At 39.6% G+C, this 72,089-nt stretch overlaps 1 pseudogene; it reads left to right on the top strand.

Annotated features, from left to right (window-relative positions):
- Positions 1–44,586: 44,586 nt before the first annotated feature.
- LOC149237955 (F-box protein SKIP31 pseudogene) lies at positions 44,587–45,557 on the top strand (annotated as a pseudogene).
- Positions 45,558–72,089: the final 26,532 nt, after the last annotated feature.

Below are 72,089 nucleotides of genomic sequence, written 5' to 3'. Positions count from 1 at the left end.
CAGAGGAAGCTGGCGCTGAAAGACAAGCTTCAAAAGATCAAGTGTGAAAAGGGTGACATGATCTCTATGTATTTGAACAAGCTCACCACATGCAGGGATGAGCTTGGAAGTGTAGGGATCATGACAACTGATGATGACATGGTGAATCTTGCACTCCTCGGTCTTCCTAAGAGCTGGCATAGATACCAGGACTCGGTTAATGGAAGAGAGAAATTGCCAGATTGGGAATGACTTTGGTCATATTTGATGCAGGAGGAGATAAGAAGAAGCACCAGAGATGGTTCTTCATCCATGGAGGATGAAGAAAACTGCGCCTTAGCGAGTAAGGCGAAGAAGGGGAAGGAGAAGGATTCTGTTTCCCAATCCAGTTCTTCCCATGGTGGGAAGAAGTTTGACAAATGGAAAGTGCAATGCTTTTGTTGTCATGAGGTGGGCCATTTTGCTACAAATTGTCCACTAAGGAAATCCAAGAAGGGATTCGTGGAAGGATTAGAAGGTAAGGCACTAGCCTCACAGTTCGAGTTGGATTTCACATTGTTTGCATGCATGGTTTCATCCATGGTGGGAAGTGGTTGGTTTCTTGGTAGTGGAGCTTCTTTCCACATGACCAACGAAAAGAGTTTTTCTAGTACTTTGGAGGAGAAAGATATCCAAATACTCATAGTGATGGGTAATGATAAAAATTATCGTGTCTCAGGTGTAGGCATGGTTATTTTTTAGAGGGACCATGGAGCTTGCCTTACCTTGACCGATCTCATGTATGTACCAGGACTGAAGAGAAATTTGGTGTCGATCGCGATGCCAGAAGATAGAGGCTATGATGTAGTCTTCAGTAAGGGAAAGGTTTTCCTTAGACACATCATCACTAGACAAGTGAAGCAGATCAGTTCATGGGTCAAGAACCTGTATGCTCTTGAGGTTCAAGATGCATGCAAAGCCTTGAGGAGCAAGGCAACTGATGGAGACTTGGTGGTTGAGATGGAGAGTACATTACCTCTTAACATGGAGCACTAGAAGAAGTCTCAGATGATTGTGGAGGATCCACGATTGGTGAAGCAGCTTCAAGAGGTTGTGGAGCAACCACAACTAGAGAAGCTGAGAGGAGATTAAGTAGAGACATCTACTCATGCAGAGACTTATAGTAGGGAGGAACTTCAAGCCAGGTGGGCAGAGGGATCACTTGTAGCCATACCTCCAGGTACGAGGTGGGGTGATGTGGAGTGAACGTCCCAAGGAGGAGGGGTAGGATCCTTGAGGTACCCAACCTCATTGATTCGAATTTGCTATAGGAGCCCCGATAAGGAGTAGCAAGACTGACTGATTGGGTAGAGACAAATGCAGATGGAGTGGGAGAGAGAGCTATAGTGCAGGAGTCCCAGGACTATGTAGAGCTAGTAGGCTACAATAATACGAGAGGCATGGGAATGTTGCACTAGTGTAGGATGGCACAAAGAGGTATGGAATGGTGTGAGATGCATGGAGTGTTGCAACAACTTAGAGGTCAGAGAGGGAGCACTTCTCAGTAGCAGGTAGAGCTTCAACATCAGAGTATGTTTCTAGCCCAACAGAGAGGTTAGTGGGGAGTTTTTTTGTTCCAAGAGTTGCTAGAGAAACCACACTTGGTAGAAGTGTTGCATGTAGAACATTCCAGATGTACAAGATCGGGTTCGAGTTGAATGCCTTTCTTGTTGTGAGGGAGTGTTGAAAATAGCAACAAGAAATGCTAAAAATAACATTGCTATAAATAGCAGTTCGGGTACCAGTGCTAGATTGAGTAACAGGGAATGAAAAATGGAAGTGCTAAAAATAGCATTGCTATTTTTAGCACATCAAGATAGATTCCAATTTTAGTCAGTCCCTGGACTAAAATAGGAAGTAAAATTCGAATTTGAACTTAATAGTTGTTTGAAAATAAATTAATTAATTCACCATGAGTTAATTAGTTGTGAAAAATCAAACATGAAGTCTATGTCAGGACATGCAACAGTTTCTCCATTAATTGAGGAATTTATCCATTAGTTAAAGAGATAAGGATGAGTTATAATTTGAGTAGTAATTAGTTGGCTCAGTTAACTAAGTCAAGTCCAATTAGATTGATTTAAAAAGTTTGTTTAAATTAATGTGAGTTCAGTTAGTTAATGCATGCTTGCATATGATTGCTGCACTTTAGATAACTGAATATTCTCTCATGAATAACTCATGCATGTCAGTTCAAATAGAGACCCAGTTGAGATCAGAGGAGGGATAGTGTACTATTAGTTGGATGGATTTTTCCTATAAAGGTAGCTCATCCATGGAGAAGTATTTATCTCCTTCAAGATTGCGCAGTTGGATTAGAGGTTAGTGAGTCTGTCAAGAGGCCATTTCACACAAGTGACAACAATGGACCCCAAGGAAAATTGTGCAAAGAAATAGGAGGCTTGGAGGGTAGAGGAGAAGGTTTGAGAGAGGCCTTTGATTGTCTATGAGTAGCAGAGGGATTACAGAGAGAGTAGGATAGCTTGTGAGCTGATTCTTTTTGTAATCCAGACTATATTTCCACTTGTATGATAATACAGAGTTGGGGTTTTAGGTTGAGGCTTTCCCCTGGTTATTTCTTTTTTGTTATGTGTGATTGATTTCTTCTTATCAGTTATATGTGTTCTCTTGATCTAACTCAAATTGATTAAGCTTCCACAAAGTTTTGTAGAAGTAGATCTTGTATTGTGTTTTAGTATATTGCATAATCTGTTGATCTACAGTGGGAATTTCTACATGGTATCTGTGCTAACTGATTTGCAGAAAAATTCTACAGCTAGAACAACACGCAATACTCAAAGTATGCAAAAAAAGGAAGCGAACCGGTCGTGAGATGAGACTGACTACGAAAATTGGATAGTATGAAATGGATCAGGTAATTCTTGATATAGGATCTGATGCGAACGTTTTTCCAAAGAAAACTTGGGAGACAATGGGGAGACCTATGCTGCAGTGGTCTCCCATCTAGCTACGAATGGAAAATCAACAGAATATCATTCCTATGGGGAGCTTATATGGGGTAATGCTAGATATTGAAGGAGAAAATTCCCTAACTGATTTTGAAGTAATTGAGATAGTTTATGATAGTAACCTATACCCTGCGCTACTTGGCATTGATTGGTCCTTTGATATGGATGTGGTCATCAATCCCAAAAAGCATAGAATGACATTAGAAAGGAAGGAGGGCAAGGTTATTATTCCACTAGATCTCACTGAGGGTGCATGATATATTGAACCAGTTCGTGATTATGAAGAAGAAGATGACCTGGATCGGATCTGTAAGATCACTATGTGCGATGAGGACTAGATCAACCCTACTGTGGATGGAAGCATTGCATGGGATAAGAAAAATTCCTGGACTTCATATTCTGATGAGGAGCTTGAGCATTGGCAGAACTGACTACATGAAGTATCGTCATTGCGTTGTAACATGCTGACAAAATCGCTTCGATGCATATCCACTGAGGTATGAAATTTTCCTTATTATAATGGTTTAGAAGATGTTAATTTATTTTTGGATAATTTTGAAAGGGATGTACTGGAGGAACAATGATTCCAAACTCTAGATATTGCCTTGTGAGCTATGCCTGCCCGTTTGTGGGGTACGCATAAAGACAACATTGCTAATTGAAAGGAGTACAGAAGAATGATGAAGTTGAGGTTCATATACGTAAATACCCGCTTGGTGGATAAATAGAAAGGGAAGGATGATCTGCACAAACATTTGGCACGATGGAAAGAATCATGGGGAGAAGAACCACAGCTGGAATGGGTTCATATCATCTACCATACATTGGATACAATACCAATGAACTGGTATTTGGAAACAGAGTTGTGGTATGGGACCGCATAATGGGATGTGTTGAAAGAAAGTTTTATGTTAACTTTTAGCTTTGAAGATAGGTTTGAATATATAGATGATCAAAGATGTGATATTTAAGATGCCCGAGGAACCAGTTGTGTGGGTATAGCCAGATTGGAGTACGTAGCTACACCATGCACTCAAATTTTATAATGTGACCACAAAGGAGGGAGAAGAAGATCCCTGAAACATCAACATCCCTGAATTTTAAGGATAGTATGAAGTCGAAGGACCTTTGGTGGAGATCCCCGATATATCAGAGCCTTTAAAGACCAAGAAAGTAAATATTGGATTATAAGCATAACCAAACCTTGCAAAGATTAGAGACTATTGGGTTGAAGATACAGTTGATAAAGTCACGGAGTTGTTGTGAGAATATCAGGACTTGTTTCCCACCATGTTCTCTAATCTAAAAGGTATAGTAGGGGACCTGGGTTTCATGAAGATTACTTTAAAGGCAAATGCAAAGCTGGTAAAGTTGTACCCCTACTGATTAAATCCCAAACATAAAGAAAAGGTTCATAAGGAGTTGGATAAGATGTTGGAACCTCTGATCATTGAACATGTGGAGGAGTCTAACTAGGTGAGTCCTATGGTGGTTCAAGAAAATAAAAAATAGGATGAAATTTGGATATGCGCAGACTTGAGGAAGCTGAATGACGCATGTGTCCATGATCCATTCCCTACACCATTTACAGATGAAGTACTATAGAATGTTGGAGGGAAGGAAGCCTACTCATTCACAGATGGATTCGCAGGGTACCATCAGATCAAGATCATGCCAGAGGATTGGAGCAAGACTACTTTCGCAACTGAGTGAGGTTACTTTCAATACACAGTGATGACTTCTGGACTCAAGAATGTGCCCACAATCTTTTCATGAGTGGTAGTTGCAGCCTTTAAGGAATTTACCTACAAATCTTTGGAGGTTTACTTTGATGACTGGACCATGTTTTGGTTGGTCAAGTGCCATGTTGTTAGACTGCACCTCATGCTGGATACCTATCGAAAACATAAAATAGCCCTTAACCTGAAAAAGTTCATATTTTGTGTACCATATGGGATACTATTCGGTCATGTGGTTTGCAAGCAGGGATTGATGGTAGACCCTGCCAAGATTGTAGTCATCATCAATTTGGAGGCCCTCGAGAATGTTAAGCAGCTTCACCCAACGTTGGGCCATACCAGATATTATAAGAAGTTCATCAAGGCATATGCGCAAATAACTGCACCGATGGAAAGACTGTTGAAAAGTGATGCAACATTTTGTTGGGACAAGGATTGTCAGAAAATTTTGGATGCTTTGAAGGAGAAAATGGTTACAATGCCCATTTTAGTATTCCCCGATTGGATGGAGGAGTTTCATGTTCATGTAGATGTGTCTTGTATCACACTTCGTGCGGTACTAACCTAACCAGGCGAAGGAGATATTGACCACCCTATATCCTTTGCGAGTAGGAAGTTGTTGAAGGAAGAAAAGAAATACTCGACCATAGAGTGTAAGGACTCACGATGTATGCACTGCAAAAATTTTGGCACTATCTGTTAGGACTGAACTTCAAGATGTATACGAACCATTCTACTCTAAAATACTTGGTCAAAACGCCTGTGTTGGGGGGGAATATTTGCAGGTAGTTATTGTTATTCCAGGAATATTATTTTGAGGTAATTGTGAAGCTAAGATGCCTGAATGTTGGTCTTGATCACCTCTCACAGATTGAGAGTGGTGATGAGTGTTTGGATGGGGTCCTTGGGGTTAATTTTGTTAAGTTTTGAGTCAATTTTATATTATCTTTTGTAGTGAATGTAAAGTCTTCATGAAATGTGGAAAAGTGGAGCGCAAAGATAGTAGAAGTCAAATGAGCTTTAGTCCCTTAGTTGGGTAGGTGATAGAGTTGTTTTGAGACTAGCCCATGGTCTGTGGACCATGGTATTATAAAGAAAATGCTATATAAAGTTGAGTCATAGAGAGTGTTAGGAGTAAGTTTTGGAGAAGAATCATTAAAAAGGCAAGCTGCTAAGGCAGGCAAGGTTTTTTTTGTACTTACGTGAAAGGGGAAGGCTCTTGCACCTGAGTGCGCGGAGACCTTGGTATGTCTGCAAGTTGAGTGCGTGGACCCCTACAACTGAGTGCACAAGGATAAAGGGTCTGTATCTGAATGCTTATACTTAATAAAGACTGTTTTGGGCCGAAAATGATGCATCTGTGTTCTTTTATTTACTCCTGCTAAGTTTATATATCTTCTCTCTGTAATGTGTTTAATATGAATTAATGTTTAATTGTTGCGTAAAACTGGTAGACCTATAATATTTATGCATGATAAATACAATTAAGTATATTCGCAAAGATCTAAAGGAAATTTATATAGAGTTGCAGTAGTTGTCTGTTGAAAGTAGTAGATCTGTGCGAAGGCAAATCTAAGCCATAAGGGTATCAAGAAGCCACCACACAGGCCTATGGATGCAAAAATCTAGTTCTAGCATCCCCCAATACTGCTTCGGGTGAGACTGCAACATGCGCTACATGGATTTTTTCCAAAAGGGAAAGTAGTTTAGGGTTTTGTTGGTTGGCATAGTTAAAGATGAACCTAGGCTAGACCCCATCAAGCCAACAAATGGTTCTGTTGCTGGGACAGGGATCTATCTAGGGAATGTGTGATGTCAAAAAAGTGGTTCCCTACTAAGAAAGAAATTGAGAAGTGGCTCAATCGGAAGATAAACGTGTTTGCGGCTCAGGAGAATAGGAATCCGAGGTTATCCAAGGAATAGTGATTGAATAGATACCTGTACACAGACAAAACCAAAGTCTTTTTCTGTTTCTTCCCCTATGAACTGAACGAATTACTATCTTGATTAACGGACAGTCAGGGTATGTGGAGGCTTGATGGTCCTATTGTGTGGACTCTAGAGTTGTTGAGGTGTTTGGAAGCTTTAGAAAATAACATTGCGTGGGCTGTTGATCATTGAATTGATCATATCATAGGAGGATTCATCACTGAGCTTGCGATTGATACAACCATTAGTTATAGCGAAGCAGAGCACAAGATATTCAAGGGACTGCGAGGTAAGTATTTAAAATCTATGAAAACTTGGATTAAGATGATATTGTGTGAAAAGTGGGTTATGCCATTACCTTGATGTTTAGGACTACGTGAAGAAAAAAACCCTTCAGAAGGAACGAAGAATCGGGCTCTAAATATAGTCTGCTATTGGGATCCTCTTCAAGGGATGATGAAGGAACTATTCTGAATACACTGCAAATTGCGTTACAGTTGGTAGGTAAAGTTATCCTGATGATACCTCATCCATCCACTCCACCTCCACAGCCACCTCTGTCGCATAAGCCTACACCTTCACCTCCACCATTCAACATGGAAAATGCAATGAAGATGTCGATCTTCAAAGGGGTAGGGAGGCGAAGACCCTGAACAATTCTAGTTCGTTGCAAATGTTGTGTGGACAGTGCAATAGATCACTGAAGATAATCTAAAGAAAGTGCAACTAGTCACAGTGCTATAGGATAGGGCACTGACTTGGTATATCAAGTTCTGTCAAGACAAACCCGGTGCAACGTTGGCAGAGACTCAGTGAGAATTAAACAGTGAGTTTAAGAAGCCTAAGTCTCGGGCAGAGTCTATCATAGAGTTTAAGGAGATACAGTAAAGGGTAAGTGAATCCTCGTGGGATTTTGATCAAAGGCTAAAATTCCTGATCCGACAGGCTAATATGAACATCACGGATGATTAACACAGAGATTGGTACATTTCTTCATTGTTGCCTCACCTAAGATTACCCTTATCGCAGCAGTGATGAGGCTCATAAATGGGTAAAATATATGGCCCTTAATGCACCTCCAACTTACTAAAATCAACTCTTCTAATAATTCTTTACATGTTTTAATTATGTTTTTCTTAATGAGATGAGTAAAAGTAAGATGTCATGTCTAGTGGTCTAATGTGCATTGATTGTAGGTTTTGGGAGAAAATTGAGGCCAATTAGGGTGAAGGAACTCAAATGAGACAAGCAAGAGATATTATAGGAGATAGGATCTCCCTCCTTAACTCCTCACTCACTCGAATATCCCTCAATCAAATCACAACAGCTCGGAGTTGTAAGTAGTCGAGTCATGAGGATCTCAATATTGGAAGCCAAAACTCCCTAGATTTAAGGAAGTTTTTGGCAACTTCAGTTGTATCAATAAAGAGGCCTAGAGCCTCATTAGGATTTAGGTTTTTTGTTCAAGATAGCTAAGAAGTTTTGGAGTTAGACGATTATAACCAAGCACTCTTATGTATTTATGTACTGAAAATGAGTAACATTCCCTTGATCCAGCACCGACTTGACTCAGAGGGCTAAAGATATTGGGTTAGGGCCCAACCCTAGCAGCATAGGTTCCTCTTATATATATGTTTAGGCTTGTACTCATATTTAGTTGCTACACTGATTTATGTGTTGTTAATTTGCAGGTACTGGTATGTTTTATTAGTTTGCTTCCATTTGTGGATATTTCTAACAGTAGCATTATAGAGATAAGAAAATATTCAAAGAAGGCTGAAAACAAGTGGATCTTACCTCATTTCTCCCTTCCAGGGATCATGGCTTGAGGAACATTTCCCATTTTGCCAAAAAAAGATAGAATTCTGGTTTCTTATGAAATTTAGGGTTTTTCTACTAATTAGGTCATCATCTTCCAGTTTTAGAAGATAGGTTACAATTGACATTTCTTATATCTCAGGTCTCGCATTTATTTTATGTTTCTTTCATAATCATTTCAATCATTCCCATGCATGAACTTGACAAGTACATGATGAAAATTTTGTTTTCTTCTATTTAAGTAAACCCTACTTGTTTTGAGATGAATTTATGGATAAATGCCAACAATGATGTATATGTTGCAAGAGTTTCTACATTGCAGGAAGAACTCATATCATCAGCCTCAGCCAAACAATATCCACCCATGATTGCTAAAAGGCACCAAGGTCTCAATTGGAATTACCATTTTACAAGGAAAACTTGCCATGATTATTGAGAAAATCCAACCACCGTAAAGCTCTGGTTTGAGTTCTGAGTAAGTGCCTACCACTCCCTTGCCTTATTCCCTCCTTACTCACCCTTTCCAAGATCCATCCCACCTTTTAAACCACTCCCTATGCTTTTGGCCTATTCCTGTAGGAAAATAGGGGGTCTTGTAGGTGAACTAGGACATCCTATAGGAAAACCTATAGTGGCCTGTTTTGAGCCTGAATTGTGAAAAAAACATCATTAAAGCTAGGAGTAGACCACTGCTTTCCTTCCAAGCCATCTGAACCATTGCACTCATCTCCCTCCACACCTATCTCACTTGCCATGAAACCAGGAAGGAATAGCATTTAAGTTTTTACAAAAACAATAAAGAAAAAAAAAATGTCTTCATACTTATTCATGCCCACAACATTTAAGTGCTTGTTTAGATTAGACTTTATTCTTAGACTAGTTAATACTTCACATGTGTTAAATTAGATTTCTTTTGCAAGAAAGGTATGTTAACAAATAACTAGATGAGTTATGTTGTTTTGTAGGCATTTCTTTCAGTCTTTGATTACTACAGTAACTAGCATTTCAATTCTCTCAATTAGGGTAAAATTCTCCTCTCTAAATTGGTAATTAGCCTTCTTCTAATCAATAGAATGATAGTTTGAGAAACCCTAGTGGTCTATAGCCCTAGCTCAATAGTGACAAAGATTGGACCATTTACATCTATTTTTGTATACATTACTGTCACCTCTAAGTTTGTACGAACCCTGCATTGATGAAGTAAAGTTGGTAGCCCTAGGAGTTGCAACATCCTTGTTGCAATACTAGTGCTCATCGCATTTTGGTTCCATTGCCAGGGAGGTGTCTGATCAGATGTGATTTCTACTTTGTTTCTTCCATTTCTTATCTCTTTCATTATGCTATTAGTTCCATTATGAAAAGTAGTTGTAAGTTAGTTTGCTTTCCTTTCCATTTTGCAATTGATTCCATTCAGCAATTAGTTTCAATTCATTTTGTCTTTTCAACTTCGCAATCAGTCTTAAAGCTTGAAAAACAAAAAACAAAAACACTCCTTTCATGCCTCGTAGGAATAGAGATAACTTAGGAAAATTTCTACCAAATACCCCCATCACATCAAACAGCTAACCTTCCCTCTTCTTCGATGGCTGTGAATTAGAGGACCCCTTAGGTGAACAACCATAGATTTTTGAAGAGCCTATAGGGGAAGAAGAAGAAACCACTCCATCTGACATAATGGCTAAAAATAGAAATGAAAGGGGATACATGGAAAGAATTGAGGGTTATTTTCCCATCAGAGAAACTAATGGGGATTCCAAGATGAAAAACATAAGCCCCTCTGCTCTTCCTCACTTCCATGGCCTGCCCTTAGAAGATCCAGATGCTTTTTTGTTTGAATTTTCTGTCATATGCAGAAGTTATGATTACACCTCTGATGATCAGAACTTGAAATTATTCCCATCCACTCTCAAGGATGCAGCCCTACACTAGTTCATGGGTTTACCTGGGGATAGTATCATCACTTGGGCTCAGATGCAACAAGATTTCAACAACAAGTATAGGGACTGCTGCAGGTCCAAAGATACCAAAGAGAAAAATTTTAGAATGACCTTGGAACATGATGAATCATTAGAGGATTATGAGGAAATATTCTAGCTTAGCTATAAAAGGGCCAGGTGCACACTTGATCATGAGTCACTTAAGTTAGTCCTTCTAAGAGGGATCAGCGAAGACCTTCTAGAAACCGTAAACCTACTGTTCGGAGGGGACATCTACTAATTACCCTATGATGATATCAAGACAGTTTTCAAGAATCATTCTAGGGTAGCTAGAAAGAAGGGCAGGGCTAGCCAACTAGTGGCCAGTTCATCCTCTTCCAATAGTGAAATGTTGCAAACCCTCGCTCTACAAATAGATACTATGCAAATCAAATGGAAGTAGGAGGAAGGGGAGAGAGAATTATCCATCTACTGCCCTAGATGCACAAGGAGGCACCCTAGGAATGAATGTGCATTGAACCTCATAGAAATCTGCTCTGTCTGTGAGGAAAAACACTCCACAGACAAGTGCCCTTCTCTACCTAGACTAAAAGCTATGTATCAGGGAACTAAAGGGGTGACTGAACAGCCCTGTTACATCAATCAAAGGAGGCCTCATGGACCTCGACCATACCTGTAGGGCATGAAAGGGTCATCTTATTCATATTACAACCCTCATCAAAATACATCCATTCCCTCTTGATGTCCCCCTACTCATCCCTCCTGGTCTACACCTTATCCCTAGTCTTTTGCACCTCAATACCATTCCCATTCAGCCAACCAACCATTTTAGCCATATACTCCTCCACAACCTCAGTGGAATGCACCACCCCAGGGGTGGAGGCCCCCATACAAAAATGCTCCAGCTTTATTGCCTCACCTCCATCTTAACCACTGCTTTTACACCCTGCTCCACCTAAACAACCTCAAATGCCTACCCAACCAAACCCAAACCTGAACAAAAGACAAGAACAATAGGTCGGCAATGAAGAGACATCTTACCTTGCTTATGTTGTGGAAATTCATGAAATTAACCTTAGGTCTGGGAGAGTGCTCCTAGATAACCAACCTCCATCTCCACCTAGGTAGAGTGAGGAGGGAAGAGAGGAAAGTATGCCTAGAGTAAATGCGCCACCCTTTCCTAAAAGATTAACCCATCCAATCCATCATACCCCAAAAGAGACTGAAATTCTGGGTGAGTTGAAAAATCTATGTGTCAAAATCCCACTTGTCCAAGCTATTAAATATGTACCCATTTACAACAAGATGATTGAACAGAAGTGTTTCAAACATCCAGGAAGGCGAAAAAGAGATACCCCTACCACTAATGTCATTAGATAGTTGTTCGACTTAATGTTGGGGCGGGTAATTTTCCTGAAGTATTTAGCTACTGAAGTAGTAGATGTACACATCAATGGCACCATTATCCCCCATACCTTGATTGATCTTGGGGCTACCATCAATGTAATGACTAAGGACACTATGGTCAAGATGAATCTCCAGGGATCATTAAGGAATACCATGACAGTCTTGCAGCTTGTAGACCGATCCACAGTAGCCCCTAAGGGGATTGTTGAGGATGTGATGGTCTCCATTGATTCCTGGGAATACCCTGCATACTTCTTAGTTCTCTAGCCTAAGACCAAATTTAATGGTTATCCTCTCATCCTTGGGAGGCCTTAGTTAGCCACTATCGATGCCTGCATAAGTTGCAGGGCTGGAAATATGACTACAAAAAATGGGCATCTATCCAAGCAGCTGGTCCTGTACCCTCCTTCTCAGCCATCTCTAGAACATGACTTACCTTTATGGCTAGAAGAGGAGGAAGAATATGAAATCTACTCCTCCCAAATCTATACCCGAGAAACTGCCATAGGAGGAGGACAACTCGATGAAGATGATTTGATTGAACACATCCTCCAAAATCAAACTCCCAACACCATGTCTCTTGAGGAAGTAGTGAAGGAAACTAAGGAAAACCATTGGACTGATCTATGCTTACCTAACTCAAACCCTACTCATGTTAAGAATAGAATTCAGCCCTGAAAGAGCACTGAAAATCAATCCCTCTCTCTGTACACCAAGAAGAAGAGTTATGTAATATGCTAAGAGAGCATTTGGAAGCCTTTTCTTAGAATTATAAAGAAATGAAGGGAGTGCACCCCTTGGTGTGTACTCACCAAATTTACATCAAGGAAGGTTGCAAACCAGTTCAACAACCCCAAAGGAGAATGAATCCAACTCTCAAAGATATAGTCAAAGAAGAGATATATAATCTATTGGATGTAGGATTCATTTACCCTATCTCGGATAGTGAGTGGGTGTCTCCTCCAGTGCTGGTTCCAAAGAAAAATGGAAAGTGGAGGATTTGTGTCAATTACCAAGAGCTAAACAAATCCACAAAGAATGACCATTTTCCTCTACCTTTCATTGACCAAGTGTTAGATGGTCTGGCAGGAAAGAAGTTCTTCTCTTTCTTGGATGGATTCAACGGGTACAATCAAATCTAGATCAGCCCAGAGGACCAGGATAAAACCACCTTCACCTATCCTTAGGGTACTTTTTCTTATAGGGTCCTTCCTTTTGGTCTATGCAATCCCCCTGACACTTTCCAGAGAGTAGTCCTGAGTATCTTTGAAGAGCTAGTCCATGATGCAGTAGAAATTTATATGGATGACTTCACACCCTATGGTTGTGATTTCCAGGAGGCTCTCTCTAACTTGGGAAAGCTGCTAAACAAATGCATTGAAATGAACTTATCCCTTAGTCCTAAAAAATGTGAGTTCCTAATGATTTCAGGGACTGTTCTAGGTCAGTCACTATCCCATAAGGACTGCATGTAGACCCAAATAAGATGGCCATCATCAAAAGGGTCCCAACTCCATAGAAGCAGAGGGATGTCAGAAGCTTTTTAGGTTTAGCCAAATACTATAGGATATTCATAAAAGATTTCAGCAAGTTAGCTTCTCCCTTATTTGGGTTATTGGCCAAAGAATCATAATTTTTATGGTTAGAAAGCTGCCAAGAAGCCCTGGACACCCTAAAGGACAAGTTGAATACTTCACCTATTCTCCAAGGCCCAAATTGGGCTCTTCCTTTTCATATTCATGCCGTTGCATCTCACAAAGCTATAGGAGAAGCTCTATGCTAGATAGCTGACAAGCTACCTGTTACACAAAATATTGTCACCATGATTATTTGCAGTCAGTATGGGTCTATCATCATTCATACTGTCGCCCTAAGCAAGTCTCAAACCTCAGCTCTTCATGTCAAGCTTTGAAAATGAGAGAAAGACCTTAAAAATCATTAAAGCTCTGGTTATGCACTTTCTCTCACTGTTGCCCGTGGTCCCGCACCCCCTGTTCATATTACCTGCGGACATGCCCGCTCTATCTCTAAAGGAGTGGGTGCAGACCCCTGTGAAAGTCAAAAAGGCACAAGTTTATTCTAAAAAACTCACTTTGGGTTAATTCTAGATGATTCTAGAAGGAATTTTGACGTGGATGGTTCGCTCTTAGGTGGTTCATGCATCCCAAAAGAGAAGGAGCTAATCCCTTGATGAGAGGAGCTTATCCCTTTGAAGGAGGGCTTTATCCCTTTGAAGGAGGACCTAGTAACTTCCCTCCATTGCACTATAAATTAAGGCATTGGGCTGGTTGCTAAGGAGGTTAGAAGCTGAACATTTTTTAGGGTAAATGCTGGTGGAATTGAGACTTCCTAGTTAAGCTTGAGAGGAGAGATCACATACCTTTTGGCTTCATTGGGAAGAGAGTGAAACTTGTCAAAGTAGAGGAGACTTCTTGCTGGACCCTGGGAGGAGCTTGTACAGCATTAATGCATAGGTTGTAAAGTTCTTCTTTGATTTAAATTAATACAATCGGATTCATTTTTCTCAACAAATTGTCTTATGTAATTTGTTTCATGAATTCCTTGATCATCATGATAAGTATGCTTTATGATATTGGCTTTTCAGGTGCTATTTAATTTGTGTGCTTGTTTGTGTTTGCAGATTCTCACCAAAGGGAGCTCATTTGGATCAACGGAGCGAGGCTTCCGCAAACTTGCATTAGACCCAAGGTAGGCCTAAAACACTTGTTTGCCTTTGTTTATAAATTGCATACTTAGGGAAAGATAGGATTTGATTGGCTTGCTTGTCACTAGATATCATTAGATACTAGGGAGGTCGGTCTTGTCCGCAAGAACGACTCATTCTGTGTGACAAAATGGCGACTCCACTGGGGACTTGATTTTTTTATTTGCTTTACTTTGACTTGAGAAATTGTGTTTTTGTTTCTGTTTTTGGCTTGTTGTGTGTGGAATTGGGTAGATTTAATAGATCTTGGATTATTTTTTGTTTTTCATACTTTTGGGAGAGGACCACACCCTCGGCTTGCAACACAATGCGGATCTATCCGCACTTTTTCTTTTCACACAGAGCGGTACCGCACCTGTGTGAACTACGGGCCTGCGGACCCTGTCAAAATTTTGGAAAACTTAATATTTTCTCTTTCAGTCAGCTTAGGATTTATTTAGGTGTTTTTTCCTCTGCCCAGACCTACATGTGACTTGTCAGGAACTTTTCTTAGGTTAATTCCATTGGTATTAGGGTTTTAGGTGAAATTCCTAGAAGTTTTGGTTGCCAGGCTTGATTTTCATTTTGGTCTTGTAGTAGCTCAGAGCTTAGAAGCTTTAGAAGCCTCATATCACCTTGGTTTTTACTGGTCTTCTTATGAGTCTGACCATTCGCAAAATCTACCTTTGTTGAGGAATCCATCTTATGTTTCTCTTTGCGAAACTTCGGAAAGACTTGTGTTAAAAGTTTTGGATTTCATTTTTAGAAAAGAAAACAAAAAGTGGTTGTTTTTTGACTGATTTGTGATTCCGGACAAATTAGTCCTTAGTTTGCTTATAGCTAAGTAAAACATCCTTGAAAAGAAATCTTGTAAGCTTTTACTTCAAATAGTTCTTAGAATTTATAGATCTCAAGATTAGATTTTTCCACAGTTTTGAGTGTTTTATAAAAATAAAAAAAAATCTCTTTTGGAAAAAGTTTGTTTTTGTAGTATTTGAGTGTTTGAAAGAAAAGGGAAATTTTTGTGAGCATAACTAGTTGTCTCATTTTTTAGTGCATTGGAAAAGACAAAAAGCTCTTCTTTTGATTTGTTTTTTAGGAAAAGATTTGTTTTTACAAGCATTTGCATTCTCAACTCTTTCCTAGCTAGAAATTCATTGAAGGGAAAAGATTGCTTATCATCTTAAGTGAATTTTTTAGTGATTTCGAGTCGAGTCTTCACACCATAAGTTTCATCTCCGCACCTCTTGACTTAAAGAAAAACCAATAAAAATAACACTTAAAGTAAAATCTATCTAGTAATCTTTTTATTTCTAGGGCTCTATTACACCAACATAGCTTAGGCTAGTATCTTGGAGTAGGGAGTAATTAACTCTCCAAGATAGTAAAACAAACAAGTAGCTATATCTTGCAGTAGGAGATAAAATCCAATTGTTACATCTATGCTCTGGGAAAGCTCCTCTTAAAGGAGAAGCACGAGATCGTGTTCGAACCAGTGTGGGAATCAATCCTTCCTTATTGGGAACGACGCCAGATATTCATGTATTAAAAATGGTAAACCTCGGATTAACCATTGTCGAGGAGCCTGGGGTCACTTGTTGGTAAACCTTGGATTATGTCAAGGAGCCTTCAAGGGGATTGAGCTTGCTACTCTGCCCTTGCGTGCGTATCGGATCGTAGACTATTCCCCTAGGTATAATTGTTTCCGTTGGTAACCATAGTGACCATATTCTATAGGATTCTTTCCTAAGGTGACGGTGGAGGGAAGATCCCACTGTACCTAGAGCAGACGTCGGCTAGACTCACTTGGATTTTCTGGGGGGTTCTCTTCACTTGAGATGGTTTAGTGGAGAAACTTGTGCCAGTCTATTCATTAAGCAGGTTGCCGGGGTAACTGTTCCAACCGCCATTTCTGTATTGAACTCTGCGACGTTGGATTTCATCACCAACTAGTGTTTTCAGTATGGAAAGTTACTGTTTGTGTGTGGTTTGATCTCCTAGATTCTTTAGGTGTGTGATTCAAATTTGTTTGGTTCTTTAGAGGCTTTAGGTGGTTTTCATTGAGATTTTTCTTTGTTTGCATGTGAAGTAGTTAAAATATTTAATCGTGGCTGAATTACCGAGGAAGTCCCGTAGACTTCGGGGCCAACCTCTTGAGTTTTCACCGAGCCAGCCTGAAGGGCTACGAGCCCTTGTAACTCCTAGAGACAGTAGAGTAGGGTCACCTGAAGAAGGAGAGTCTTCTTTAGTGGTACATCCTGATTATCAAGCTCTAGTAGCAGATTATAATCCACAATCTGTTTCTATTTCCGAAGTTACTAGTAGTTTTTCGTCTACTAGTGATTTAGGTGAGGAACTTGAAATATCTAAGCCTGAAACTAAATTTGCTGCTACTCCAACATCAGGGTTTACCTCTCCAACTTCTAGTGGTCCTGGTTCACCCACGGTAGAAAGAGTAATTACCCAAAATCTTCCTTCTGGACTTATAGCTATTGAAGAACTTGCTACTCCAGAAGAAGATGGTATTCCTATCCCTAAAAATCAACCAGTTATAGAACTTAGGGAGCGTGAATCAATCTTTTACAGTCCACCTAGGAGCAATGCTTGGTATCTTTCATTGACCAATTTTTTGGAAAACCCGGGACTAGCTTTTTCACCACCTCGTGTTCTTTTTCACCCAACACCTAGGGGTTACTATCCTCCATTAAATATGTCAAGACAGTCGTCCATGTTTTCTCAATCTTCAGAAACCTTTATATACGGCGGTCCTTCTGTTCCCTCTGGGTATCAGTCACTTACTGGTACTTTTTCGGGAGCATCTCCTCAACCTATCGAACAAGGGTTATTAACTGGTAATAACGGTACTAAGCCATTGAGTGTAGAAGATATTCTTATGATGTCAGGTACTATTCCTAATCCTCAACCTCAAGGTCGCCAGTTACCACCTGGGGGGCAGCCTCAAAGTCCTCAATTATCGCCTGGGGGGCAACTTCAAGGTACCCAATATCTGCCTGGGGGGCAACCTCATGGACAGTATATACATACGAGACAGTACATTCCTCAAGGTCAACCCCAGACTCAATATGTACCTCAAGGTCAACCCCAGTATCAATATGTACCTCAAGGTCAACCCCAGTATCAGTACGTGCCTCAAGGCCAATACCCAACCCAAGGTTACCAACCACCTTTCGGTCAATCATTTGTCCAAGGAGCCGGAAATGTACCTTTGAATTATCAACCCTACCCTCAACCCAGTTATGGTCCTCAATATTCTCAACCTGTTATGGATCCGTACCCTGGAATGAACTTAGTGTGGGATCGATCTCTATCCCAACAGATCTTGCAACCGAATGTGCAGTTGTCATCTCAATCTAGACAACCCTTGGCTTCTGGTTCACCCTAGCAACCGGTCCAGCCTACCATTCAAACTTCTGCACCTTCTGTAGCTTCTCAGCCTGGGCCTAGTTTGCCTCGAACTCCGCCTTAAACGACTGCTGCAACTGCTGCAACATTTGTTCAATCTACCCCACCTACTTTTGGAGTATCGATAGCTCCGGTTTCTACTATTCCTGTATCAACTCCTTAGAGATCTTTACCTCAGTTTGGATCCACAATTCAGACTTCAGTTCAAATGCCCGTAGGACAGCCTGGTCCAAATACGGTTGTCACAAGTCAACCTCAATTTAATTATCAACCGTACCAGGGACAGTACCAATTCGGTCCAGCTGTGCAGCAGCCAGTCTATCAGTATCAACCGTACCCTGGGTATACATATCAACAACCTCGACAACCCCAGTATGGTCCTGTTAATCCTGGTTTTCCGGGAGGATATAATATCCCAAATGCAATTCCAATTCCTAGTTATCCTGGATATCCTCCTCCTGGGGTTGGTCTCATGACCCAGGGTTTCAGGGACCCTATTCGTTAGTTACCATTCATCGCAACTTTGGACTTGCCTGACTTGTCGTGCCTTATGAACGATCCAATTAACTATCTTCCATTTTGGCCGCCAATGCCAAACAAGTTGCCTAATGATATTCCTAAGTTTGAAGGCAAATTAGGAGAGGACCCGTCGAACCATGTGATGACTTATCACCTCTGGTGTGCGTCTAACTCCATTTCAGATGATTCAATCCATTTAAGACTTTTCTAGTGCACTTTAATTGGTCTTGCGGCCAATTGGTACATTGAGTTACCGTGAGCCACTTTTTATAATTTTAGTCAGTTAGCTACTTCGTTTTCAACTCATTTTGAGTTGCCAGTCAAATATGACAATGGCACAGAATTATTAACTTCATTAAAACAGTCAACGTCCACTTACATTTCAGATCACATTCATGAATGGAGACGTTGATGGCGTTTAGTGAAAGTTTTTATCCCGGATCAAATCTTAGCTGAATGGTTTGTCAAATCTTTATTACCGAAGATCACTGAGGATGTAGCTAAGGCAGGAGTTGTTACTGAAGAGCAATTAATTGCTCAAGCTCAGTACCTTGACTTAGTTTATACACAGTCAGGTACGTTACATGAGAAAATCCCCGACCTTCCTAAACAAAATCAAATAACTACATCTCCTTCAGGGTCTCATGCCGCTGATGGTATGATTGGTACGGTTAATACCAAAAGTAAGAAAAAGTCTTCCAAGAATTCTTCTCCTATCATTACCTTGCCAGATTCCCCAATAGGAGATTCTTCCACGGAAATCTCCGCCGATATTCATGTTGTAGAGTCATCTACAGCCAAATCAAAATCCTGCGGTAAGAAGAAAGGGAAGAAGAAAAATAAAATAGATAAAAATTCGAAAGAGAAACCAGAAAAAGTGGAATCTACTGATGAGAAACGCAAACCTCGTTATCCTTGTCTCATTTGTGACGAAGAGAATTTTACAAGAGACTACCCTCATCGTGCAGAGGTTGTGAAAATTGTCAAAGGTTCCCAAACGCCTGCTTTTTTGAAGGATCCTTTTCCTAGTCAAGACCGTAAGATGATAGGTTCTTCCTCAAATGCCTCTGAAGAACCCATAATGATGATGTCCCATGTTAGGATTGCGACTCGATCGCAAGATTATGAAAGTAAAAGTCCTATTGATGGTAAGGAAGTAGAATCTTCTCATTTGAACCCATCAACTTCAACTCCCGGTTCCGATCCACTACAGATCGAGAAACCTAACCCAGACTTAGTAATCAAACCGCCTGCCAAGGGTATACTTCGAAAGTCAGCTTTCAATCCACATGCGAGAGCAGCTCAGAACTATAACATTGTTGAAGATTTGGCTATTTCACCTTCAGCAATGTTGGCTTTGGAGGTGCTGCAATCATGTCCAGCACAACGTAAATTGCTATTGTCGGCTATAGGAGCTGTTGACGTTCAGGACTCGAACCTCATAATTTTCGATCTAGAAAATAGTACACCATGCTTACCTTATCAAATGGATTTCCAGATCCTAGTGTTAGGCAAAAACAGACCTTGTTATAGGACTGTGATTGATGAGGGAGCCTCAATGTGTATTATGTCGATACAGTGTTGGAGATCGCTTGGTTCTCCTACGCTAAATCAATCCCCAACGATTCTAAAGGCCTTTGATGGCCATGGGTTTCATCCTTTTGGCATTCTACAGGATTTAGCTATAGGGGTTGAAGGAAAAACTGTTAATCTAGATGTGGAGGTGGTTGATGCCCCTCTAGATTACAACCTTCTCTTGGGTCGTAGTTGGTCTTACGCTTTGACAATTGTTGTTTCATCGGTCTTTCAGCTTATAAAGTCCCCTCATAATGGAAAGATCGTAACTATAGACTAGTTGATTTTCTTTTCATCTGACCCAGCCTCTTCTGAAAGTATTCAGCATGTCGGCAAAACCACTATCCCATATAAGGATGTTGGAGTAGGACTAGTTAAAGATTCTGGTTTATTGGGAACCTTTGCTTTTCCTCCTATCAACGCATCGTCTTCTACTGCAACCATTCAATGATTTCGTCAGACACTATTGTTTATGATGGTCCTTGGATCGTACCTTCTAAATCTGAGATAGATTCATTTGGTGATGTTATGCCTTTGAGTCCATATGAAATTGCGTATCAGGCCGTGCAGTTGTTTTCCGACTCTTCTTCAACCAAAATCTACTTAATGAATGTGGTCCATGAGGAATCATTTTCAACATCAAACTCAGACCCAACAATGTTTTCTGAGCTTATTCACACTGATGAGCAAATTCGTGAAATCCTATGTGTCGATGATTTACCATGGGAAGATCTTCATCACAGATCTTCATTTTTACCTGAGATTGATCACTTTGAGAATGACTTTTCATCTATTTTTATGACTGAATATGTCAAGGAACCTCAGAATCCAATGAAAAATCCCGATTCTGAGCTAAATTTGGGAAATATTTCTCGAACTATTCCTATTGATATTTTGGTTAAGCCTGGAATTGTTGAAAACATTCATATAGGTGCCTCTTGTACGGAAGATGAAATTCAAACATATAAGGCCCTATTTCAAGAATTTCACGACATGTTTGCCTGGTCATATGAGGAAATGCCAGGAATCGACCCAGCAATTGTTGTTCATGAAATCAAAACTTACCCGGATGCTAAACTCGTCCGGCAACGTTTGCGTCAGATCCACCCACGAAAAGCTGCTACCATTAAGGCAGAAGTTGAAAAATTACTCAAAGCGGGTTTCATTTATCCAATTCCGTTAATGGATTGGGTATCGAATATTGTTCCTGTTAACAAAAAATAAGGGACAATAAGAATATGTATCGATTATAGGGATATTAATCGAGCCTGTCCAAAAGACAATTACCCAACTCCCTATATCAATCAAATCATTGATGATTGTGCCGGCAGTGAAATATTCTCCTTCATGGATGGTTTTTTGGGATACAATCAAATAAATATTCTACTTGCTGATCAACCAAAAATGGCTTTCATTTGTCCATGGGGGACATTTTCTTATTGCAAATTACCTTTTGGGCTCAAGAACACCGGGACAACTTTTCAAAGAGCCATGTCTTATGCATTTCATGACATTAAGCACATTGTGCAACCCTATCACGATGATTTACCTGCTCATTCATTACATCGAGCTGCTCATCTCATCCATTTACGAGCAATATTTATGAGGTGTAGGCATTATCGAATTAGGTTGAATCCACACAAGTGTGTTTTTTGTATAGAAATGGATCGGTTACTGGGGTTTGTTGTTTAGAAAGTCGGCATTCGTGTCAATCCCTCGAAGGTTGAAGCTATTGTCAAATTGCCTCCTCCTTCGAGTCTTCGCCAACTCCAAAGTTTGCAAGGGAAAGCAAACTTTTTACGTCAATTCATTCCTAACTACGCCGAGATCACAAAGGGTTTTACCTGGTTGTTGAAACAAAATACTCCATTCTTTTGGGATGAGATAGCTGATAAATCTTTTGATGCACTAAAACACGCGTTGACCGATGCACCATTATTGCATCCTCCCAACTACAACCAGGACTACTTCTTATATCTCGCAGCCTCCCATTCCACCATCGGAATGGTGTTAGTTCGGGAAGATGAATTCGGTACTGAACATGTGATATATTTCCTTAGTCGAACCTTAAATCCAACTAAGCTAAAATACTCACATGTGGAGAAATTGGCATTGGCAGCTATTCAAGTTGTCCAACGTTTTCATCATTACATTTTACTATGCAAAACTACAGTAATTTCTTATTGCAACCCTATGATCTATATTTTGACCAAAAAATTGCTAGGGGGAAAGTACTCCAAATGGATTGTGATCCTGCAGGAGTTTGACTTGGAATTTGAAAAGTCTAAGTCGAAGAAATCTTTAGTTTTTGCGGAGTTAATGTGTGACTTCCCGCGTGCTGACACGGAAACTTTGGCGGAGGAGCCCATTGCGGACGAATCCTTATTTCTAATCAGCACTTTAGATCCATGGTATGGGGATATCATAGTTTATCTCCAGACCCAATCCTTTCGGCTAGAAATTTCAAGGTCAGAACGTCGAAAAATACGATTCCAATTCCAACAATTCAAAATTATTGGAGATACACTTTATCGTCGTGGGGCGGACTTTATTTTTCGACATTGTTTAACTCATGAGGAAGCTGAAAGGGTTCTAAATGACTGTCACTCTGGAGCGTGTGGCGGTCATATGTCTGGGTTTGCCACAGCCCAAAATATATTACGCGCTAGCTACTTCTGGCTGTCTTTGTTTAAAGATTGTATTAACGCGGTCCGAAAATGCCACAACTGCCAAATTTTTTATCGAAAGATGCACACTCCACCTGCTCCTCTCCACCCTATCATTTCCATCGGTCCGTTCGCAAAATGGGGTATTGATTTTATTACATGTAACCCTCACTCGGCTGGGGGGCATGCATATATCATCCTTGCGGTAGATTATTTTACCAAGTGGGCCAAGGCGATGCCTACATTTGAGTCAGATGGCAAAACAACTGCGATTTTCGTGTTCAATCATATAATTGCTAGCTTTGGTGTTCCACAAGCGATTATCACTGATCATGGGCATCATTTTCAAAACATTATGATGACTGAACTTACAGACCAACTTGGCTTGTGTCATGACAGTTCAACTCCATATTATCCACAGGCTAATGGTCTGGTTGAAGCCATCAAAAACGTTCTAGTCATCATGATCCGACGAATCATTGGGATTCATAGGTCGAATTGGCATAACATGCTATTTTCAGTGCTTTGGGCATATCAAACCTCAGTAAAAACATCAACAGGTTTCACTCCTTTCCAACTAGTTTATGGTCTGGAAGCTGTGTTACCTATTGAATGCGAAATCCCGTCATTGCAAATGGCCATTGAATTACTTCCAGCCACTTCTAAAGAGGAAATATGTTTGTTATACTTGGCTCAGCTAGATGGGAATCGACGTGATGCTGCATTAGCGATCGAAACTCACGCCAAACGTATTAAAGCTCAGTATGATCAAAATGTTACCCCTCGAAATTTTTTTGTAGGAGACCTAGTCTTATTGTACGATCAAGAAAATGATAAATTAGGCACTAGAAAATTCGTACCTATGTGGCATGGTCCTTATGTTGTCAAGCGAAAGCTAGCAAAAGGGGCGTATGAATTAATAGACTTTAACGGGGTCTCTTTAGGTAAACCTAGAAATGGTCTTTACCTGAAGAGGTATTATGCTTAAAAATAGGTGTGGGGATTTTTAGTTAGGTTAGTTTTTCTTTCTAGCTGGTGTGTTTTAGATTAAAAGGTATGCTTAGCTTAGAGAGTGTTTTTCGTCATTATTCCTACTTATCTTGGTTTTACTCTTGATATTGCAGATGTTGATGCCTCTCCAAACATACATTGGTTTTGCTGATGGTGCTTGTCATAATACATAGAACATTTCTTCCGCAGCTTGTGTTATCTATTCGCCCTCTGACGAGTTGGTATCTATGCATGTGGTAAGCCTCAGTCAAACAACGAACAACATTGCCGAGTATAGTGCAGTGATTGAGTTATTATCTGAATCTATTTCATTTGGGATTCAGAGTTTGATAGTGAGGTTAGACTCTGAACTCATTGTATTATAGCTTAATAGAGTATATTCCATTAGAAATCCAGTGTTATTAAGATTATTTTTGAGAGTTCGTCTCTTGGAACGTGAATTTGATTATATTGAATATCAGCATATTCCAAGATATTTAAATACATTAGTAGATGAAATTGCTTCTCGAATGTTAAGTAGACATTTGCAATGATCATACAGGTAAATTTAAAAACATTCCATAACATGTTCTACAAGATAAGCGGGTAATAGTGATATAGTATAACATAGGAGTGTGTCAAAATATATATCGTCTTCGATCATAGGTTGAAAAACACCTTATGATCGGCAAAAATGATAGTACAAAAAGCAAAAAATGTCATATGTGTCTACAACAGGTGATCATCCTATCACTGGTGATGATCTCGATAAGAAACCACTGTACGGGCCACCTTACAAAGGAACCTCCTGAAAGGTCCTGGGACCCCAATCACATAGCATTGTAGTCTAAGAGGAATGTCATCTATGCCGGTCTCTGGAATGTCTCCTGTCAAACGCTCTAGATGGCTCTCCAATTCGGCCAAGGTCTCTGTTGATTTGTCCTGTGGGGCTGGTGCTGTTGCAGCTGGTTGTTTCCTCTCATAGGGCCGGAGAGCGGCTGGTTGCCGTGGACCTACATCTGCATTTGAAACTTTTACTATCAATTTTGGGATGAGATAAAAAAAAAAAAAAAAAAAAAAAAAAAATTAGGAAAATGTTGAAAATGATTTTACTTGAGTCATCCCATTGCTCTCCTGGTGGAAGAGCCATGTCTAGGTCACCATGAAAATCTACCCCAGCATAAGGAAAGTCCTAAATAGAAAAATCCTGGTTCTCCAACCAATGGAAATACTCAGGAGTGAATTGAATGACTTCTGTCCCCTCCTCACGATGACAGGCCATAACTGCAACCCATTGCATCAGTTTGGGCTCTCGAGGAAGTCCAGCTCCAACAGTGAGGTGTTGTGGGACCAACATTTGAACCCTCTCCAGACCAAAGCTTATGACTAAAGCACCATATCCAAAGGTCTTCAGTTGTCCATTCTTGGCTCTAGTCAGTTGGCCTTTTATATTAGCCAACACAGCATCGCACCAGTTGAAGATGGTGCCTCAAAAGCAGTTTACTGCCATCCACATTTGGGATCCAGTGGCTATATGTAGTGTTGCACTCCCGCAGAGTCTGGTAACAGTAAACCCAATCACTTTCAGTTTAGGAAGGGACATGGTTTTGATATCTATCCCTTTGTCTCTAGTCTGGGTGTTGCAAAACTCTAGCCAGAGGCTATCGACAGACTGGCCACTTGGCCTAGTCCTGAATAGAGTCAAGTGTTCACCTCTCTTAGGCAAACCAGTCAAAAAGTAAATGTCTGCTGGCTCCATTTCGAGCTGGTGACCACCAATGAAGAAGCACTGGTCCTGTATGCTCCACCTATTTACCAACCACTGCAAAAAGTCCACCCGGGCCCTCATGCCAGGTATGCCCCAAAATTTGTATAAGCCGCATGCCTTCAATGCATCTATCAAAGGTTGATGATTTGTCGCGGCGAGATCTACATCCTCATGCTCCCGTTCTCACCAATCAAGCATGATGTATAGTCTACATTCAACAAAAAGGCGAATTAGAATATCTAAAAGCAAAATTTTTGGGTGAAATTTGAGAAATTTAGGTCTAAAAACCCTTGCTGCGGGGACCACACCCTCTCTGTTAGAGACAATGCGTGGGTCCGCAGGTTACCTGTGCTATGCTTGTGGGCCCCCGCGCACGGGTTTGTAACCTAAGAATCCCTTAAAAAATGAAATTAAAACCTAAAAACAACTTTGAAATGGATGAAATGAAAGAGTAGGATGATGTGGATTACCTGAAGGAGATGGCGTTCGATTCTAACAGACGGATTTTCCGCAATCTTCACGGGAAGTTTCTGACCAAAAGCTCTATTTTCTCACCCAGAACTCAAACGGTAAAAATGAATTTACAAAAGCCATTTTTATAAGTTTTTTGAATAAATGAGTTTTTAATTTGTTTATGTTTCACTTTAAAGAGGTAACTTTTGCAGTGTTTTTATCCATTTTAAATAGGTATGAGTAATGTTTGAGTTTTTGTTTAGGATAATGGATTTTTCAGTCGAAATCGGTCATTTTCGATGAAAAAACATTAAAGTCACCTTTAAGCTCTTTTCTGACTCCTAAAACATGAAAAGATCGCCAAGTTTTTCTTTTTAAACTCGTTAAAATGGAACTAAAAAGACGGTCCACTTACAGCCCTTTTCTGACCATAAAAACATGAAAAGATTGCCAGATTTTTGTCGTTTCAAATTCGATATTTGTTATAAAATGACGTGTCATTGATCGCTTTTTTACTTTTTCGGATCAGAGGCACTAATTATGAAAAGTACTCCTTGGTCGTAATGATCAAGCAGTTCTCTCAAGTATTATTTTATACCTTTTCAGGCTTGGGAGACAGAAATTTACGAAAAAGGACAACCATGGAGTTTTCTTAAGTTTTTCAGACTCTCTAAAATTGAAAAACGTTGAGTTTCTCCTATACTGGACTCGTTAAAATTTAACAGTAAAGGACCTATTCAATTACAAACAGGAACGGACCATTCCTTCTTAGGGTTCGAATTTAAACTAAGTTGGACTCATCCGAAGGATGAGCTTATAATCAATCAAATGTTATCCTCCTCAAGATTGTCAAAAATAAAGAGGTACTTGCCAGAAATGGTGTGGGAAAATAGAGAAAAATGAGCCTATTTGTCATACTTTGTAACCACTCTTGAACACAACACTTTTATTCACCTGGGTTGGGAAATCCTTTGCCTAATGTTAGAGTCGGTCTGGTTATCCCTTCATCAGAGATCAAAACTCTTTTTTGCATTTCATGTTTAGGTGTCCCATCAGTTTCGATCAGTTGCATTTCGTTAGGAGCATGCCATAAATCTGACGGAAAGGTTTGTGTCACTCATTCCCCTCGTGCTTGGCACTGCTGGCTTAGGTCTATTCATAAAAATCAAGTCTTGAAAAGTCATTTGCGGTCCTGTTTCAGTTTCTAGGTCATAACAGTGTTTTGGTCATTAGGTCTAGGGTTAAGTCAATTTGGTTTTTGCAAAGTCTAATAAAGCCAGTAGGCCAGGGGGAGGTCCTTGATATTTTGTTATCTCAAAGCATTTTATCATCAGACGGATAGATTATGACTTCTCTTCAAAACTCTGTTTTGAAGATAGGTTGACATTTCACTTTTGTAATAATTTTTCAAAAATTTCAGTTCTTGAGTTATCCAGGTGCAGCCCTGGTCTCCTTTGCCAGATCATATCACAGCTATCCCTGCAAAAAGTGTCAAATAAAATCATTATTTCAACTAAATTTAAGGAGGAAACAAAAAGGTCAAAATTCTATTAATCTTGAAAAAGTGTCAATTGCAGAACATAACAAAGTGGGTTATGGAAGAGGCAAAAATCAAATTGGTGTCTATATAAAGGTTTTTCAATGAAGTTTCAAGTCATGTGCATGCCAAAGGTGGAGAAATTCATTCCAAGTCGAGTTTGTACGTTTTGGAGAAGATTGGTCCCCATTTCACCTGCGCGGCGCATATAACAGCCTGCGCAGCACATATAACTTGTGCGGCGCACACAGCATTTCCAGCCAGTGCAAAATTGAACCAGCGCGGTGCATATACCTTGCGTGGCACACTGGGTAATGAGCGCGACGCTTATAGTTTTGAGCCCGAAATTTGTTGCAAACTCATAAAATTGCCCAAAATTCACATAAATTCACCAGGTAGGCTCACATCCATTATTTGATGGTGAAATGTGAATGGTTCATGGTTGATGGCCGTGGAAAAAAGACTTTGAAATCCTCCCTTTGCCAATAAGAAAAATTGCTGTAGGTTTTGAAAACAGTTTTGTCACCAAGGTTTTTTCTTTTCCCATTTCCCTTTGTTCCTCGTTTCCAAAATCCACTCATCAATCCTACACTACAATCCCTAAACTCCTAATCCCTTACCCCTATAAAATGCTCCTTAACCCTATTCAATATCCCAAACCCTAAAACCCTATTTCCATATATACATTTCTCCTCCCCTCCCTAATTACATTTTATTTCAAAATTCCCTAATTCCCTGATATTTTCCCCTTCCTAACATTCCCTTGTACATTTAGTTTCCTCTTGTTCATGGTCACAACATTGTTTAGATCAAAAGAACAGTCCATATTCAGTTGCACACAGCAGTTTCACATATCAACATTCATTCAAGGCAGTTTGTATATCAGCAGTGATGTCATCTAGTCATTCATCCAATTATGAAGTGGAAACCCAAAGTGACTCACCCTTGGAAGGACATGCGCTCATGAGGCTTCATAGAGGTGGCAGACATATCATTACTTGTCCCGGAACTTGGTGTACAAAGCGAGAATCGAGAGTTTGAAAGCAAAGGTAAAGAGAGCATCAAGGAGGCAAAAAGTGGATGAAGGACTCTAGATATTGGCTGAGGCATCCTTGGCTCATCATTTCCCTTGATGAAGAACCTTCAATCCAAATTTCAAGAAATTTGGAGCAATTTTTGACATTTTGGAATTTTTGCACTAAAAAACAGGCTTTTTCCCTATATGCGCCGCGCACCTTGCGCGACGCTTAGGATTGGGAGCTCCAAATCACAAATGGCTTGCAGTTTTGGATTTGTCATGCAAAATCATGAATTTTGGTACTTGAACAAGAAATTTGGGAAAGTTTTCGGTCCCCAAAAGGTCAAAAAAACATGCAAAAAATGACCTTACTGCCCCTATTTTGACACATAGGAAGAAATCTTGGGAGAATGCACTTTTGGAGGGGCAAATGGACACCAAATTGGAAAATTCCACTTGGGTTGGAAAGTAGACAGGTAGGGATTTCCAACAAGCCAACCTAAGCTCAATTTGGACTTCAGAAAGTGCCTCAAAATCAGCATCAAAGTAGCGTGGTGCATATAGAAATCAGCGCGACGCATATAGCTTTTTTGCCCAATTTTTCATCTTTCAGCTCAGAAATTCGGCCAGTTTGACTAGTTTTGATTTCTGATGTAAATTTTGACTTCTCTTGATGTAATTTTGGCACTTAGTTACTTGTTCTAGAAGATTCATTCACCAAAGAGTGAAAATTTAATGAATGAATCAGTTTCCTACCTTATAGAGGCAAGTTGTTTTGACTGCCTAGATTGTAGTGATTTGTTTAGAATTGGTTGAAACAACTCCTAGAATGATGATCTCGACCCCTAGAGGCAAGGGAATAGGTTGGCTTACCTATATTATGTAATTTCTAAGTTATTTTCATGGTTGGACTCTTGGGAAAAGCTTGACACTCTATTGCACATTCACTTCTACATTTTTGGCAAAGGAAAGACCAGGGTTTTGCAGCACTGTTTGGGATCCATGTGGCTTTATGTGTTGATGGTGTGCTTCTTTCAGTAATTGTAAGTTGTTATGTGTATCATTTTCCTTCTCTCATCTTCTGGAATTGAACAAATGAAGTGTTAAGGTAGAATCCATAGATTGTTATGCTCTGCCTTTGAATTTGTTTGATTTTCCATGTTTTCATCTGTTTAAGGAGAATCCTTGAAAGCTTCTTGCTCTCCTTAGCTTCTCACCAGTCAGATCTAGCCATTCATTCTCTTTAAAAGCATCAAGATGATCACCTACCTTGCCCCAAGTAGACCTCTGCAAAAACTGTGTCTCATCCTCGCACCCAAAATTGCCTTTCCCTTTGATTCAACAAAAACCTCAAAAAATCAACCTCAAACTCCTTGTACTTCATACCTAGCCTAAGATCAATTGCCAATTTAGTCATCTCGAGCCTCATTGATTACCTTTTACCGAGATTGACCCGGAGAGAGCCCTCTCCTATCCTCGTAGGGCTAGCTACGAGGCTGAGCGTGCTTTGATGTGGACCTAGAACCTTGTCTTTTCAGCCTGAGACAAATCTAGGCTCTAACACCTAACAGTTGATCAAACCATATTGACAGTCTTCAGCCAGTTTCTAGGTATTAACTTTGGGTCAACTGTCACCAAACCATCTGCTGTGTCGTTATGTGTTCAAGAGGTTAGTGCAAATAAGCCATTCATCTGCAAAATATCTGTCATCCATCCTGACCATCCCTGAGTCAGTCCTTGCAACTAAATTTCTTCAAACTTGATCTATGATTTCATGTTGTGGGCTTGCCTACAACAGATCAATTTCTGTCGACTTCAGCTCATTATCTAGAAATATGATCTAGAAATCGTCAGTACCTTGGAATCTGCATGCCTCAATGGCAGGTTTCTCGCCTTCAATGATAGGTTGCATCATTGACCTTCAATCAAAGGATTCCATGACATGTTCGACATCAACATGTCTATTCACATCTCATGGATTATACTGAGTACTTTGAGAGCCATTGACATCACTGGTGTTTTTTCTCACACTTGTTAACAATTTACATCATTGACTGGTAATCAAGTGGTTTCTACCATGTTCGACTTCGACACATTCATTCACATGGTTAGAATCATACTATTTGGGGAAGTAGAAATGAAGACCCTGGATATAGTTTCCACCATCCAGGCTGCGAGGAATTTTGTATTCATTATACAGTGGACTATTCATAAATAGATGGCTGCGTCCATACTGTGTCTACATGTGTCTATACTTGTGATGTATTACAAGATCTTTCCTATATCAGAGTAGTAGTTAGTTTTCTAGTCAGTTTTGATCTGAGTATGGGAATGCCTACCTCAACGATGATATGATCTCATATATATATTTTGCATTGAATGTTTTTACAGGTTCCAACCGGGCTCTCCACAAGATGATCCTCGAAATGATAAAGTACTTCACTCTTCCTAGATAATAAAGGAAATCCTCATCTACTACAGACTTTGCACTTTAGGGGGCAATCTGTTACACAAAATATTGTCACCATGACTATTTGCAGTCAGTATGGGTCTATCATCATTCATATTGTCCCCCTAAGCAAGTCTCAAACCTTAGCTCTTCATGTCAAGCTTTGAAAATGAGAGAAAGACCTTAAAAATCATTAAAGCTCTAGTTCCGCACTTTCTCTCACTGTTGCCCGCGGTCCCGCACCCCCTGTTCATATTACCTGCAGACCTGCCCGCTCTATCTCTAAAGGAGTGGGTGCGGACCCCTGTGAAAGTAAAAAAGGCGCAAGTTTATTCTAAAAAACTCACTTTGGGTTAATTCTAGATGATTTTAGAAGGAATTTTGATGTGGATGGTTTGCTCTTAGGTGGTTCATGCATCCCAAAAGAGAAGGAGCTAATCCCTTGATGAGAGGAGCTTATCCCTTTGAAGGAGGACTTTATCCCTTTGAAGGAGGACCTAGTAATTTCCCTCCATTGCACTATAAATTAAGGCATTGGGCTGGTTGCTAAGGAGGTTAGAAGCTGAACATTTTTGAGGGTAAATGCTGGTGGAATTGAGACTTCCTAGTTAAGCTTGAGAGGAGAGATCACATACCTTTTGGCTTCATTGGGAAGAGAGTGAAACTTGTCAAAGTAGAGGAGACTTCTTGCTGGACCCTGGGAGGAGCTTGTACAACATCAAGGCATAGGTTGTAAAGTTCTTCTTTGATTTAAATTAATACAATTGGATTCATTTTTCTCAACAAATTGTCTTATGTAATTTGTTTCATGAATTCCTTGATCATCATGATAAGTATGCTTTATGATATAGGCTTTTCAGGTGCTATTTAATTTGTGTGCTTGTTTGTGTTTGTAGATTCTCGCCAAAGGGAGCTCATTTGGATCAACGGAGCGAGGCTTGCACAAACTTGAATTGGACCCAACGTAGGCCTAAAACACTTGTTTGCCTTTGTTTATAAATTGCATACTTAGAGAAAGACAGGATTTGATTGGCTTGCTTGTCACTAGATATCATTAGATACTAGGGAGGTCGGTCTTGTCTGCAAGAATGACTCATTTCGTGTGACACTACCTTATGCCATTTACTTCATTAGTAAGAATTTGTTAAAAGTTGAGTTAAACTACACAATAACTGAAAAAGAGCTCCTAGTTGTTATGCATTCATTGAATAAATTTAGACATTACATTATTAGTTACCAAACATTTGTACATACCGACCATGATGAAATTAAATACTTGATGAACAAACCTGATGTAAATACCTAGATGATTAGATAGTTACTTTTATTGCAACATTTTGATTTAACTATTATTGATAAGCCTGACAAGGAGAATGTAGTTTCATATTTTTTTATCTAGATTGACTTTTTCTGCTGGGGAGGAAGTAATGGTTGATGATTAGCTACTAGATGAACATTTATTCGCCTTTTGCATTCTCTCTCCATGGTTTGCTGACATAGCGAACTACTTAGCATCTGCACAGTTCCCTCTAAATTTGTCCTACAAGGAAAAGAGCAGAATCATAAGAAAAACATCCCATTCACTTGGATTGTGGGCAATCCCTTCAAGCTAGGTCCGGATCAAATTATGAGAAGATGTGTGAGGAAGGATGAAGTCTTCAAAATCCTTCTAACCTATCATGATGGGCCTTATGGAGGTCACTTTGTAGCCAAAAGAAAAACATTCAAGGTACTACAAGTCGGTTATTAATGGCCCACTCTTCACCAAGATGTAAGGAGGCATACCAACCAATGTGATCGGTGCCAAAGGATGGGGAAACCTACCCCAAGGGATGAAATGCCTCTGCAACCTCAAGTGAATTTTGAGCCATTTGACATGTGGGGCATGGATTTCATCAGGCCCATTGACCCTCCATCCAGATAGAAACAATACATCATTGTGTGCACTGAATACTTAACAAAATGAGCTGAAGCCAAAGCCATCAAAGTAGAAATAGAAGAAAAAGTGGCTGAATTCTTAAGAGATAATGTGTTTTATAAGTTTGGGTACCCTAGAGAGTTGGTCACTGATCAAGGAAGTCAATTTACATCTCACATGATTGAAAATCTGTTAATCTAGCATAAGATCAAGCACAAAAAATCCACCCCTTACCACCCACAAGCTAATGGGCAAGTGGAAGTAACCAACCAAGCATTGGAAGGAATTCTGACCAAGGTGATTAGCAGTAGTAGAAAGGATTGGGTAGAAATATTAGTTGAGGCTACCTGGGCCTACAATACCACCTATAAGACCACCACTGGCTTCACTCCTTATGAGCTGGCCTATGGGAAGAAATCCCCGTTGTCCATTGAATTTGAATACAACACCTTAAGGATGGAAGCACAACTGGATCTAGATATCACAAGGGCACAACAGGAAATATTTCTCCAACTGAATGGGTTAGATGAATTTAGGATGCATGCCCTCCTGCACATAGAAGTGACTCAAGTACAAAGGAAAATATGGCATGAAAAGAATATAAAAGACAAACAGTTTGAAGAAGGTGATTGGTCCTTGTTGTATTATTCCCAGTACAAATATTTCAAAGGAAAGTTAAGGACTATATGGTTAGGGCCCTATGTAATAGAAAAGTGTCATGATAATGGTGCTGTTCAAATAAGAACCATTGATGCAGAGGCTATCCCTTTGCTTGTCAATGGGTACAGATTAAAAATCTACAAAAATCCCTTATCAAAGAAGGAATTCATCAATAACATAAGCAAGATAGTGATGGTGGTTGAACAAGCGTTAGCTTCCAACCCACCAAGTCCTTGAAAAAAAAATTAAAAAAAAAATTAAAGAGACTCAGGTAAAAACCTCCATGAGGCACTTGAGTACAATTGTTGGGTTGAAAACCTCTTGAGGCGGCCCAAGAGTGTTCAATATATATATATGGGTGAAAACCTCTTTTGAGGCACCTAGGGTAGGCAAATAGGATGAAAATCTCCTTGGAGGCAGATTAGTTGTTTTTCAAAAAAGAGAGAGAGAGAGAAAAGAGAAAAAGATACAGAAATGACAATTTTGTTTTGCAGGTCTGCAAGAGGAAGATAAGCAAAGCATATAGAGGACAACAGGCCCTACAAGAACTATGTTTTACTTCACCCATCTCATATCCTCCATTATCCCCCTAGTCTTTCATGTATACTCCACTCTAGATCATTTCAAGCAATTTTGTGTTTTCTACAGGATTCCCTGTAATACTACAAGAGATTCTTGTAGGAATTACAGGAGGTCTTAAAAACTATAGGAAGAGGATGCTAATGGCAAGGTGGTGATATGAGCCTGTGTTTGAATGTAAGAAAAACCATTTACCTCACCACACCTTAGCCAATACATCTGAACCACTGCACTCATCTCCCTTGTTATAGACAAATTTGTGCCTTACAGCAACAAGCATGAATTGTCAATAATCCAAGGGATCCAAAGTTCCCTAAACATGATGTTCCTACCCCTAGAGGAACAAGGTCAGCAAACCAACAGCTCTCAGATCAGTTCTCCACCTGAAAACACTAAAAAACAAGCAATCCTGAAATCAAAGCAGGTGCTCCACTAGGTTTCTGCGCTGAAACTCAGTTGCTCTATGGTGTACCTGCGTTGCAAAGCAAGTGGAACAAAGGCCACCTGCGCTGAGCGAGATGAGACAAGTGGCACACTGAGTCATTGCTCTGGAATCTTCCAAAAATGACACTTGGATCAGGTATTTCGCCTTGTGATGAGTCAGAGGCTCTGTTTCTCCAAGTGGAAGCAAGGTTCTCCAAGTGGACTCAAGAACTGAAGATCAACTAAAGATTAACTGAAGAGAGAGAGGACACAAGGCAGCTACACATCAGTTGCAAGCTGACTCATCCTTTCTCAATTCATCTATATATTGAGCTCTCTCCTATGAGCTCAGGAGGCTGGAATTTTGTGCAAAGTAATGATATGCTGTTGGTTTCACTATAGAACTATTGGGTGATTGTTTGAGAGAGGTGAAGAGGAGAAATTCTTTCTGCTGGGAGGTGTTGCTGGGTTGGAGCCTTCAATGGTTGTAATACTCTCAGAACCTTTACTTCTTCATTAATAAAAGCTATTGAGGTTCTTCTATGTGCTCTTGTTTCAATAATATATTGTGATGATTGCATGTTTGGTTTACACTAATCCATGAACCAATTATGATTGCATGCCTCTTGTAGTTTCCTTCTTTGTTATTTTGCAGGATCTCATTGTAGCTGGGCAAGCAAAAGAACAAGGAGCTAGGAGCAAGCGGCCAAAGAGAAGAGTTTGGATTCGACATTAAGCGCAAGGCAACGGTTAGTGCATTTCTCCATTCTCTTTTTCTTTCATAAAGAAGTAAACCTTAAGTAGTTTGTTTTACATTTGTTGCTAAGGAACTATCACCCTTAGAGTGGGATAGGGTCATCCGAGTCGGATACTTTTCCCTACAATTTGTTGTAGGGAAAAGTATCCGACTCGGATGACCCTATCCCACTCTAAGGGTGATAGTTCCTTAGCAACAACTGTAAAACAAACTACTTAAGGTTTACTTCTTTATGAAAGCAAAAGAGAATGGAGAAATGCACTAACCGTTGCCTTGCGCTTAATGTCGAATCCAAACTCTTCTCTTTGGCCGCTTGCTCCTAGCTCCCTGTTCTTTTGCTTGCCCAGCTACAATGAGATCCTGCAAAATAACAAAGAAGGAAACTACAAGAGGCATGCAATCATAACTGGTTCATGGATTAGTGTAAACCAAACATGCAATCATCACAATATATTATTGAAACAAGAGCACATAGAAGAACCTCAATAGCTTTTATTAATGAAGAAGTAAAGGTTCTGAGAGTATTACAACCATTGAAGGCTCCAACCCAGCAACACCTCCCAGCAGAAAGAATTTCTCCTCTTCACCTCTCTCAAACAATCACCCAATAGTTCTATAGTGAAACCAACAGCATATCATTACTTTGCACAAAATTCCAGCCTCCTGAGCTCATAGGAAAGAGCTCAATATATAGATGAATTGAGAAAGGATGAGTCAGCTTACAACTGATGTGTAGCTGCCTTGTGTCCTCTCTCTCTTCAGTTAATCTTTAGTTGATCTTCAGTTCTTGAGTCCACTTGGAGAACCTTGCTTCCACTTGGAGAAACAGAGCCTCTGACTCATCACAAGGCGAAATACCTGATCCAAGTGTCATTTTTGGAAGATTCGAGAGCAATGACTCAGTGTGCCACTTGTCTCATCTCGCTCAGTGCAGGTGGCCTTTGTTCCACTTGCTTTGCAACGCAGGTACACCATAGAGCAACTAAGTTTTAGCGCAGAAACCTAGTGGAGCACCTGCTTTGATTTCAGGATTGCTTGTTTTTGAGTGTTTTCAGGTGGAGAACTGATCTGAGAGCTGTTGGTTTGCTGACCTTGTTCCTCTAGGGGTAGGAACATCATGTTTAGGGAACTTTGGATCCCTTGGATTATTGACAATTCATGCTTGTTGCTGTAAGGCACAAATTTGTCTATAACAGATGCCCCCTAAAGTATGAGGTCGTTTATTGGGTGAAATGCTTTATTGAGAGGATCTGAAGTTCATTCAATCTGCTTAGAAGTGTCCTGTAATAAGATACAATACGATACATTATTTTTCATACATTTTCATGATCTAGCTGAGGCGGGCATTCCCATGCTCAGCTTTATAAATACATTTTGGTACATAGAACAGACGATCGTCTGATTGTAGACTAATAATTCTCTGCTGAAATTATCATCCTTTGAGAAGGATGATCATCTGCTGCAATGATGTACATATCAAATGTCTTTATATCCTGAATATATATCGCAGCCCGGATGGATGAAACTAGATCCGGGGTCTTCAATCTCTTCCGATCTTCACTCGATGTACAAGTCGATCCATGTGAGAATTTCTTGAAGTCGAACATGGAAAGACATCGCTTGATTACCGGCCAATGATGTAAACCGTTAACAAGCGCGAGAGGAATCACCGATAAGGATGATGACCCTCAAGGTACAGCAGTACAATTCACATGGTGGGAATAAAGGACTTGGCATCGACCACCATGCAAAATCTTCTGGTCGAAGGTCATTGATGTATACCTGTCGCCGGAAGTGAGAAACTTGCCATTGAGGCATGCAAGCTTCAAAGTATTGAAGGGGTTGTTCCTAGATCAACTCCTTGGATAATGAGCTGATGTCGACAAGGAGTGATCCGTCAAAGGAGGGCCTTAATGAATCCCACATCAGTGACACGGAACGGAGCTAGTGATTGTGATGAGGTGAAAACAAACTGTGATGTATGATTCAGGGTGGCGGTCATGAAGTGGATGAAGGATAATGTATGGCAGTGGATGGGACACGGTTGACTCTTTGCAGAACCACATCTCTTGAACATATAACGACACTGATGTGATGGATCGGTAGCATTACCCCAATTGTGGATGGTGTGGCGAGGACCATGGTTATGAGACCGGTGAATGAAACAACCCAACCCGATGTGATACGGAGGACAAAGTGTCATGTTCAAGAGTGACTTGCTACCATTAATGCTGTGAGGTTCTCCCAGTTTTTCCCCAGTCATTGCTGACCAGTACCTCTTTATTTTTGTCAAGCTTGAGGAGGATAACATATGCTTGTTCTATAACCTGCCCTTCGGGCAAGCCCATCGCTATGTTTTAACGAGCCTAGCGATAGGGAAACTCGTTCTCGTCTAAAGACAAGTTTGTCGCTATTTAATCATTTTAACGAGTCTAACGACAAGGAAAACTCGGTCCTTTTCATTTTTAGAGAGTCTGAAAAGGTACGGAAAGTTAACTCCAAAATTCCTTTTTCGTCTTCTAATCCCTTAAGTCCGAAAAAGTATAAAACAATACAGAAGGGATGAATTTTCGATTGCTTTAACGAGCCGAACAAAACAAGCGCTCGATCTTTTTGTGCAATAATCCCTCAGGTCCAAAAAGATTAAAATCTAGAGGAGGGATAGCTTTCCGGTCGCTTTAACGAGCTGGAAGGCCAAAACTCGGCAATCTTTTCATATTTTATGAGTCAGTGAAAAGAGCTTAAAGACGACTCGTCTTTTGAGGAACGAGTGATTAACAGGGCAGCAGCAGATTCCAGGTACAGGTTGGAATATTCCAATCACGGCAGTGTCACAAGGATGGCTTAGTGAAATCACTCTTCGCAGCTGTTCCTCAAAATGGGTAAACAAACACATGGAGATGAACGATTGGCCAAATGAACGGATGGAGGTGAGACTGCAAGAACACGACCAAGGGCTTTAATATGGCTGTCAAAGGTTACATTTACCAAGGTTATTTACCGGTTCATTTTTTCTGGGTGAGCTTGAACTCTAGGGGAAGATTGCTCACAACTTATGTTTATTTTTTAACGAGCATGAACTATGTGCTAAAACTGCTCGGATCTTGTGTTTATCTTTTAACGAGCATGAACTGTGTGCTAAAACTGCTCGAACATACTAGTCATAATACAAGAAACGCCTCAGGTGAGGTCGTCATATTTAAGGAGCTATACCTCACTAGTTACTCCAATTTGGCAAGTTTTAACTTTTGCCCCACATCCTTTTTTCATGCTAGTTCGGAAACGACTAATCCAAAAAATAGATAAATAACCGCTCTTAGCTTGCACTCCAAAAGGTTTGCATGCCCCCAGGTATAAAATATAATTTCAAGGCTCCCCCTCCTCCGTCCCACCTCTGTTTTTCTACTTGTCGTCTTGCTATATTTTTAACGATACTTGTCTTCTCGTTATTTTTCGGTGCCGACGGTACTTGTCTTCCCATCAGTTCACTTTTAGGTTTTGCAAGATCGCAACAGATAAAGCATTGGTGTTACGGAGGGAGGTTTGCCTCTTACTTATTATCCGAAAAATGGTTTTGCTTGTTGCCGCAAACTAAACTCTCTTTTCGGCGGTGTCTATCATTAGGTTTCTAAGGATGGTGACTACTTGTTGCATCAATTTCATCTCTTTCTTTGAAGACTGCCCCTACTTATCCTTCAAAACATATTGTTTTAATGGGTGAGGCTTGACATTCAAAGATGGTGGCTACTTGCTGCCACAAATGGATCTCCTCCTTAGGAGAGCCTACTTTTTTAGACAAAGGGAGACGATCTTTTCGCTCACATAACTTTGACAAAAGAATTTTATCCTAGACCAACCCTCTCTTCCTTTTTCGGACGGGGTACGGACTAGTCTATTCTTCTGCGGAAATTAACTTTATACCCAAGGTTTTCTCTGCCCAAGGCAGGCCAGGGTGCATGCCCCCTGGGTCCCAGTTCTTTCTTTCCGAATTACTCGCATTCATCGGGAAGTAGAACCGGGGGTGGAGGCATTTCTTGAGTGAATAAGCCGTTTAGGGTTGGTATTTGACTATTTGCGATGCGAGATCCCGGAAATGAAAGTTGGTCTACGAGCTTGACCATCTTTCCTTCGTGTGGAAAACACATTACTCTAAAGAGTGAGGAGACTATAGCTCCCATGCAATATATATAGTCCCGTCCAAGGAGTAGGTTATAATCCAAGGGTCCTTGGACGACCATGACATTCATATGAACTGTCTTCTTCCTCAGTGTAATGGGAACATTGGGGAGAATCCCTAATGGGCGACTGGTTCCTTTATCAAAACCCGATAGATTTCTCATCTCAGGTAAAAGCACCGGGGAACCTAGTGCTTTCCAAGCAATAGAGGAAAGGATACTCATAGATGCCCCTTCATCAATGATGGTTCCAGCCATTACCATTCTATAGATTTGGACAATGATTCTGAATGGTATACTGGCTGGTAACCGGGGTCTGCCTAGTTGATTCCAATCAAAGGATACAACTAGGTTGCTTGGTGGTGGGACCGAATACACGGCCGGATACGACCCTGACGATGTTCCTTCCTGTGATAAAGGAATGGGCGCATTGCCCTGATGCTCATCAGAGTCTGTGTTGATGAAAAGAATCTGGACGGTGTCATCCTTATTCTCTTCAGTGAGGGTGTCATTTGAAGATGAATCTTCAACGACGGTGTCATTTGAGGATGAAACCTCTGAAGGAAGAACCGGGTCAACTGCCGTTTCGACCTTTAGACTTTCGTCTGGTCTGGATTCAGTTGGTTCATTCTCAATGACCGACACTTCAGCTGACCACTTGAGTGGGCCAGCTGGATTTTCAACTATCGAGGGATTAGGCATGAGTTTTTGGTATCCAGGAGGAAGTCGTAACGGTGATACCGGACGATCTTCCAAAACTCTCTTCGCCTCGTCTAAGAATGGACATCGGTGGATGGCATGATCGCCTTCACACAACATACAGGGTGATCTTGGTCTCCCTTTTCGTCCTTCACTCTCGCTAGTTGACGGATTGCAATCAACATGACTACCAGAGGTTGATGCTACCGGATTGTGCAACCTGGGGGACCAGTCCCTTAGTATCCGGGGAATACAAGGATAGTCACGATGGAAGTGGGTCCCTTTGCAAATGACACATGGCGATTTAGGCCCGGTCGGTGCAGTGTGTGGATTTTTGTCAGATGTCTTTTGCTTGCCCCCAGTCGCCTTCGCCATAGGCCCCTTCTGCTTCTTTTCTTTCTTCTTCTTTTCCTTCTTCTCCATGGGAGGCTGACTTTTGCCGGCTCTACCTTGTGAAGATGAAGGATCAGAGGAAGAAATGTAAGAAGTGGAAGGCTGGTGGGCAGCTCTAGACTGGTCTGACTGTTGATTCGACTGCTCAGGATTTGTGGTGATTTGAACTACATTAGTTGAAAAGAGCCATACAGGTAGGCCAATTGTCTATCCTGGAAGTGACAATGTGGCCATATGAGGCGCACCAACATCTCCCCAAGAGGAGAAGGGATTTGGACTTCCACCAAGGTTACTTCCTTGGTTGGAGGGCTCCATACTTTTCAACTGAAAGATCAATGTGGGAATAAGAGGTGATTATGTTCTGTTTAAAATAAATTTTATTAACGACGCTTTTAGACACAAACTTGCTTTTTCATGTTTTAAGAGTCGAGAAAAAGCTAAAGATGACTCTAGTCTCCTTCGATGTATTAACGAGCCTGAAGTGACAAATGCTCGGATGGACTTTTTCAGTTATAGAGTTTGAAAAAGGCCAAAAGAAACTTCTCTGGAGTTCTAGGCAGAGGGTGTGCCAAACTTTTCGCGAAACCACAGAATACGTTTTACGGTACGGGTGGTCGATCTTCGTGAATGCTGTGTTCACTGCATCGCGATCAGTAGGGCGGACGACACGGCTTCCTACGGATAAAGGCTTTGTTCCTATAGGGGTCTCCCAATATATACATGACGGTACGTGGGAGCACAAGTCCGTATTAGTGCCACCGACTCTCAGGAGGAATCACCCACCTTCGTAGAGATCGACAGTCACTATGTTTAACGACGCCGGAACACGTCTCTACCTAGACCTCTATTTGTTTGCGTTATGTTACAAAGCGTTGTTATGTAAATTGGATTTATTTTAATGTTGATCTTGCTTAGCAGTTTGCCTTTAAGGATCACCACGAGATGTATGTAACAAATTCCTGAATGCAGTCTAAGATGAGAAGTAAACTTTTTCAATCTTTCAACTTTGAAAACCTTAACTACTGAGGGAAAAGAAAGGCAAATCTTTTCACACAGATCATAGAGCACACACTAAATGCAAATTTTTCCTAAATCGTCAAGCAAACAGTCAAATGCAAAATGCACAATGCATGTATTTTCTTTTCCTTTTCTTAATGTTAATGTATTACAAAAAGAAAGTTGTTATATAACTTTGATTTCGATTTAAAGTGAAAACAAACAAGCTTGTCCAAAATCAAAAGACACCTTAAGATTCACTTTCTTAATCACTGGAAATGCATGAAATCAAACCATAATGATGAAAGTAAATGACTAATCAGCTATGGACAGCAAACAAGCTAACTCTTTAGACCAGCAAAAAGCTTAACACAGGTTCAGATCTAAGAGGCCAAAAGCAAGACTAGTTTACTCTTCGTTATGGGAAATTGTAAATGAGTAAGAAATACAAAGAACAAGTACAATTTCGTTATATAACAGAGGTAGAATGATGGCAAGTAATATTGGTTTCAGAACAGGTGCAAGACTGGTAACTGGCAGCCAAATCAATAGTGAAAACAGGCAAGAGAAAAGGAGGAAACCCCAACAGCACTAGGCAAAATTGGGCCAACGCAGGTGCTGCACAGCCAGTCTGGCTGTCAGCGCAGGTAGCCCCTTCGGGACCTGCGTTGCAAAGCAGGTAGCCTGTGTACTACCTGCTTTGGAAAACGAAAGTTGCGTTTTCTCAGTTTCCGGGTCACAATTTTCTAAAAAATGCACAGTTTTTGCTCAAATCAGAAGCAATCAGTCAAGCACACTCAAAGGGATGATTAGGAAGGTGAAAAGCTATCACTAAGAGCTTACAAGGATCCTTGTAGATCAGCTCTTCAAATCATGAACTTGCTCAGAAATGAGCCAGAGTAGCTGCCCTCTACTTCGCTTTTGATATAGTCAAAAGCTTTTCGATTTGGTACTCTCTTGTTCAGGAAATGAATAGCAAAATACTACAAACACAATCAAACGGATACGATCCCCAGTGGAGTCGCCAGTTTGTTGTAGGGAAAAGTATCCGACTCGGATGACCCTATCCCACTCTAAGGGTGATAGTTCCTTAGCAACAACTGTAAAACAAACTACTTAAGGTTTACTTCTTTATGAAAGCAAAAGAGAATGGAGAAATTCACTAACCGTTGCCTTGCGCTTAATGTCGAATCCAAACTCTTCTCTTTGGCCGCTTGCTCCTAGCTCCCTGTTCTTTTGCTTGCCCAGCTACAATGAGATCCTGCAAAATAACAAAGAAGGAAACTACAAGAGGCATGCAATCATAACTGGTTCATGGATTAGTGTAAACCAAACATGCAATCATCACAATATATTATTGAAACAAGAGCACATAGAAGAACCTCAATAGCTTTTATTAATGAAGAAGTAAAGGTTCTGAGAGTATTACAACCATTGAAGGCTCCAACCCAGCAACACCTCCCAGCAGAAAGAATTTCTCCTCTTCACCTCTCTCAAACAATCACCCAATAGTTCTATAGTGAAACCAACAACATATCATTACTTTGCACAAAATTCCAGCCTCCTGAGCTCATAGGAGAGAGCTCAATATATAGATGAATTGAGAAAGGATGAGTCAGCTTGCAACTGATGTGTAGCTGCCTTGTGTCCTCTCTCTCTTCAGTTAATCTTTAGTTGATCTTCAGTTCTTGAGTCCACTTGGAGAACCTTGCTTCCACTTGGAGAAACAGAGCCTCTGACTCATCACAAGGCGAAATACCTGATCCAAGTGTCATTTTTGGAAGATTCCAGAGCAATGACTCAGTGTGCCACTTGTCTCATCTCGCTCAGCGCAGGTGGCCTTTGTTCCACTTGCTTTGCAACACAGGTACACCATAGAGCAACTGAGTTTCAGCGCAGAAACCTAGTGGAGCACCTGCTTTGATTTCAGGATTGCTTGTTTTTGAGTGTTTTCAGGTGGAGAACTGATCTGAGAGCTGTTGGTTTGCTGACCTTGTTCCTCTAGGGGTAGGAACATCATGTTTAGGGAACTTTGGATCCCTTGGATTATTGACAATTCATGCTTGTTGCTGTAAGGCACAAATTTGTCTATAATATCCCTCCACACCTATCTCACCTGCCATGCAACCTGTTAGAGTCGGTCTCGTCAGCCCTCTGTCAGCAATCAAAATTTTTCTTTTGCATTTCATTTTTTAGGTGTCTCGCTCGATTCACTCAGTTGCATTCCACTAGGGGCATGCCATAATTTGATGGAAGGGTCTTGTCATTCATTACCCCTCATGCCTTGCCCTGCTGGCTCAGGTCTGTCCATCAAAATCAAGTTTTAAAGTCACTTACAGTCCTGTTTTAGTCTCTTGATCAGCAAGAGTCATTTCAGTCCCTAGGTTTAGGGTTAGTCCATTTAGTCTTCAAAATGCCAAATAATACTAGCAGATGCATGGGAGGTTCCAAATCAGTTTCCATTGCAAAATCCCATCATCAATAATGCTTGAGAACGATTCTTCTTCAAAACTCTGTTTTGAAGAAGAAATCATCAAATTTGTTTTTAAATATGTAATTTTTCTAGTCATGAAATGTTTCAGGTGCCACCCTGATCCTTTGCCAAAGTCCACTACCAATCATCCCTGCAAGCAGACAAAGTAAGTTCATCATCAGTCCTAAAGTTAGAGGAAACAAGAAAACAGAGTACATTTCAAAATGTGAAAGTGCCAAAGTTCTGCAACGTAAACAATGGGTTTTGCAAATCAAAGAATCAAAGTCCAGGCTATAAAAGATATTTTTTGTGTTTCAACATCTCATCCATATACCAAATACATCAAAGAAGCCAAAGTGAAAGTGTGAAAGTCGAAACTGCGGTGAAGACAGTGTGCGCGGCGCGTTGGGCCTCTGTCGCGGCGCATCCACAAGACGTGGTGCACTGGGCGTGAACACTCAGTGTGTTTTTACACAGGCATGACGCACTGGTGAGGCATGGCGCATTGGGCCTGCCGCATGGTGCATATAGCCAGAGGCCCAAAACTGCTCACAATTCCTCCAAATTGCCACTAACTCGCACGGATTTGCCAAGAAAATTCAAGATCGAGTTCCTCAAAGTCTATTGATTAGGAGGAGTGCAAAGTGGAGGTTGATGTAGAGGAACTTGCAGAGTATGATGTTGGCACAGTAATGAAGCATAAAGTAGAAGCTTCAGGAAGTAGTTCTCGGCTTTTGAAACAGAAACATTACACGGAGAATGGGTCTTTTAGCAAGATACCTACAGAAATTTATCCAAACATATTCAAGTTCCTCTCTCCAGAAGACCTAACTAATTGTGCATTAGCGTGTCGGTTCATGAGGGCTGCAGCATCAGAAGAATCTCTTTGGAAGTGATTGTATTGCATGAGGTGGGGTTTACCTGAGTCAGACCATGGAAAATTGTGAGAATGTGCTTGGAAGAAACTCTATATTGAGCGTGACACAGTAGACACGATGGAATTTGTTCAAGGTTGTCCCATTGAATTTCAGGAGTACTACATACAAATGCAAGCAGCCAAACGCAGTTACGCTCCTCATCGTTCAATGTTGAAGGATGATATCATGATTCCTGATACAACAGTGGGTGATCAAATTAATCAGTTGAAGCAACATCATGGTTTTCCTGATGTTTTCACAGGTGCCCATGTATGCTCTAGAAGTACATGCACATACTCTCAAAATTGGTGACATTTTTCTATGTGAAAAAGAACAGGATTTGTGCATGTGTGTGATCATACATGCCAAGAAACAGTGGTAGATGTAGCCAATCAACTTTTAGTCTGCCTTATTTCTGGTCGTTGTTCTGACAAGTGGATTTCCACTGCAGAAGAGGAAGTTGATCCTGGATATCAACAAGCTGATTATGCTGCAGCGGATGAAGCAGAGCCATTGACAGGTGATGGGAAACTTGGGGCTCTAGTTGGCTTCATCTATACCCTATTCTCTCTAGTTTATTGCCAAATCCAAAATCGTACTTGTTTCTCCATGTTGTTGCCTGGGCCTTCTTCACAGTCATTAAGATAATCAAGATCTACCTAAACATTAACCAGGTATTCTTCAGAACAGTCTCCAGAGAATCACAGATACAAGTTGCGTGGCCCATCTTCCACTGAAGCTCCTTGCAAACAATTCTTTGTCTTGACTCTGCCAGTCAAAGTATCCATTTCATTCCAGACTTCTCCTGACTAGGGCAAGATATCAATAAGTAGCCTATATTTTCTTCTTCTCCTTATGCATGCACGCGCATATTTTTTGGGATATAACTGTAATGATGAAAAAGAACTAGAAGACGCATTAAGGAAAGGTGAAAATTCAAAGACCGAAAGTCAAAATTAAAACGAAGAATATCTACCACAGCAGAAAGATAGGAACCGATTGCCTATTTTGTCCTCAGTCACGATTTCATGGGATCCACGCTACAGTTTTTTCCTTTTAATTGGTCATCAGAGAAATTCCAGTGGAACGCTATTCTGTCTTTAGAACAGATGAATGGCTCTTTTTCTATCTTTATAATTTCAGTTGAAACAACTCCCTATTTTCATCGATCTGTTTTCCCACCTTTGAGTTTATTTATTGTATTGTAAATCATTTGTAAAGGGGAGTTCTGGAAAAGGTGTGGAAGAAAAACTCAACGCTTTACTATACAGTTTGGCCAGGAAATTAATAAAATGATGCAGCTCTGATTCATGAGATTCATGTGGTATGAGTTTAGCATATTTTTCTTCTTTCTGTTTCATATGTATCTTGTTATGTTTTACAATTCATTCATAATCATTTCCAGTTGAATGCTTTTAAGTAAGAAAGGTAAAATCCAATTTTTTGCTCCGCCTTGGGAAGGAATTCATGCTTTGTGTCTCTTCTTCTGTTTGAAAAGGATTCATTCATTATGCCCTTTTCAACCTCTCAACAATCTTTCCATTCCATATTACTCCAATTTGATTGCTAAACCTCATGCCTATCTTGCCTCACGAAATACTCTGTGTTTTTAAATTAATTTCCCAGCTCATGCTGTTCTTTGTCCCATACATCCCAGAAATTTCAGTCATTCAATAAATTACCTCTTTCATATTTATTTACTAGCCTAAAATCAGTTCCCATTTTAAGTCATCTCAAGCCCCATTAAAACACTTTTCGTTGAGATTGACCCAGAGAGAGCCCTCTCCTATCCTCGTAGGGCTAGCTATGACGTTAAATGTGGTTTGATGTGGAACCTAGAACCTTGCCTTTTCAGCTTGAGGCAAATCTAGGCTCTAACACAACCAAGAAGGATTAGCATTTACATTTTTACAAAAAGATAAAGAAAGGAAAATGTCTTTATATTTATTCATTCCCACAGCAGTTAAGTTCTTTTTTAGATTAGACTTCATGCTTAGACTAGTTAAGACTTCACATGTGTTAAATTATAGTTCTTTTGGAAGCAAGGTATGTTAACAAATAGCTAGATGAGTTACATTGTTTTGTAGGAGTTTCTTTCAGTATTTCATTACTATAGTAAGTGGCATTTCAATTCTCTCAATTAGGGTAAAATTCTCCTGTCTAAATTGGTAATCTGACTTCTTCTAATAAATAGAAGGCTAGTTTGAGAAACCCTAGTGGTCTATCACCCCAACTCAGCAGTGACAAAGAGTGGACCCATTACATCTATTTGTGTATACAACACTGTCACCTCCAAGTTTGTACCAACTTCAAGTTGTTGAAGTAAATTTGGTAGCCCCAGGAGTTGTAGCATCCTTGCTGCAATACTGGTGCTCATGAAGTATAACATAGGAATGAAAGTAGAGGCTGTGTAGATCGTGATGAGGTTGGAAGCCTCACCAGTACCAGATATGAACATTGGAGTACACCATATTCAGTTACAGCTGACGAGTCTGCACATGGAGTTGCAGAGCTTGAAAATAAGGAAGGAATCTTAGTTGAAGGTGCACGTTGAAGTTTGGTGTATGAAATGCAAATAAAAAGGGTACGATAAGGACCACTGCCCTATGTATCAGAATTACCTAATTGGAGGAGGTCCTGTGTCTGTGAATCCTGAAAATATTGCAGGATTGAGCATGGGAGTACCATTATGGTGCACTATCTGTTAGATAACTGGGAAGCACATAAAAGATAATTTTCACCTCTTGTAGAAGTTTGTTCAGACACTGCAACAATTGTTTTCTACCTTCTGTAAATCGATTGGACACGATGAGCAAAATTGTCAAAGTTACAAACTGATGATGGAAAGTGATCAGGAGCCCAAGTCTGAGCTAGGGAAAAAGCTCAAATTTTGAATTTCTCAGAATTAATTCCAACCTAAATGACTGGATAGGCTTCATCGATGTGATCCCAACACCACTAACGGTTCGAAAATCCGACACCATATGTGAAAGTTATTCAAGTTTGAAGTTTACAAAAATTAGTTTGACTTGGGTTGACTTTGACTTTGAAAATATTAAAAAAGAATATTCTAGGAATATTCCTTAGAATATTTTGAGAATATTCCATAGAATATTCTTTGCAGGCCAACCAACTTGTGACACTTGGCAGTTTGTGATTGGATGTGTATATAGAAGGACCAATCAATGGGCGACACGTGGCAAGCCCGGAGGCCGCCACGTGGCCCCTGGTTGGTGAAATGGTGGGTGGTTAAAATTTATTGGCCTCCACAAGAATTGAACCATGGTCTCCATGGTGATAGCTAAGCGGCCTAACCAGGCGGTCTATATGGTGGTTCTTAACCACTAAGCCCAAACGTTATATTTAAACCATACTTGCCTAACAATTAACTGTTAACTGCCATCAGTGTTCTAGCCCGTATGTGACCATGTCACCTAATATTTAATGCTAGCAGATAATGGTCCAAAAAATCTAGTGGGTGCACTCCAAAATTGACAAAATTGCCAAACTGGTGGAGTTAACTAGCAGTTATCCACGGTTAGTGGAGTTTTTTAAGGGCAGAGTGGGAAAAACTTCAGCTGGTCATAACTTTTGATAGGGAAGTCCTTTTGGGACGATTATTTTTTGTTTTTTGGCTATTATAAGAATTCTAGAGCCATTGGTATAGTTTTAGAAGCCATCATAGTTCATCTTCAAGTTTTTTATCAGCGAATAAGTTTGGAGAGCTATAAGGGCCTAGGGATGTGTTGGAGCTGTATTGGGCTATGGTTAGCCATTGGAGGTGAAACAAAAGTCATTCTTGACTATTTTCTGTGTTCTAAATTCATTTTCACAGCTGGTTTTTCCTGTTTAGGCTTTTTATTCACTATATAACAATTTTGAGCATCTAATCAAAGAAAGGACATGCCCATTTGGGAGCCTTGGACCCAGCGGATGTAGCCCAGGAGGGGTGAACTACTTCATCAGTTGCTGTCCTATATGTGGTGAACTTTTCTTACTGTGTTTTTTAAATATGATATGTTAAACAGGAAAATGAAATAACCCTCCTTCACACTAAAGGCTCAGAAAATTAACCAAAAACACTTTGTTTCATTTGCAAGACATCATTAATAGTTTGCTCATATAATTTAATGGAAATGAATACCTTGCACAACAAAAACAAGTAGTTTCATTTTTATATCAGATGGTATCAAAGCTCTGGTTGAGCATTTGTTTGTGCAAAAGGTGTTAAAGCCGTGTAAGAGATTGATTGTTTTATTGTTCGCAAAATGGTTGATTGTATGAGTTTGCTTGAGTTGAAAGGATAGCTAATGTTAGCTAAGTCTTGGAAAGGGTTGAAGACTATTTTCCTTACCACAATTTACCTCAAGATTATCTTTGGAAAACAAACCCATTTGATTTGTGTTTGCTACAAAAGCTATTGGATTTTGTGTTTTATGGCTGCTTGAATAAGAGTATGGCTGTAAAGACATTTGGTTAAAGCTTTTCATTTGATTGAAAGCTTTGAGAACTCTTATTTGGAAGTTCCTTTTGTTAATTGACCATTTACATAATGACAACTTCTTCCACAAGTGAAGTTTCCTCCTTCATGAAATTATTCAATGAGGACATGAAGAATGAGTTCATTAAGGTGAAGGACATGGTGCAGATTCTCATTGAGGATCAAAGAGAAAGTGTCAGGCTTCATGCACAATTGTTAGCTATGAAGGAAGAGAAGGAAAAAATTCTCCAAAGACTTCATGACATGGAGAAACAACTCCTTCAAGCTCAAGAAGCTTTGTCGAAGAAAATGCCTGAGGACGAGGTAAATCATTCAAACTCGTCTTCAATTTCCTCTATTGAAAAGTGTGTTGGTTCTTTTGAAAAACATACAAGAGGTATAGGGTCCAAATTAATGTTTAAGATGGGCTATCAAGAAGGCAAAGGTTTGGGCAAGCATGCACAAGGCATGGTTGACCCTATTTTAGTGGTGGAGTGTCCCAAGAATGTTGGTCTTGGATATGAACAGTTTAATGGTGAAGAATTCAAATCCTTGAATGCATGTGATGCAAATTTAAAGAGAACCTTTATCCCAAGTTCTCAAATGCATATATGTCAAAATTGTTTTAAGGATGATTGCCATTGTTTTAAGCCATCATTGCAGCAAGTAGAGGGTAAACATGTCACTTATGGCGAGCATGCAAATGTAAACAGTTTTCAAGACAAGCATAGTGATGAAAGTCTGAAAAGGAAAGTTGTCTCCTCTACTAGTTCATCGTCTCTCGAAGACAAAAAGGATGGACATTCTATGCAGCAAAAGAGGTATAATTATTCACATGCTCAATTTGATTATGTTTCAGCAAATAATGATCATTTTTCTTGTTCAAATGAAAGGAAGTTTTGTTGCACATTTTGTGGTGGATTTAACCATGTTGCTTCAAGATGCTGGTTGAAAAAGAAAGCACACAGGAAGCAGAAGAGGCAAAGGAAACTTTCTTAGAAAGTGCTTAAGAGTTGCACATTTTGTCAAAAGAAGGGACATCATGTTTCTCATTGTTGGACCTTGCATCCAACTCATCGTCCAAAGCACATGCAGCTAAAGGACAAAAATATTGGCGCAAGTGGAACTATGGATTCCATTATCGATGTGGAAATGAAAGATTCACATGAAGAACTGCTGTTACAACAGAAGATGCCATGGAGTTGGCTTGGTAGGAAGTGGACTAACTTCTTACTACAGTAAGTCATACTCATTTTGTACATGTAAATTTCAGATTGGTATGCATGTATTTCAGTTGAAAATTTGATGCAAGATTGCATGTAAAAGCAGTTTCAATTTGAAGGAATTTTTATGTTGTTGCAAAATTTCGCCATGGAGGTGTAAAACATGAGTATGATACTCACTTATATTGCAGCAATGTCTTTTTAGTTCAGCTCTTTGTCACCCACATGTTTTTTGGGATGATATACTTGTTGGTATTTGAAAAGAAGAGTTGAAGTTGCACATGTACATAGAGGTTGTATGTGTAATTAGCGAACTGTATATAGTTCATTGTACATGATACATATACATGTGATTGTAAAGATGTATCTTGTTGTTTATCGACTTGTGTCAATTGTGTCACACATGTTTGTCAACTTGCGTCGATTGTATGCACACTTTTTACATTTATGGTTGTTTCAATTGTATAGCACATTTCGGGTCAACTTGTTGTTGATGTTGTATGTTGCACAAGGTGCCTTTGGTGTCGATTGGTGTAGAGAACGAAGTGTCAGTGCAAAGCGGTGCAAGATTCCATGAGATGGAAAAGCATGCAAGAAAAGAGGGCACAAATTTTAGCAAGGGTCACTGTTGGTTTCAGAATGGCAGATTGGTATGGCGAGAAAACTTGGTCGGGATTCGACACAAGTATATGGCTCATTCAGCAAAAATTCGCCATGAGGACAGTTGGCAAGTTAGGAAATTTTTTTTTAAGGCTGAAGAGAAGAGGATGTTGTTATTCTTTCATTTTCTGTACAGTTCAGTTTCAACATTTTAGTGAGCTTTTGGGGTCCAAAAGCTTCTCATTTGGGAGGTGTGATCAGAGCTCAAGTCTGAGCTAGGGAAAAGGCTCAAATTTTGAATTGCTCAGAATTACTTGCAACCTAAACGACTGGATAGGCCTCGTCAATGTGATCTTGGCACCATGAATGGTTCAAAAATCTGACACAGTATATGAAAGTTATTCAAGTTTGATGTTTACAAAATTCAATTTGACTTGGGTTGACTTTGAATTTGAAAAATATTTTAAAAAGAATATTCTGGGAATATTTCTCAAAATATTTTGAGAATATTCCCTAGAATATGCCACAAAATATTCTTTGTGGGCCAACCAACTTGTGACACTTGGCATTTAGTGCATGGATGTGTATATAGAAGGACCAATCAATGGGCGACACGTGGCAAGCCCGAAGGTTGACATGTGGCCCGTGGTTGGTGAAATGGTGGGCAGTTAAAATTTATTGGCCTTTGTAGGAATTGAACCGTGGTCTCTACATTGATAGCCAAGCAGCCTAACCGGGCGATCTATATGGTGGTTCTTAACCACTAAGCCCAAACGTTATATTTAAACCATACTTGCCTAACAGTTAACTGTTAACTGTTGAGGGTTTTATAGCCTGTATGTGACCATGTCACCTAACCTTTAATGCTAGCAGCTAACGGTCCGAAAAATCTGGCAGGCATGCTCCAAAATTGCCAGAATTGCCAAACTGGCGGAGTTAACTGGCAGTTATCCACAGTTAGTGGAGTTTCTTTAGGGCAGAGTGGGCAAAACTTTAGTTGGTCATAACTTTTGATAGGGAAGTCCATTTGGGATGAATTTCTTTTTGATTTTGGCTATTATGAGCATTCTAGAGCCATTGGTACAGTTTTCAGAGCCATCAAAGGTCATCTTTAGATGTTTTATCAGTGAAGAAGCTTGAAGAGCTATCAGGGCCTAGGGAGTGTTGGAGCTATATTGGCCTATGGTTAGCCATTGGAGGTGAAACAAAAGTCATTCTTGACTGTTTTCTATGTTCTAAATTCATTTTCACAACTACTTTTGCATGTTTAGGCTTTTTATTCACTGTATAACCATTTTGAGCATCTAATCAAAGAAAGGACATGCCCATTTGGGAGCCTTGGACGCAACAAATGTAGCCCAGGAGGGGTGAACTGATTCATTAGTTGTTGTGTTATATGTGGTGAACGTTTCTTACTGTGAATTTCAGATCTGATATGTTAAATAGGAAAATGAAATAACCCTCCTTCATAATAAAGGCTCAGAAAATTAACCAAAAACACTTTGTTTCATTTGCAAGACATAATTAACAGTTTGCACATATAATTTAATGGAAATGAATACCTTGCACAGCAAAAACAAGTAGTTTCATTTTCAGATTAGAAAGGACCCCTACCTATCGGATGCAGGCCGAAAACCGACATCAAGATCAGGGTGTGGGTGCATCACGAGGAGGATTCCAAGGCCATGGAAGATGAAGAGGAGGAGGGGCTAGTAGAGGTCATGGACAAGTTATTTGTTATAACTATGGAAAAGCTAGACATTTGGCGCACGACTTTTAGAACCCAACACATCCATCTTGTTAATATTGTAGACAGTTTGATCATGTGATAGAGGATTTCCCAGTGCTGATTGCTAAGGTGCAAGAGAAAAATATGCAACAACCTACGTAAGAAATCTAGATGATGATGGTGAAGCCTCGTGAAGAAGGCCATAACATCAATATCATAATGTGCATTGGTATTTCAACAAGAGAAGATAAGTGAAAGAAGCCAGAGACCGAAGGATGGGTGCGCAAGGCCATTGAAAAGGAAGTTGGGTTTGACCTTGACCGAGCTAAGAATCTTTCATGGAAGCTAAGAATAACTTTTTGAGGCTTCTACGTTGGGGAGTCAGGAAAAATGGTTGGAAATAGTGAAGTGCAGGATGCGGATCCCTCACTATTAGTCACTTTTCTCAAAACTTGTATGAAGTTATTGAGGGATCAGAAGGTGGTAGAAGGGCTCCAGAAGCTGATCGAAAATTGCACCAGAAAATCTAATATTCCTTCAGAATAATGCACTATGAGGAAAATTGGTAAGCATAAGAAGTGAACAGGGTGCAAGATTAGACTGACCATGCAGATTGGAGAATATGAAATGGATCAGGTTATCTTAGATCTTGCGTCAGATGTGAACGTACTACCTAAGAAGACATGGGAAAGGATGGGGAGATCTGCGGTGCAATGGTCTCCTATACACCTACGCATTACTAATCAACAGAAGATCATTCCTATGGGGCACTTGTATGGGATAACAATGGACATTGAAGGAGCCAGTGCATTGGATGACTTTGAGGTAATTGAAATTGTCGATGACAACAATCCTTACCCCACACTACTAGGAATTGATTGGGCCTTCGATATGGATGTGGTGATTAATCTGAAGAAGCGAAGGATGAAATTTGAAAAGAAGGTGCTTAGGGTTATTGTGCCACTAGACCTCGCTGAAGGAGAGAAGTACACTAAACCAGTCCGTGACTATGAGGAGGATGATGATATGGATAAAATCCACAAGATTATTGCACATGACAAAGATTGGATCAATCCCACTGTAGATGGGTGGATCACGTGGGATATAGACATCTCATGAACCTCAGACTCAGATGAAGAGCTCGAACACTAGCATAATAGGTTGCATGAGGTCTCTACGCTACGTTGCAATATGATGACAGAATCACTACGGTGCATATCTACAGAGGTAAGAAAATTCCCACATTATGATGCCTTAAATGATGTTAATTTATTTTTGGATGAATTTGAAAGAGAGGTTCTCGAAGAGTATCATTTCCAAGCACTTGAATTGGCACTGCACACTACACCTTCCCATTGGTGGGGTACGCATAAGGAAAGATTCTCTAACTTGAGGGAATACAAGCTAATGATGAAGCTAAGGTTTGGATACACTAATACCTGGATGAATGAGAAATATAGCAGAAAACATGTTCCACGCGAGCACTTGGCGCGGTGGACTAAAGCTTAGGGAGAAGAGCCACAACCAAAATGGGTACACATCTTCTTTCACACCTTAGATACTATTCCCATGAATTGTTATTTAGAGCTAGAGATTTGCCATGGGACAACCGAATGGGACATATTGAGGGAGAGCTTCTTATTAACTTTTAGCTTTGAGGATGAATTCAAGTTCATTGATGAAGTGCTCGAGGAAATTAAGGCCGCTATCTTTAGAACACCTGAAGAGTCGGTAGAATGGGTTCAACCAGATTGGAGTACACATTTGCGTAATGCGCTAGAGTGCTACAATGTGACTGCAGAAGAAAAAGAATATGATCAATGAAAAATCAATATTCTAGAGACTGAAGGACAATGCGAGGTTGAAGGACCTAAAGCAAAGAACCCTAATATACCAGAATATTTAAAGACAAGGAAAGTAAACATCAGATCCAATGTGTAGCCTAAGTTTGCAAAGATAAGAGATTATTGGTGTTAGTGTCAGTCAGTTCCTCCTATCACCAGTGATCAAATATGCTCTTACAATGTTGTTTTGGGGTTATTAAGTCAAATTTTAATCATTTCCCTAGGTTTTCAAAATAAAATTTGGTCATTGGCTAGTGTGTCTAGGTCTATTGCTGCTCCTTCAAAATTTTCATGTTCCGGTCACTGCCATCACTCAATTGGATGTGCCATCATTTAAAGGTCATCATCATCATAGTCTTCATTCAACTTAGTTTCACCATTAGGTCATTAGGGTTAGAGTCATCAAAATGTTGGAAATAATACTGAGAGGGGGGGTGAATCAGTATTATCAGATTAATCAAACTTTTTAAATGCTCAGACACATATACGCTACTTCAGTTAAGTGAACCAGCGTGTACACGCTACTGTGACGAAGTAAAACAGCGTATAAGAAGAAAACTCACAATTTAGTTAGCTTATTCTTCAATTAAGTGCATTAGGACATTATTCACCACATTAACAGTAAACATGTGCAGTATAACAGAACAGATAAAAAGCCACACACATGAACACCAAGATATAAGGTGGAAACCCAATGTGGGTGAAAACCACCTGCTGCAAGTTGTCTCTATCTTTCTTTAATATGAAACTTCAGTTTGCAATCTTTTGTACTGGTGCAGCCTTATACCAGTACGCAGGCTACAACCTGCAGAAGGCTACAACCTTCTCTCGTTCTCCAAACTTCCTTGGAAGGGAGCTCCAACCCCCTTTGCTCTTGTACTAGCCAAGATACTAGTACGTAGGTGCTGACCTACAATCTTCCTTCTTTCAGGTATCACTTTTCATACATTTTCAGACTTGGATATTCCTGAAGCACAACATTACAATCTGAAGACCACAATTCATTCAATTTCCACAACAGATCATTGAAGCATAAAACAACCAAACTTTGAATCACTGAACCACTGAACCCTGTCAATCACCAGTTACCAGAACACAGAGCAGACTACAGAACTCTGCAATAACAGTCAGACCCCACTGTAAACCCAAAATCAAGCTTCAAAAGATATACGCTACTTTAATGAGCAAAACCCGCGTATACACGCGCTTTTACCGAAGCCAACCTGCGTACAGATCTAAAAATAAACTTTCTCAATTTGCAGCTGTACCAGACATTAGTTAGACCCAGAACGTAACATTGCGACAATATGCAGATCTAGAAATACGCATAATCAACCATATCATGATAGTGCATTTCAAACCATTAGATCCCGATCTATCCTTAGATCTAGTCTTCCATCAACAGATGTGATCTCTCCTTGGCTTAGATCAAGCAACTCAGAACCTGCATATCAGATCTCTTTCTCTCTTAGATATTCAAGCCTTGTCGAAAGATGATATTGCCTAATGATCTTCTTCTCCTTATATAGTCTTAGGCCTAGCTCAATACCAAGAGCCAAAACCATAGTAACACAATACCATCAACTTTAAAACTAGGGATCGACACGCCCGTCGAGACATAATGGTCCGAAATCATAGGCACAACTTCCAAGGACTAACCACCATGGACCAAAGGAACCTTTCCACATACACGCGCTTTTTCTGAATCGAACTAGCGTGTACACGCGACTTGGGCTTAACGAAACGGCGTGTATGAGCTTCCTTGGCATGCTGTACTGAGATCTGTCTTCTGATTAAGTTGCCATCACCTGTACCAACTTTTCCATCACCTGTACCAACTTCTGAGTGAGTTGCCATCAAGGACAACACTTAAATCATAATGCCAACAATCTCCCCCTTTGGACTTGATGGCAACCACCACACCAAGTCACTCTCCCCCTTTGACATCAAGGGCAAAGGGCTGTGCTCCCCCTGAGGACATGCTGATACCTCTGCTTGGCTGTGCTGACTCGTGCTCCCCCTGACAGTAGGCCAGATCTGCAAAAGATGTTCTTCAACAAGAACCAAGACTTATACACCATAAGGGACCTTCCTATCACCAAAAGACTTAATACATACATCCATAACATATCAGAAACAACCAATTATATTACAGCATTCATCCCAGGCATAGTGGGGAAACCAACATAGGCCGTTACATGACCTTGACACCATAAAAGAGATATGACAAGAGAGATACATGACATAGAGACAACAGATCTAGACCAAGACTTAGGAAAGGCACCAGCAGCATCTGATAAACATTTTGTTAGATCAGCAACCAGAATTTCTTTCTGAGCTCCTTCTCCTGAAACCAAAACATCTGAATGCCAACAATGCTTTATGAGACTTTTAAGCTGCTCCCCCTGAACCTGTGCCTGTTGCACTCCCTGAAACTGTGCCTGAAGAATTCTGACATTCCCATTGCTGTTCAGAACTTCAGAGTTTTCCTTTGCTGTTCAGAACTTCATATACGCGATTTATCCTGTATAAAACAGCGTATGTACGCGGATATTCTTACTGCAACAAGCGTTCAGTATACACGCGACTTACCCAGCATGAATCCGCGTATATACGCGCATATCCCTTCCGTAACCTGCGTATACCAACTTTTTGTAGAACAAACAAACTTTAACAACAGGATGAAGCATCAACTACTCCCAGCTTTTGTCTGAGATATTCAAAAGTTTCCCTGGGCAGTGGTTTTGTGAGAATATCAGCAACTTGCTCCTTAGAAGGAACATACTCCAACTTGACCTTCTGCTCAAGCACTTGTTCCCGAAGAAAATGGTACTTGATTGGTATGTGCTTGGTCTTTGAGTGCATGACTGGATTCTTTGAAATGCTGATTGCACTTGTATTATCACATAAGATAGAGACAGGTGGAGTGCAAGTGATTTGAAAGTCCTGCAAGGTCTGCATCATCCAAAGAAGTTGTGTGCAACAAGATGCTGCAGCCACATATTCTGCTTCAGCTGTAGATAAGGCAATCGAACTTTGTTTCTTGCTGAACCAAGATACTAATCTGGAACCCATGAAGAAAGCACCTCCACTTGTGCTTTTCCTATCATCCACACTTCCAGCCCAATCTGCATCTGTGTAAGCATGAAGAGTGAGATCTGTATTTCTAGGATACCATAAGCCATAGTTTTGGGTCCCTTGAAGATATTTGAAGATTCTTTTGACTGCCTGAAGATGAGTTTCCTTTGGGTTGGCTTGAAATCTTCCAACCATTCCTACTGCATGTGTAATATCTGGTCGAGTACCTGTCAAATAAAGCAAACTCCCAATCATGGATCTATAAGTGGGTTGGTGGACTGCTGCTGATTCATCATTTGCACTGAGGCTGCATCCTGTAACCATGGGTGTACATACTGGCTTTGACTCTTCCATGCCATACTTCTTCAAGATCTGCTTGAGGTATTTGGTTTGAGACAAGAAGATACCTCCTTCATTTTGTTGGATTTGCAATCCAAGAAAATATGTCAATTCTCCAAGAAGTGACATTTCGAATTCTTTCTGCATAACCAAGGCAAAGTTTTGACTCATAGTCTCTTCATTGCTGCCAAAAATAATATCATCTACATAAACAACAAGAATTAGCAATTTGTTATTTTCAACTTTTATATAGAGATTGCTATCTGCTGATCCTTTTGAAAAGCCTTGTTGGTGAAGATATTTGTCCAACCGATAGTACCAAGCCCTTGGAGCTTGTTTGAGCCCATAGAGTGCCTTTTTCAATCTGCATACAAGGTTTGGATCATTCCCAAGAATGAACCCATCTGGCTGCTCAATATATACTTCTTCTTCTAAGTCTCCATTCAGGAAGGCTGATTTCACGTCCATTTGAAATACCTTGAAGTTTTGAAAGCTTGAGAGAGCAAGGAACATTCGGATGGCCTCTAGTCTTGCCACAGGAGCAAAGGTCTCTTCAAAATCTATTCCTTCTTGCTGTGCATACCCTTTACAAACAAGTCTGGCCTTGTTTCTAATTACTTCTCCATTTTCATTTAACTTATTCTTGAAGACCCATTTTGTTCCTATTACATTCTTATCTTTTGGTCTAGGAACTAATTCCCAAGTGTTGTTCCTTTCGATTTGCTCAAGTTCTTCATCCATTGCTTTGACCCAACATTCATCTTTGCATGCTTCTTTCACATTTTGTGGTTCAATGGAGGAGAGTAGAGCCAAGTAGCTTGAAGCTTCTGCAAGTGTCCTTCTTGTTTGTACTCCTGCTTCTTTCTGCCCCACAATCTGAGTTTCTGGATGATTCTTTTGGACATATCTGGATGGAGTCTTCTCTTCTATTCTTGTCTGCTCCTCTGGTTCTTCTTGAGATTCTTCTTCTTCTTGAGGTTCTTCTTCTTCATCATTTCGCCTTTGAGAGTAACCTTCATCTTCTTCAATGTCTTCATGATGAACTTGCCTAGGAATATATCCCTTCTCATCAACCACTATATCAATACTGTCAACAATTCTGCCAAGTCTTTTATTGTAGCACTTGTATGCTTTGCTATGTGGAGAATAACCAAGAAGAATGCCCTCATCTGCTCTAGGTTCAAGTTTGCCAAGTTGCTCATCAGTATTCTTAATATAACATTTGCTCCCAAAGATTTTGAAATGCTTCACGGAAGGAGTTTTACCACTCCAAAGCTCATGAGGTGTTTGAGTGCTGTTTACTCGGACATTTGTTTTGTTAAGAATGATAACAGCAGCATGTGCAGCTTCACCCCAGAAGGTTGCAGGAGTACCTGATTCATCGAGCATAGCACGAGCCATTTGTTGGATAGTTCTGTTCATTCTTTCCACAACCCCATTTTGCTGAGGAGTTCTAGCTGTAGAGAATTCTCTTCTTATCCCATGTTCATCGCAGAAATCGAAAAATTCATTTGATGTGAACTCCCCACCTCTGTCAGATCTGAGGCACTTAATTTTGTGTCCTGATTCATTTTCAGCCAATGCTTTGAAGGATTTGAATTTTTCGAATGCTTCATCTTTGTGCTTCATAAGCCCTAACCAAACAAACCTTGAGAAATCATCAATGAATAATATCAGATATTCTTCTCCTCGAGGTGTCCTTTTCCTAAATGGACCACATACATCTGTATGGACTAGCTCAAGAGGCAAGCTAGCTGATCCTTCCTTCTCTGGAAAGTTAGTTCTGGTTTGCTTTCCAAACTGACAAGATTTGCATATGGTGTTGTCTGGAATTTTGATATCTGGAAGATCGCGAACTGCCTGATATTTGCATGCTTTCCTTATTTGTGAGAAGCTTAGATGTCCCAACCTTCGATGCCATAACCAGTGCTCTTCATCCTTGCTAAGATAGCATTGTTGTTGTCCTTCTTCAAATATGTACAGATTATTTGGAGTTCTTTTGCCTTTGAGAACTGTTTTACCTGTATCAAGATCACGAACAAGACATCCATTCGATCTGAAAATAACCTCGGTTTTTTGATCACACATCTGGCTGACACTTAGAAGATTATGCTTCAATCCATCAACATACAAAACATTTCCAGCCTTGACCTTTTCTTTCAAAGGAGCAATACCTTTTCCTTTTATAGTTGCAGGAGTATCATTTCCAAAAGAAACTTTCTTTCCCTTTTCTAAAGTAGAATAAGATTCAAGTTTTTCTTTATCACCTGTCATATGTTTCGAACATCCACTGTCAATGTACCATAGATTTTCCTGTCCTTCTGCATAAAACGCTATCCCACATCTTTCTGTCTGAGGTTCTTTTATTCTCCATTTTTTGGTGCTCGTGGCTTGTTCCTTTTTCTCCTGAAACCTGCTCCTGCATTCAGATTCTTTATGACCAAAATTATTGCAAATAGAACATTCAACTTCATTTTCAAGAACCGAAAAGTTGTTATAGGTCCTCTTTGTAATCCCTGTCATACTTCTTTGTTTTTGAGCTTCCCTAGTCATGATTGTTTTATATGCAACACATTGAGCTGCTCTGTGACCAAAGTTGTGGCAAGAAAAGCATTGTCCATTGAAGAAGCTTCTGCGGTTATTGAATCTACCAGCCAACTGATTGTAATTTCTATTTTCATCTATTCTTGAGCCAAACTGAGAAGATTTTACCTGTGGTTGGTTGTAGCTTTTGTTCATCCTTAAGGAGGATTGTCCCTGATAGTTTCTGTTTGTAATTCGTCCCTGCTTTACCTGATTATCTTCATTGTTCTTCCGCTCATTTCTTCTTGCTGCATCAAGATAACTTTTTGAGGTGGATGCTTGAGAGGTTTCTCCATTATAGCCCAAACCTGTCTTGTTTAGAGGAGACCGCTGCACACTGATAATCTCATCCAAAGTTTCAGATCCTTTGACAAATTTAAGATTAATAGCTTTTGTTTTCTCAATTTCTTTTCTGAGACCAACAATTTCACCTTCTAGTTTTTCAAGATGTTTTTCCTTTTCATCAATCTGAAATTGCAAAGTATCAATGATCACATTCTTTTCTTCTATGCCTCTCTTGAGTCTAGTGATTTCATTATAGAGATTATCCACATCTACAGCATCCTCATAATCATCATCTTCAAATGCCATTAACAGCTTATATTTATTACCTTGTTCATCTTCATCACTGTTTGATAAGCCATCACTATCTTCATGGGTGTAGTAGCTTTTCTTATTTGCACTTTGTTTCTTGTTCCATCTAGCAGGTTCTTTTCCTTTATCCTTATAAGGACATTTTGCAGCATAATGACCTACTCTTCCACAAGCAAAGCATTTGAAAGGTAGCTTACCTCTGAACCTTCCAGCACCCCTTTGAAGATTTCTGACAAAATTTGATTCTTCTTCCTCTTCTTCTGGAACATGGCTTGCTTCATAGTAATCTTCTTTTCTTGATGCCTTAAAAGCAGCTTCCCTTCTGTCTGATGGACCTCCCTTTCTCATTTCATAAGCAGTTAGAATTCCATGTAGCTGAGACATAGTGAGAACTTTGAGATTTTCCTTTTCTTCTATTGCAGATACTTTAGATTCAAACTTGGGGGATAATGATCTTAGAATCTTTTGAACTACTATAGTCTCTTTTATTTCTTCACCCAAATTTTTCATACAATTAACAATCTCATCTACCCGAAGAAAATAATTAGCCACACTTTCATCATTATACATCTTGAGGGTCTCATATTGAATCCTGAGAGTTTGAAGTTTAGCTTGCTTTACCTGTTCATCTCCTTCATAGCTAGTGATCATTTTGTCCCATATCTCTTTTGCTGATTTGAAGTGCATGACCTTCATGAATTCTGTTTGAGATATACTTCCTAATAGAGTACTGACTGCTTTTGCATTTGTTTCATATGCCTTTTTCTCAGCTGGATCTGTAGGAGTAGCTGAAGGAAAAGCATAGCCTGTTTCTACAATGTCCCAAACTTCTGTACCAAGAGATTGAAGATATGCAGTAACTCTTACCTTCCAATAATTGAAATTTGTTCCATCAAAAACCGGTGGCCTGATTGATGCTTCTTTCTCGTAGTTGCTCATGATGAATGATCTTCCTTCAAGCGATCAAGCTTCTCTGAAGGACCTGCTCTGATACCAATTGTTGGAAATAATACTGAGAGGGGGGGTGAATCAGTATTATTAGATTAATCAAACTTTTTAAATGCTCAGAAACATATACGCTACTTCAGTTAAGTGAACCAGTGTGTACACGCTACTGTGACGAAGTAAAACAACGTATAAGAAGAAAACTCACAATTTAGTTAGCTTATTCTTCAATTAAGTGCATCAGGACATTATTCACCACATTAACAGTAAACATGTGCAGTATAACAGAACAGATAAAAAGCCACACACATGAACACCAAGATATAAGGTGGAAACCCAATGTGGGTGAAAACCACCTGCTGCAAGTTGTCTCTATCTTTCTTTAATATGAAACTTCAGTTTACAATCTTTTGTACTGGTGCAGCCTTATACCAGTACGCAGGCTACAACCTGCAGAAGGCTACAACCTTCTCTCGTTCTCCAAACTTCCTTGGAAGGGAGCTCCAACCCCCTTTGCTCTTGTACTAGCCAAGATACTAGTACGTAGGTGCTGACCTACAATCTTCCTTCTTTCAGGTATCACTTTTCATACATTTTCAGACTTGGATATTCCTGAAGCACAACATTACAATCTGAAGACCACAATTCATTCAATTTCCACAACAGATCATTGAAGCATAAAACAACCAAACTTTGAATCACTGAACCACTGAACCCTGTCAATCACCAGTTACCAGAACACAGAGCAGACTACAGAACTCTGCAATAACAGTCAGACCCCACTGTAAACCCAAAATCAAGCTTCAAAAGATATAAGCTACTTTAATGAGCAAAACCCGCGTATACACGCGCTTTTACCGAAGCCAACCTGCGTACAGATCTAAAAATAAACTTTCTCAATTTGCAGCTGTACCAGACATTAGTTAGACCCAGAACGTAACATTGCGACAATATGCAGATCTAGAAATACGCATAATCAACCATATCATGATAGTGCATTTCAAACCATTAGATCCCGATCTATCCTTAGATCTAGTCTTCCATCAACAGATGTGATCTCTCCTTGGCTTAGATCAAGCAACTCAGAACCTGCATATCAGATCTCTTTCTCTCTTAGATATTCAAGCCTTGTCGAAAGATGATATTGCCTAATGATCTTCTTCTCCTTATATAGTCTTAGGCCTAGCTCAATACCAAGAGCCAAAACCATAGTAACACAATACCATCAACTTTAAAACTAGGGATCGACACGCCCGTCGAGACATAATGGTCCGAAATCATAGGCACAACTTCCAAGGACTAACCACCATGGACCAAAGGAACCTTTCCACATACACGCGCTTTTTCTGAATCGAACTAGCGTATACACGCGACTTGGGCTTAACGAAACGGCGTGTATGAGCTTCCTTGGCATGCTGTACTGAGATCTGTCTTCTGATTAAGTTGCCATCACCTGTACCAACTTTGCCATCACTTGTACCAACTTCTGAGTGAGTTGCCATCAAGGACAACACTTAAATCATAATGCCAACACAAAACTGTCATGTCATTCATAAAACCAGAAAATGAAGGAGTAGTGATAGGGTTTTGCTCAAAAGTTTCTATTCGAAAGTGTAATTTGTTCAAATGATGTAATAATTTTAATGTTATAAAACTGCATTTGAAAATTCCAAAGTTACATAGTTTATTCCAAAAGCAAAGTGAAAATATATGGTGGGCCACCCTACCATTAAGAAATTGATTTCTATAAGCTATAAAGACCATCTCATTCCTTTTCTCTCTCTCATATTCATTTCTAGAGAGATCTCATTCACCAACAAGTCATTTCCTCAACATTATCATAGGAAGAAAAACTCCAGAAGGCAATCCAAATAGTTTCGCTACATTTTCCAAGAATTTCGCTGCATTTTCCAGGATTTCACTGTGTTTTCTAGGGTTTCGCTATGTTTTCTCTCCACATGCCCTAAAACTTGTTTTCAACGTATTTCAACAGTAATTGAAGTCTTCAAATTCTTTCTACAAGTAATTTCAAGTCTCTCCACCTCTCCATAAGTCTATTTCCCTTGATTTCATGTTGCAAAACCTCCATTACTCCCTACGCTACGTTTTCATAGTTTTTTAGTTGGACTGTGTATAAATTCCCTAGACTAGACCCTATACCCATTTCCTCCCATTCCACTTCTCAAAGGTCCCTAACACCCCTACCTATCTCCCTAAATTTTCCTACCCTCTTTCCCCTTCCCTAAACCCTCCATCCTATCCCCTCATCCATTCCCTTGTTTTCCTAATTAGGGTTTTCACTTGCACACAGTCAAAATGGAGGAGGAAAGGAAATCCTATAAAAAAGGAGGTCAAATCTTGAGATATGAACCACTAAACACTGAGGAGTTGATGTCTTCCCCACTGTCCAAGCAGTGCTTTGAGAATGTAGGGTGTTTAGGGTTTTGTGAGCTAGTTCAAAGGGTCAAATACCATGCCAAATTGACTAGTTTGTTTTCCACTCATTTGAGGAGAGATAAGGTCACTATTGCAGGTGTTACTTTCACTATTTCAACTGAAGTCATAACAGCAGCCACAGGGATACCCAACCATGGAGAAAAATGGTTTAAGAGCTTGGGTTCAAGTCTGTAGAACTATCAACCTTTCATCAAAGGCCACTACAAACACAACATTAAGAAGGTTTTTCCTTTTGGATAGCTCCTTGAGAAATTTTCTCCATTGATGATGGTTATAATGAAGTGCTTTACATGTGAGCATAGATTTTCTAGATTATACAAATACCATATTAGACTGCTCATGCAGTTCACAGGGGTAAAACCACTAATCCTAGCCTACTACCTCTACAAAAGTTTGGCTAAAATGGAAGAGAAGGTGCAACATAGAGAGAGTGATCATCAAAAAATCCCTTTTCACCATGCCCTCATCAAGATTATTGTATTGCATTAGCTTGCTCAAAACAATATCACTTGGGAAATATATTTAGTGAACAATTGAATTCTTTTTTAAATTTTTATAATACCTTCTAAAACAAATTAATCCCACATTCATTGTGCTATAAAAAGATTCCATAATATTTGCTTTATCATAGTTTCCTATATCGCCATAAAAAAATTAACATGTTAATTTTTTTTTTTAAACAAATTATTCCCACATTAACTGTACTGTAAAACATTTCCGTAATTTCACCTATATAATAAATTTCATTATCACTATTACTCACATCACATCAAGGTTTTCCGAGGTTTGTTGAAAGACTTGGAGCGAATTTGTGGAGCAACTACCTTGCTATCAACAACATATTCAATGGAGAATTCTCGCAATTGAAAGGTTAGTTAATTTTTTTCCTTGCAAATTTTAATATTAAATAAGTTTAATGAAGTTTAATTTTTTTTTTTTTTTAAATTAAAAATTTTTGTGGACCAAATTTACCCACTACGTGTGCTATGGCCATGGTGGGCCCGGTAAAGCTCACAACGGCCAAACAGGCCCGGTAATGCTCACAGCTACCAAACGGGACCGGTAATGCTCATAGCTACGAAACGAGCCTGTAGGTTAAGGGCGATGGGGATGGCTAGCCCGCTCGCCTACGGGGTGGCAAGGTGATTCTCAGAATCACCACACCACCCCGCAAGAGGGCGGGTCACCAGGGTGGTGCAGGGGGGGATGCCACAGTGCCCACCTATGCCATACTGGTGGCCCACCCACCCACGGGGTGGCAGGCCACCGGGGTAGCATGGGTGGGGCCGCCGCAACCTGCCCCGTGCCACCTAGGTGGCTCGCCCACCTGCGGGGTGGCGGGGTGACTGTTGAGTCACCTCTCCACTCCGCGGGTGGGTGGGCCGCCGGGGTGGCACCAGTGGGGGGGGGGGCTGTCGCAGCCTCCCCTAGTGCCACCCCAGTGGCCTACCTGCCCGCAATGGTAGGTGGTCGAGCCACTGGGGTGGCCTAGGGTGAGGCTGCGATAGCCCCCCCGCGCCACCTCGGCGGCCCGCTTGCCCCACCAGCGAGGTGGTGTGGGGGGAGGCTACCACAGGCCCCCCGCCCAACCCTGGCAGCCCACCCCCCCGTGGGGTGGCAGGGTGATTCTTGGAATCGCCCCACCTACAGGGTGGCGATCGATACCGAGAATCGCCCCGCCACCCCATGGGTAGGCGGGCCACCGGGGTGGCACGGGGGGGCTGCCTTAGCACTCACCTACTTCACCCAGGCGGCCTGCCTACCCGCGGGGTGGCATGGGGTAGTGTTGTAGAAGCCCCCCCCCGTGCCACGCTAGTGGCCTACCCGTCCGCTAGGAATCGCCCGCCACCCGGTGGGCAGGTGGGCTGCGGGGTGGCGCGGGCCGAGGATGGGCAGAGGGTAGTGGTTGGGCTGCTAAGGTGGGCTAGGGGGCTGGACCCAATGGCTGGCTCAGTTGGTCAACCGATTTTTAAGGGGCGGCAGCAAGGCGATGTAATTTAAATTTTTTTTTTCAAAATTGTTATGATTTAGAAAATTAATTATCATTTATTGTTTTCATTGTTAATTTAAGTTAATATGTTTTCATCATTTACTGATTTATGTGTTTCTTTTTTGCAGGAAAATGGAATCAAAGAAGATTTCTGTGAATCTTTCTAGACCAAAGACTCTTAAAGGTGGATCTTCAAAAAACATTGGTGAATGAACCCCACCTGAGCTGATGGCTACAAATCTTTCAAGTGCCTCAAATGATAAGAAGATGATTTCATATTGGAAGAAATCAAAAGAAGTGAAACTTCCATCAAAAATCTGGTATGTGAAAGAAAGAGAAAGCCAAAATGTGTAGATATATTTATATATTGATATACCTAATGATAATGGAATTTATGACGTGATGGGAAGAGTCATAGACATGTGTTCGGTACCGGACAGTGAAGTTGTTTACATACTTACAAAACCGCCCAAGTCACATGAAAGGATTAAATACCAGTTATCATATTCATTGTATGACACAAGAGAGGTATCTACAAAGTTGTGTAAACAAATCATAAATGAGATGAAACAAAATATCATAAGTATTGTTATTTATATTTGTGTTTTGCGTTATTGTAACTGTCTCACTATATTTTTTTAACTTTGTTTTTATTGACATATGATATTTTGTTTGGAAGAATTTTGTTGAAAGTTGTTCAATTAGGTTGGGAGGCATTCATTTCATAGAGCATGATATTATGAAAGTTGTCAGCAGTTTCTACTCAGTGTCAGAAGAAGATATGGCAAACAAGCAAAATGTAGTAATTCTTGATGCTACAAAACTACATCCAAGGGATTAGAAAAAAAAGGCCTCTAGTGGATAAATCTAGCAAGGGTAGACAAGTTACTTTTGAAGACGAGGAAGTTGAAACTGGTAGTGAGGAATATGTTGTTGTTATTGAAGATGACATTGGAACTGAGAAGAGTCGTAAAAGACCAAAAGTAACAATGCCCAAGAATAAATTTGTTACAGTTAATGATGAGAATGTTATGAAGAAGAAAAGCAAAGTTGAACATTTTTAAGTAGTCATTACCAACAGTCAAGAACCTAGTGAAACTTCAAAAGAAAGTAGAGAAATCATTACACTAGGAGCTGATTTAGAGGATGGCATTATCAAAACAAAACAAAATTCCATTCGATAGAAATTGACAAAGAGAAGCTTAATTGAGGGTGGTCGTACATTTCAGCTTAATGTTAGACAAATCTATAAGGCAAGTGAAGGATAATGTCAATATCAAATCAGAAAGCCACATCATCTGCATGTTCACAACTTGAAGACATTAATGAGGTACAATCCATATGCTCATGTGGTTAATTATGTGCTTCTTGTTGATCCAGTTCAAGTTCCCAACAAAGAAGCATTTGATAAGTCAAAATGTTTTTAATACAATTATTATGTGCTTGGGGGGAACCATTTTGTAGAAGCTCAAAGACAATTGATGGAGGAATATTCTAATAACCCATGTTTTGAAACAATGAAATGTATCATTTATGCTGGTTACCAGATACAGAAGCAAAGTTAGTGGCATGGGATCATAATTCAGATAATGAATATAGGATGTCTATGACTTTCATACAAAGGGTTAGATTTATTCATAGTGAATTTGAAGAAAAATGTGGTGGGGATAGGATAAATGTTACTATAGATTTTCGAAAGGAATACTATATGGAAATAGGCTATCCAATTGAAGAGAAAATCAATTCAAAAGGTGGCAAAGGTGGCAAATTTAGTGATTTATTTAGAGGTGCTAATAGCAGTTTCCGATTGGCATTTAGAACTGGAGAGATATGGGAGTTGATTAATGAGATTTTTAGCATGTGGGAGAGCATTGGCATTAAAAACCAGAAGGTCAAAAAGTCTAAGCCATTGATATGTAGCAACAGTAAATCAGGTCCTGAAATGAAATGGCTTCCAGAAGATATGACTATCACACCTTGGAGAGCATTGCAAGAAGTGAAAGATGAAAAAATTGTCAAAGCAATATTATCTCGTGTGAGGTCAGGGGAATTATCATTAGAGGAAATGTTTGAGGAATTTCAAAAGTACGTTTGTTGAATTATTTTTATTTATTTCTAGATTATATTTTTCTTTTAAATATAACATATTGTTCTTGGTAGTATTTGTTATACATATCATTATATTAACTTTTTTTACTTTATCTATGCAGTCACAAAGTTTACATGAAAATTCAAGAACAAATGGTTAAATTGTTGAATGAAGATAGTTGGGATGATGTTGTACGCAACTATCCAGATTCAAGTTTTACATCAACATTAAAAAAAATTATCTTGCATTTAAAAATGTATGTTGATTTATACATTTATTTTTATTCATTTGTGTACTATTTTTAATTTATAACTTACACATATATTTGTTTATTTTATAAAAGATGAAGAAGGATGATAATGGAGCACCAAATAGTTTCAGAACCTTTATTGAAAAAATAAAGATTGAAAGACTGAAGAAGCAACGTATTAAGAATGTTGAACTTGATCCAACTCTTACTCATTTCATTTGGAATGGGCTAGACAATATTCAATATCAAGTAATACAAGGCAACTATGAAGACATTTCTAAACTCATACCTAAAAGGGATTATGCCCTAGTTATTGTAGATATTCCCCATGGTTTCAATATTCCAAACATTGACTATGATAGTGACCCTTATACTTATCAATCTCTTAATAAAGTGGTTGCGGGATTTCTAGAAGTCACGTCATCACCATTATGGAGATTTGTGACATTTCATTCAGACACACAATTGGCAATGTTATTTTCAAGATTCAAGGATGCAGCTTACATGGTAAGACGTTTAAAATGTATATTTGATTAATGTTAAAAAATTCATTTATGTATAAGTTAATTGAACTTTTACTATTTCATGTTACAGGGAAAAGTCAAATATTCTTAACCATGAAGATCAACTATTTATAAATGATTGTGAGTTCATCCATATTGATAGTTGGGCAAAAGATGATAGCTATATGTCTATGATTTTTAATTGGGTAGATGGAAAGAATCATGGCCAAATACTGACTTATGATGCTATTGTGAGAAAACTAACATATGAAGACAAAGAAGTAAAAGGAGAGATAGTTAACATTTATCAAAAACCATAATTATTGATTAACTATCTTATAAACATATGTTCAAATGAAGGAGATTGGGTTCTGGATTTATTTTCTGGCTCAAGTAAGTTTTATTATATGGAATTGAATTTCAATATGTTATTTCTTAATTAATATGTCATTGTACTAATTTACTTCATTATTTCTTTTGTGCTTGATAATTAGGTACAACACTAGCATGTTTCCTTCAAAAAGGAAGAAATTGCATTGCAATTGAAAAGGATCCAATACAATGCAATTTCATTCAGCAAAAAATTAATACTCTTCAATTTCTCCCAGATGCAATGCAAGAAATTGGGTTGAAGAAAGGGGACTTTAGTGAATCACATGTGGAAAAAAGGCAAAGGAACCCCAACCACCATTACATGGAATGATTAGAAAGGCATACATTGGGAGATTCGCAGACATCAAAGATCCATTAGAAGAGGAAAATGAACAAAATGAAGCAGAAAATATTGTGGAAAAAGACAATGATGAAACTCTAGAGGAAGAAGAGTTTGGATTACGTGACATTGCTAATTAAATTTAAGTTATGCTTGGAAATCAAGCTCATTTTTTGTAACTATTAATTAGTTATACTTGTAATGTTTTATGAGAAAAATATACACTCAATTAAGGTTGTTATGCATTCAATATTTGTATTATGTGATTTTCGCATTAATTTTTATGTTAATCATTATTTTTTGAAAAAAAAGTGATTATTATTATTTTTTTGACATGAAATTCATAAAAAAAACTATTATTTAACCATTTTTAGTTAAAAATTTCCTATAAAAATTGTGATTTTGACATGTCATTTCTAGCAAAAAATTATCAAAACGTGTAGTTTTTTAGTTATATTTATGTTAAAAATTATTGTTTTTTAGAGATAATTATTTCATGTGGATTGAAAAATTAATTAACGATGTATAAATATGTAGAATATAAAAAATTCAAAATATCGACCTTCTTCTTTAAATATGCAAAACAATAAAAACCTCACTACAAAAAAATAAAAAATAAAATAAAAACAAGAAAATATGAAGAAGAAGACCACTTCAAAAATTATTAAATTTAGAAAATAATTATTTACATTTCATACATTAGAAAATTTAAAGTAAAAAAAAAAAGGCCTTTTAAAAAAGGGCTTGGTGTAGAATTACCACTTTTTTAAATCAGCATGAAAATCACTACCATTCTAAAACGCAATGTACATAAAAAAAAATTATAGTGTCATAAACTATGCTCTAAAAAAACATGTGTGTTTTGCATCACCTCTTTTCAAAAGCGGGTCACTTTTTTGCTATCTCTATGAAACGGGTAACAATATTAGCTCCCTTTTCAAAGTTTACATTGTTCAAGATGGAAGTGATGTAACCCTGAAAATTTTTCTAATGGTATGTGGTTAAAGTCGAACATCCAAGAGGACACGTCACCTTCATCCTAGGAAGTTCAGGCACCCTAGTGATTTATAAGCAGGTAACAAGTTTTATCTTCAGGATGAAAAGGCATTGTGACAAGCCAAAAAGTACAAGTGGTAGCAGTGGAAGGTGTGGGTTAGTCAGGAATTGCATAATGGAAGCACGGTTGTTAAAATTGGAAACTAGGGTCAACTTCCACCTTATGACAACTCATATGATGGGGATGATTATTGCATTGGATTTATCATTCAGAGAGGTACAATTTTGATGTAAAGAACATCTAATTTTGACAAACAGAAATAGAATTATGAATGTATTTCTCTTATGGACAAACTGTCAAGGTCGGCCACAATCAAATGTAAGCTCAGGAAACCTAATAGATGTGTCTCTTCACCCTCAAAGAAGTGTATAAATAGAGGTGACATTTTCCTCATTTGGACATCACTCATCACATCATCATGTCTCTCTTATTTGGTTCGAACAACTTGGAGGTATTTCTCTTTTCTTCGCTCGTATGGCCAACATGGAAAATTTTAAGGATGGAAATTTGTCTTAAAGTTTAGAAACCTTAGTGAATCTTGCTAGTCTCTCATATGAAAACAATAAAATATTTGGTAATATATTTGTAAAAAAATTCAAATTTATTATGTTTTTATATATACTCTCTATATAATTTTGGCAATGTTTAAGGTAAAATAATTTTATATTATAAAAATTGGGCGAATTCTTCTTAGAAAAAATGGAAAT

This window comes from Pinus tabuliformis, chromosome 8 (assembly GCF_031772625.1).
Source record: "Pinus tabuliformis cultivar Carrire ecotype Pingquan chromosome 8, CPIR1, whole genome shotgun sequence".
Lineage (NCBI taxonomy): Eukaryota > Viridiplantae > Streptophyta > Pinopsida > Pinales > Pinaceae > Pinus > Pinus tabuliformis.
The sequence above is the reverse complement of the archived record's forward strand: the minus strand, read 5'-3'. Positions and strand labels throughout refer to the sequence as shown.